The 72089-nt window shown below is 36.3% G+C and overlaps 1 protein-coding gene across 1 annotated transcript; it reads right to left on the bottom strand.

Annotated features, from left to right (window-relative positions):
- Positions 1 to 24991: 24991 nt before the first annotated feature.
- LYPLAL1 (lysophospholipase like 1) lies at positions 24992 to 53863 on the bottom strand. The gene is made up of 5 exons (XM_006198872.4): positions 53727 to 53863; positions 48755 to 48854; positions 34246 to 34415; positions 26671 to 26786; positions 24992 to 26221 (listed from the first exon to the last, which is right to left on the bottom strand). Exons 1-5 carry the CDS (start codon positions 53818 to 53820, stop codon positions 25985 to 25987), a joined length of 717 nt encoding a protein of 238 aa, XP_006198934.1. The 5' UTR covers positions 53821 to 53863; the 3' UTR covers positions 24992 to 25984.
- Positions 53864 to 72089: the final 18226 nt, after the last annotated feature.

Raw genomic sequence — 72089 nt, forward strand, 5'->3', positions numbered from 1 at the left:
GTAAAGTAGATTGAAATGTTAAAAGCACATTGATGTCAAGTCAGATCCTGGCCTATTTTCCCACACTGATCCTTCGGTAATTAGATTATGCTCTGTAAACAAAGGCTTGGCTTGACAGCCCCACTTTCTCATTCAGAGTGGTCTGGTAGTAATCAAAGATGCCTCAGTATTAACTTTAGAAAGTATATGTTCTCAGTGAAAGGAGTTTTCTGCTTCAAGAATGTCACCTTTGTGTTTCAGATGTTTACCCTTTTGCTTACAGATACAGAGCTGTGAGCAAGTACACCAGTTAGTGTGTGATTTAATGGTGTCATTATTTCAACCTCTGCAAAGTATCTTGTCAGCCATCTAAAACCATATGTTCAGCACTCGAAAACCAAATACTGTGTCTATTAAAACAATCTTTTCCTCGGTCAAAGTGAGTTATGATGTACACAAAGGAGATTGTAGATTACATTGTAATAAGAACTACATAGAAAGCCAGTGTGAAAAATTAATACTTATTAAAAATCATTTTGAGTGACTTTGATCTTTGTCACATTATTATTTTCATCAAGGGGAAGGATACAGATGTGGTCAATCTTCAACACAGAAAGGAAAGTTATAATTCTCATTCTGCCTCCCACCTAGAGGTTGCACGTACATCATCCTTTATCTGTTTGCAGGTGTAACTGCTCTTAGGGGATCCGCAGTGTGCACTCAATAAATCTTTCTAAGTGATAAAAATACCAGTTCAGTAATCAAACGTTATGTTTTACAAAGGAACCAAATAAAAGATATTTCAGAAATTAGTAAGAAATCTACAGGAAGAGGATGACTGCTCTGTTTTACAGCAGTAGATACGAAAGAAAGCCCGTGGAGTTATGAACAGTTACTAACAAAGAAGCAACTGTTTTCTTCTAGTTTAATGTGAAACTTTTCATTATTATTTTTATAACATTCAATATTCTCTAATTTTAAATTTATAACATTTCTGATTAGCTTTTGTTCATTCTTTGGGCATAAGCAAATGTGGGACTCTTTATACTTAGAATTTTGTGAATATTGTTTTCTTGATTAGGGAAACACACTTATCTAAGGAAGTTATCTAATAAAGAAAGATTTATACTTTTTTAACGCTCATCAATAATTTATCAATTCAATAACTTATGAACAAAATTCTATCTATTAAATATAAGCTCTGGTATGTTATTACTTTATTTCCCAAAGTTCAAAACAATTTTGATTTGAAGCAAAAACACTTTGATTTGAAGAACAGTAATAATTATAGCAAAAGCAACAACAGTATATTAGTATTTTTTTTTTTGTTCCAGGCTGTGTATTGGGAAGTTAACAAACACACATATATCAGTTCATCTTAAAAAGAATCTTATAAAGTTTGTATATTTGCCGTATATATAAGAGAACCCAGGATCAGAACATTTAGTGACCTTGGCTCAATGTAATACTTAGCATGGTAAACCCTATTTTAACTGACCCCAGATGTGACAGTTTTTCTGCTGTATTATTTACTGCTTTCTCCACAAACATGCCACATCTCTTCTTCAAAATGCCTGTCACAGCCTATACCCTCCGCCCTTATATACCGCAGTGCTTGTAGGCAAAGATTATCACTCACTTCGAAAGCACTTTCCATTGTTATATCTGACTGCATTTTGTTACACTGTTTTTTTTTTAAATGGTGGGAAAATAACATCTACCATCTTAACCATTTTAACCATCTTAACCAGTAGTGGTATGCATATTCACATTGTTGTGCAACCAATCTCCAAAATGTTTTTAGCCTTGCAAAATTGAAACTGTATCTCTATTAAACAACAACTCCTCATTACCCTCTCTTTAATTCCTAGGAAAACCTTCTTTCTTTTTTCTGTTCCTATGAGTTTGACTACTCTAGACTTCTCAGTTAAGAGGAATCACACAGTATTTTTTGTTTTGTGATTGACTTACTTCCTTAGTATAATGTTCTCAAGGTTCGTTCATGTTGTAGTATGTGTCAGAACTTCCTTTTTAAAGCTGAATAATGTGCCACTGTACATATATATTATATTTTATTTATTCATTCATCAGTGGACATTTGAGTTGCTTCACTTTTCTGGCTATTGTGAACGATGCTGCTATGAACTGAATGTACAAATATCTCTTTGAGACTCTGCTTTTGGATATATACCCAGAAGGGAAATTACTGGATAATAAAGTAAATCTATTTTGAGTTTTCTGAGGAACTGTCACACTGTTTTCCACAGCAGCTGCACTGTTTTGCATTTACACCAAGTGAGTGCAAAGATTTCAATTCCTGCACATTCTTGTCAACACTTTCCTTCCTTTCCTTTTTTCTTTCTTCCTTCCTTTCTTCCTTCCTTTCTTCCTTTCTTCCTTCCTTTCTTCCTTTCTTCCTTCCTTCCTTCCTTCCCTTCTTTCTTTCTTTCTTTCTTCCTTTCTTTCTTCCTTCCTTTCTTTCTTTTCTTTCTTTCTTTCTTTCTTTCTTTCTTTCTTTCTTTCTTTCTTTCTCTTTCTTTCTTTCCTTTCTTCCTTTCTTTCTCTTTCTTTCTTTCTTTTTTTTCTTTTTCTTTCTTTCTTTTTCTTTTCTTTTCTTTTTCTTATAGTTGCCATTTTAATGGGTGTGAGGTGATTGCTGTTGTGGTTTTGATCTGCATTTCCTTAATGACTAGTGATACTGAGCATCTTTCCACATGCTTGTTGGCCATTTGTATGTCTTCCTTGGAGAAATGTCTACTTAAGAAAGCCCTTTGTCCATTTTTAGTCTTGTTGCTAAGTTGTAGTTTTTTATATATTCTGGACATTAACCCCTTATCAGATACATGATTTGCAAATATTTCCTCCCAGTCCATAGGTTGCCTTTTCACTCTGTTGATTGTGTTCTTCAGTGTACAGAAGGTTTTAATTTTGGTATAGTCTGGTTTATCTATATTTACTTTTTTTGCCTATGCTTTTGGTGTCATATTCAAAAAATCATTGTAACATAAAATGTCATGAAGTTTTCCCCTATGTTTTCTTCTAAGAATTTTATATTTCAGTTCTTATGTTTAGGTCTTTGATCCATTTTGAGTTAATTTTTGTACATGACGTGAAGGGTCCAACTTCATGCTACACTATTTTTTAAAAAATATGTGTGTGTATTTAAATGAATTATAATGAGGCTTTCTGAGTTTGGGCATTGCGGTTGAACTAGCAAAGAGCTAAATCAACTAAAGTAAAAAATACCACTTTATTCCAAATCTATGTAATAAATATCTCCCTAAAACCTCACAGATTTTAGATGATATAGGAAAGATTTGTTTATTTAAAAGGAAAAGCTTTGTTTCTGAAACATAGTATGACAGCAAAGAAATAAAAATTTAGAATTTCAAGAGAAAACTTGTTTCCTGAAATCCGACAGCCAGTATTATGGAAATAACTGTGGTAGAAACATACAGAATCTCAATTACATATATATGGACAGATTCTCCAGCATAGTGAAAATTCTGTACCAAGTGTTCTCTATGTATGTGCTCTGGGGGACATCTTTGTTTCTGAGAGAGATTAGCATTTAGTGAAAATAAGGCAGCTAGTATATGGCACATAGAAGTAATTCCATATACATACTTCTTGGTGATTATTTAACTTCGCCTTGCCCCGTATGAGGTTGTATTTGGAGTTGCCCATAGATATCGATGTCCGACAAGTAAGGGAGGCATGCCAAGCTTGTCAAGGAAAGCTGGATGGTCTGTAAAGACATTGGTGCAGACAAAACATCAGTCTGGTTGTACTTCCCCAGAGAGTGTTTTTCCCATCTGCTTAAAAAATGAAGATCCTTTTTATTTTTATATTTTCTCAATTTGGTGTCGTTAACAAGAAAATTAGAAAATAAAAGTTTAATAGTGAACATTTTCCATCACTTACCAGTGACGTGTGTCCTCTAAAAACCTATATACGTAGAAATACACACATACATATATACACACATTTGTGCAACGTGTTAATACATGTTACATGCACATATTACATAAATATATGTTTATTAATATGCATGCTTATCTGAATATTTTTATATATATTGAAAGAAAATATAAATACTTCTAGTGCAGAGAAAGACTAAATGAAGATGCCATGGGTTTTGACATCTTCATATTTTTACATTGTTTCAGAGTTAGGATGGTTATTTCCACTGCTTACAAGCACAGTGTTTGCTGTTTTCAATGCTCTCCCCAACACGTTTAAAACAACCTTTTCTACGTCCTCGTCATCTGGATCTCATCCCCATGCATGCAAGACATTCACCCACGTGGCCCTCCATCTGTACAAAATTGTTAAGGGATCTGAAGGATGATTTACTTAAAATTCCAAGCATTTCAATATACTGGCAAGGGGGACTAATTTAAAAGTAGAATTGTATTTCTTTAGAAAGGCCTTATACAAGTTAGCTGTCATTGTTAGTCGTTTTATTAGCTATTTTCAAGGATTTATATAACTAAATTGTGACAAGTAATATTTTAAAAGGGCCTCTAAAGCGACTTCTGAATCAGAACCACGTCCATTTGGGTGGGTGGCCAAGTGCGATTCTGTGAGTCTGGCATGAAGACTGGATTGAGACTTGCCCTGGCATGGTATTCCCACAGAATTTAGCTTTTCATCTACAACTGTCTTAGTGAAAACAACTTCCCACCAGCACCCTAAAAAGTTTCTTTGCACCAGTTCGTGGGGAATTAAACTAAACAAATGTGCATCTCAGCTGAACATTTAGGTAACACTGCAGGCATTAAACACCAACTGAGGTAACAGAATAAGGTTGAAGGAGTCACAGATGGAGATGGATTATTCCATATGGGTATTGGAGGTTGTCTGCTAAACTTTAATTACCATTATACCTAAGATTTTCAATGACAGGAGATTAACTTTGCAACATATTTTACTTGTATTTTGTTTTTAGACACTATTGAAAACACATGGTCAGGTCAATACAACCCCAGTTGACCCTAATTTTCTTTCAACCAATGGACTGACATTGCTAAGCCAATCAAATAGCAGCAAGAATCTACTTGGCAGTTGTTAAGTGGTTGACGAGTGAAAGTAACTCAGGTCTTCATTCTTGTTTTCAAAATGGCTTCCATGACAGCTCACAAAAGCAAACTTGGAAAAGTTAGCTAGAAACACAGATTAAGATATTACCCAAAGGGCAAAACCACAAGGACAATTCACCTGGACAATAAAACATGACTGCTCCATAGCATTCCAATGACTGAAAAAAAAGATTTACATTCCTTAGCAATCATAAAATTCTTTCACATATTATTTACTTAAATTTCATTTTAATTTATATTAATATTTTAATATTTAGTTTTGTAAAAGATAGTGGTCCCCTGCTATTTAATTTCTTCAATTGATTATTTTGATGTTTACCTACACACCTCTAACTAACATGCTTTTAATTGTGATTTCTTGATTTTTCAGTTTCAGAATTTATCATCTTAGTAGGAAAGAGTGGATTTACCCTTCTTTTTACTTGGACTTTCTCCTTTAGCTGTCCACACCACACACAAGTACTTCCCTTTTCTCCATCCTCTGATTTTTCCATCTTTCTGCCTGCCTAGTATCTATCTATCTATCTATTTATTTATCTATCCATCCATCCACCCATCATCTCCCTCCCTTCCCCTTCCCCATCTGTTTCTCTGTCTCTCCCTCTGGGTCTGTGTCTAAATATATATATATACACACACTATAGATATGTAAATATGGTGTACTTTGAATCTATATATAATATTCTATTTTCTTAGTAATTACTGTTTATATTATTGCAATTACATAAATTCCATTCAAAGCTGAGATATGTAATATTCTGTGATTACACTTTCTCCCCTGTAGAACTTGTACTCCCTGGAATTAATAATTGTCTTATTTAATTCATGTGCTTAATATTATATATACTCACCAGTAATTGAAACCCCTATCTCTCCTTAAGTTGTCCTCCTATCTGGACAAGTAACTAGCACCTGTCTTTAGAATGTGTGGTTTCTTATTGCATTTTCTCAGACTTAGAACTTTTGGCAGAATACCTAGATAGTAAGACTGTCCCATGTGAAGTATTGTTATCATTCATTGGCTTATTTGCTGTTTCTCCCTCTAGGTGCTAAGCTCCACGAGGGCAGGAACCACATCTGGGCTGTTCAGCTCTGTATTCCTAACACCTGCTGTGGTCCATGGCCCAGAGGACTCACTCAAGAAATACTTATAGCATGAAATGTAATGGATATGTCATGTTATAACTTTTTGAAGCTAGACCATCTTAAAAGTCTCTACTTCAGAGAAAAATCTTTCACTTTTTATTTACATAGCTAAAAGGTCATTAGGATGGTGGTCTTAGTAATAATAATAATATCTTGTCCTAAAGATAAATTTAAATCTCATTTTTTAAAAAGACAGATATTTCTAGTCTTTGAAGGGGAATTTTACACCCTTTAAAAACATAGGTTTGTATAGTTAAAGGACTTTAATAGTATTAGTTTCAGGGCAAAGGATCTGACCAATATTTGGAAACCACTACTTCCTCTTATTCCAAATAGCTAATGATACATTTACTAGCTGGGTAACCTTGGACAAATTACTTAACCTTTCTGTGCCTCAGTTTACTCACCTGTAAATGGGAACAATAACAATAACTATTTCAAAGGGTTGTTGTGAAGATTAAAAGAGTTAAAAGTGTTTAGAAATGTACTTGAAAATAAAATACTGCCAGATTACTTCAAAAGAGCTACATTGAGGCATGTGTCATAGTCTTGGGGGGCTTGGGGGCCCATACATGTAATTATGGTAAATAAAATAATAAAATAAATTACATTATGTGGGAAAAGCAATCCTCTGTATCTTGGATGATAAATACTGTGTTACTCCCGAAGAAGCAAGTTTTCTACTGTTGATTATGGAGGAGTTTTGGTTGCATACTCAGCATCCATTTCCCCTCTTTCCAACTTCTTTCTTCATAACACAGTCCAGTTTCGCTCAGGTTTCTGCTCTCCACAAAGTCATGTGTGTCATGAGAAGGTGATCCCATTCCCCAGCTGTAGGAAATGAACCTCCTCTTCTGTTGCCAGAGACCGCTTTAGAAATGGGCACATGAACCAAGTCTGGCCAGTAACACAGGAGAGGGCATCTTCTGGGGACCTTTAGGAAAGGTTTCTCACTCCCAAAAAAAGAACCAGAAAAAAAGGTGTCTTTTCTTCTTCCTCTTGGTGTTGTTGCCTCTCAGTGTAAAGCCTGGAACAGCCAAGGCCATCACCTGCCCAGAGGGGAGTTGGACTGAGAGCAGAATCAGCCTGCTTGGGATGGACGTGCAAAGGGATGCAGTGAGCCTGGGCCCCTAAGAGCCCGGCTGCACTGTGAAGGGCACTTGGCTTCAAGTCTGCCCAGCCTCTCGACTTCTTGTTATGTGGAGTAATACATTTACTTCTTCACTCAGTCTGAGTCTGCTATAGGCTAAGTGTTTGTGCTACCCCGACCCCGACTCAAACTCATACTTAGAAATCCTAATGTCCAATGTGATGATATTAGGAGGTGGGGCCTTTGGGAGGTGACTGGGTCATGCGGGAGGAGCCCTCATGAATGGGATTATGACCTTATAAAAGAGGCCCCAGAGAGCTCCCTCGCCCTTTCCATCATGTGAGGACATAGCGAGACGTCATCACAGCCCAGAAGAGGACCAGACCAGAACCTATCCATGCTGGCATCTTGTGAGAAATATATTTCTGTTGTTTATAAGCCACCCAGTCTGTGGTATTTTGTTATAAGAGCCCGAATGGACTAAGACAGAGTCTGTGTTTTCTATTACATGCTGTTCCAAAGCATCCAAACTGACAAAAATGTTCTTTTAAAATAGACCTTCAGCAGTAAGTTATTATTTAGTTAAACGTATATACTGTTCTCTTTTAAGAAAAGCGTATCATGGAGAAACAGTAATACAATAACATTCCCTCTTTTCTTCCATAAGGTGTCAAAATCCAAGGATTGTTTTTCAATGTCATTCTTCAACCAATTATTTTCATTGCCAAGCCCTATACAATCTAAAAACATTCCTGTGGCGATGTTCCAAAGCCATATTGCACAGCAAAAGTTTCCATTTAAAGTATGAGCTTCTTCCCCAGTGGGACACACTGAATTTAAGGAAGAGTGGCTGTTCAAAGGGCAGGGCTACAAAATTCTCAACACTATAATCGACCACAATGAACAAAAAGATGCAAAAAATAGCACTGCAAATGTCAGTGCTTAAAAGTAGGAAGAAGCCCAAATTCATTTCACAAACTGAGAAATATTAGCCAGGAAAAATATAACTTAGGTCAGAGTCAAAAATGCACCAGAAATCAACAGCCGACTCCTGTTTTTCAAAGAGTAAAGCAGAATGGTAGGAAGGAAGTAAAGGTAATTCTGAAAAGTCTTCTGATCTCCTCTGATCTGGATTTAGATTTCCTCTAATGGAGCACAGACGTGCCGCTCGAATGTAAGCTCCTTCAGGGCAGGGATTTTTGTCCGTGGTGTTAACCACCATATCCTAGCATTTACGGTAACATTCCGTGAATGCTCACTGAGTTAATAAACACATATTCTGTCATCTTAGTGGAATCGACCTCCTGCGTAGGGGTGTCAACAAGTTTAGAAAGAACAGATGTGGTTTTCTCCACATATTCACCCAAGAGAAAGGCAGAAGAGTCGACATAAACTTCAAACTAAAAATATATATATTCTGTTAACAAAGTCAGAGGACTTTGGCTAAGAATGACTTTTTCCTAAGGAAGCTGGGGCCATGCAACATAGTTCTGAAAACTAGGATGGAAGGAGAAGACATTTGGAGATTTCTGGAAAGACCCTGTTGCCTGCAAAAAAGACAGGTGATGAGATCTTCCCTGGGCCACACCTTCTCTTTCTACTTGCACTGAATGGTGTGGTGTGAAGATGCACTGTTTGGTTCTCTGGCAGCCATTTTGTGACCACAGGATGATGTGTTAAAAAAAAAGTGGGGGAGGGAACTAACATCCTGGGAATGGCAGTATGAACAGATAGAAAAGGCTGGGTCCCTAACAACAGCCTTGGACAGCTATACCAAACCAGAGAGCACCTCTCCAACTTTTCATTGTGAGATTCATAACTGTTTGTACTATTTAAGTCATAGGTGATCAGGTTTACTGCAGCCAAAGTCATCCTGCACTGACAATTTTAACGTTTCAGAAAAGTCAGAATGTATTCCATTATCATACATGATTTCTCATTCAGGGTAAGAAGTTTATGAATTCATTTGACCATGCGAGAAAAAAGCAAAAGCCTAAAGTAAGACTGTGCTAATGATAACAGAGGTTAAAAAAAAGAGGGACATATAAGAAATGTTTCAGAGATGGACTCAACAGAACTTGGGGACTAGATTTGGGAAGGTTTAGATGAAGACGTGGATAAAGATGATTCTATTTGTCCTTGTTTGTGGGACTGGGAGAAAGGTGCACTCTTAGCTAGAAGGTGAACATCAGGAACAGAAGCCGGATGAGGGGAAAGGATGATCAGGTACGTAACCCTGGAGGTGGTGCTCATGTCATGAAGTCAGTGAGGAGACATAACTGGCAAGGAAAATCTGCTCTGGCATTCAGAAGCAAGATTAGTGTTTCAGTTGCAAATATGTAAATCAGACACAAGGGAGAGTGTTCAGCAGCTTCCATGGTGTAAAGACTCTCACCGTGGCCAGTTTCAAGCTATCAGCTTGCAAAATTTCTGTAAACTTCACAATTGCAAGCCAGTAAAAGCTGGCTCAAAAACAGCTCAGGAGTAGAATAATCACTATTATTGGTTTGGAGGTACATGTATGAACTCATTCTATATATGTATATGTATTTATACTCTGCAAATATACATAAAGGTATGTATATTGTATAATACATATATATGTGTATATATATACACATAATAGAGAACATACATAATCACACATAAGCCTAAAGGTAGTTGTAAGTGTGTGCATGTATATACATACATTTATTCCCAGTTCTTTCCACCGAGGGCCTGGGAACAGCAATACCCTAATAGAACGAGTACTCAGTGCCCAGATCTTGGTTTCTAAATTTCATGTTCCACTAAATTGGAACCAGGAGTCCTTGGAGAAATAATTGATTCAGTGGCTTGGGCAAGAAAAGTACAAGATGCGCCTGATACCTCTTTGTGAGATGTGAAATAACGCAATGTTCAAAGAACGAAAGGAACATCTGAAAAGGACATTGAAGCCAACTCAGGGAGGCTCCAACTGGCCAAGAATCAGGACAATTTCAGGATCAAAAACAAAACAAAAAGACTGCATCATATTACAACCCACTGAATAAAACAGCAAGTCATGAGCTGATTCTTTATTCTGAGGAATAAGATATTACCATACTCTCGAAGAACCTCCTTACAACTCTATAGTGGATAATCCTTAAGTCGTCACATGGATAAAATTGTCAAAATGAACATTTTTAGCAATGGGATAAATTGAAACCACGAACCACTTGATAAGATATAATGAGAAGTATACACTGTCACAGTATACACTGTTGCTTCTGTATTTGAGGAATTAACCCAAATGTAATTGTGAGGAAACATCCGAATAATACAGTTTACAAAAATAACTGGCCTAAAAGCTTTAAGAGTATCAAAGTGAGAGAGGTGCTGAGGAAAGACTGAAGAACTGCTCCAGACCGGAGGCAATGCACCAGACACAAAAACTAAATGTTACGTGTGACCTGGTGTGGATTTTTTCCCTATAAAGGATATGATTGAATACTTGGTGAAACCTGAGGGGGGGTCTAATCTAATGAGGATTAAATAGTAGTAAGGTATTCTTTTGAATTTCTTGAATATTATGGTTAGATTGGGGATCTGTGGAATGTTCTTTTCTGTAGAAAATATACACCAAAGTATTTGGGAGGATGGGGCATTCTGTTGGCAGCTGACTTTTGAATAGTTCAGGGAAAGTTCTTTATACTGTACTTACAAAAAACTGTTTTGTTTTTTTTTTTAGTTTCTTTTTTTTGGATTTTTTAAATTGTAGTCTAGTCAGTTTGCAATGTTTCATCAATTTCTGGTGTACAGCATAATGTTTCAGTCATACTTTTACATACATATATTTGTTTTCATATTCTTTTTCATTATAGTTACTACTAGATATTGAATATAGTTCCCTTGGCTAAACAGTAGAAATTTGTGTATCATTTTATATATAGTAGTTAGTATCTGCAAACCTTGAACTCCCAATTTATCCCTTCCCACCCCTGTTCCCCACTGGTAACCATAAGTTTGTTTTCTATGTCTGTGAATCTGCTTCTTTTGTAAATAAGTTCATTTGTCTTTTTTTTAAATTTAAGATTCCACATATAAATGATATCAAATGGTATTTTTCTTTCTCTTTCTGGCTTACTTCACTTAGGATGACGACCTCTAGGTCCATCCATGTTGCTGCAAATAGCATTATTTTATTCTTTTTATGGTCAAGTAATATTCCCATTGTATAAATATATCACAGTGTCTTTATCCAGTCATCTGCTGATGGACATTTAGGTTGTTTGTATGTATTGTAAATAGTGCTGCTATGAACATTGGGGTGCATGTATCTTTTTGAATTGGAGTTCCCTCTGGATATATGCTCAGGAGTGGGAATGCTGGATCATATGGTAAATCTATTTTCAGTTTTTTGAGGAATCGCCATACTGTTTTCCATAATGGCTGCACCAAACTCCATTTAGGAGGGTTCTCTTTTCTCCACATCCTCTCCAGCATTTATCATTTATGGACTTTTTAATGATGGCCATTCTGACTGGTGTGAGGTAATACTTCATTGTAGTTTTGATTTGCATTTCTCTGATAATTAGCAATATTGAGCATTTTTTCATGTGCCTATTGGCTATTTGTGTATCTTCATTGGCGAATTTCTTGTTTAGGTCTTCTGCCCATTTTTGGATTGGATTGTTTGTTTTTTTGTTATTGTTGTATGAACTGTTTATATATTCTGGAAATTAAGCCCTTGTCAGTCTCATCATTTGCAAACATTTTCTCCCATTCCATAGGTTGTCTTTTTGTTTTGCATTTAGCAAAACAGTCAAAACGGAGCCAAAGGCAGCATGAATACAAAAATGTTTGCAAAGGAAAGATAACGGCTCTGAATCCAAAAGGTTTAGAACTTATGTGACTATTTAGCTATAGTTTCTGATCCAATACCACTGTGGCCACGTGGCACAGGGAAAGGAGTGTCAGGAAGAGGCAGTCTGTTTCAGCCCTGCTTACTCAGGGCTCTGAGTATGTCACTCACCATGTCTGGGCCTCAATTTCTATATGTGTCAAATGATAATCTCTGAATTCCCTTCAGCAATAAAAATTCTTTGATTCTATGGTAGAACTAAGACAATGTTAACCAGCTGTCCTAAAACACACTTGACATTTCACAGGATAATTAAGAAATGTTTAAAAGAAAAAGGATTTCAGCTGCTCTTTGAAATTGATATATTTTTCATTTGCCATTTAAGAGTCCTGTTTTTAAATTTAACTAGAGATTTATTGCTGTTGAAGTGAAATTTTTAAGAAGAACCATTTATTTGCCCCTGCCAATTGCATGCCATGAACTTTGGTTTTAACACTTCTCTCTTGTTATATGGTAGAGAAACTGGCTTAATACTTAATGCCCAAGGGAAAGACTTCCATCTCTCATAGACGCCCCCATCCAATTTTTCAATTTCAATAATTTCATTGGCAAAAGAAAGCATACCAGAAGGGGCCAAAATTAATTTGTCAGGTAACTAATATGTCAAGTGTTTCTCTAGTTTCAACTGGACAAGCCACCAACTGCCTTGAAAAATTAGGTAGGAAGAAAGAGGGAAACAGTAAATGAAAACAGAGTGATTTTTAATTAACATAATACGTTGTTCTTAAGAGTAAGTAGTGAGATAGCAAAATAAAACAAAACCAAAAAAAGTATGAATTTGTTAAAATAACAAAATATGAAGTAACAAGCTGTTTTGAAATCACCCCTAAAATGAATTTAAAATAGAATGCAAAAGCATCAAACTTTCTCATCATTTCTTGAAAAGAAAGGAAGATCCCAGAGGCTGTGAACTAAACTATTGGCAAAAACATAAGTCTCTTATGGGCATCTTGCCCAAAATATGATTTCTTCCAAACAGTATGTCCACTGTTCGTCACAGGCCCATTAATTCTATTCCCAATATAAAAATCACATATGGCTTTTGCAACAGATCCAAGACAAAAGGCCTAGGTAAAAATCACAAAGGTAATGCACATGATGATAACTAGAGGGTAGCACCAAAAAAGTGTATTTTAAGATGACATTTTATGTTTTTCGCAAGAGTCCACTCAATACCTCAAATTAAATTTCACACTCATTTTCTAAAATATTGCAGTACTTGGAAGAGCGAAGGATCTGCAGGATGCCTAAATATGGGAAATGGCAGCAAACACGTTGAACAAATTGTATGGTCAACTGGGCTATGAGCCTTTTTTATTTCTGGTTTATTTCCTTTTATTTAGGGAGGCAACTGCAGGCTAAGGAACAGGGTCCAAACAACTATCTAAGTGGTACCCTGCTTATGTCCAATCCTCCTCCAGTGGAAGGACCTTGGTCAAGTTGAGCCTCAGACCCACCCCCCTTGGAATAACTGATACTGACACTTGTCCTGTACAGGCAGAAGGTTTTCCTCTTTCTGACAACAGTTACAGAGACACACCTGCCTTGAGTGTGAAAGGAGGGAAATTCACAGTTCCTACGAGAAGAGACCAGGCAAATCTTCAGAGATTTCTTCTGTTCACTTGGACAATGAACAGCATCCTGTAAGGATGCTTCCTAAGGAGGAACAGAAGAGTGGGCCTGTCTTATGGCTCAGACCCTCCTGGAGGCTATTATACCAACCTTAGATTATATTATACCGCTTTAAGATGGCAGTAAAAGACCTCAGAGCTTTGCTTTTCTGCAGTGGGTCCTGCCATTTTAAGGGAGATTTGGCCCTCTCAGAAACTTTCCCTGAGACAGTCTCCTGTGGGAAACCACAGACAGGGCATTTACAGGTATTCGGGTCTTTATTGTCCAGATCTGGTTTACAGTGCTGGTGAGTTTGATCCTTGGAAGTGTGGGAAACATTCCCACAATCTAATACAATTATTGCATGCTGCCGACATGCCTTTCCAGACCCCCGTGATCCACCCCTTCCCCTTCCACTGACCTCAGCTGGCGGAAGAAGCAAAGTAGTTAGGGGTAGGGGGACACTGCACTGTTCCCAAAAGGGACGAAAAGTTGCAACCTACCAAATACGTCAGGGAACATCGAGAAGGGAAGGGATTCAAACTTTTGTGGCTCTAGTGGATACAGGAACCTGAGTCACCATCCTACTGGGTCCCCGTTAGTGAGGGTTTGCCTGAAGTCAACTGCAGGCGTTGGGGCAGAGTTCACAGTAAGGAAGGGCAGTTAACTCGACCTGGGGATGGGCCCTCTGTGTTGATTCCGTGTTGATTCAATGTATTGTTGTCCCGGCTTCCACTGCTGAATGTGTAATTGGTATTTATATTTTACATGCTCATACACTAAGTGCTCGCAAGATCCAAAAGGGATTCTCAGGACTAGGAGGAGCTGCGTGTAGAGGTGCTGATGAGTCTGGGGCCCTACATCTTCAATGGTCCCCCGGAGCTACAAGTCTCTGTGACCGCTAGTGTTGCCAGTTGGAGCCTCTGGCAAAGGGAGGTGGCCTCCACTTGGAGGTGCCCCTCAGGGTTTGGACTCTTTGCCTCCTTAACACAGCTACCGGTTTTACCTCTTTTGAAAAGCAGCTATTAGCATACTGTTGGGCTCTTGTTGGAACAGAGTGCCTGACCCCTGGAGGAACTGTGACTCTCCGGCCTGGTATTTCTACTCTGAGATGAATCGACTCAGACTCAATGACTAACAGCGTGAAAAGGATCCAGTAATGGAAATGGTACAGTCAAGAATGCAGCCGGCCTGGGCCCCGGGGCATCTTGGCTCCACATGAGAAAATGGCAGGGAGTCCATGCCGCCACCTGCAGCAAAGTTGCTGGCTCACCGGGGCCCTTGATTTACAGAGGTTCCCCATCATGTCTGGACCTGCTTCACTGATGGTTTGGCTCAGCTGAAATCTGAAATGGCCACTGGGCAGCTGCAACTGTTCAGGTTCAGGGCCAACTACTCAGAACTGAAAGTGGACAGGGTCATTCTGCTCAGTGGGCAAAACTCAAGGTCGTTCTTATAGCTCTGGAAAATACGACAGTTGATAAACCTCATTATATTTTTATGGAGTCTCTTGGGTTGTTGGACTGTTGCCATGATTACTTGGACTGTCACTTGGAAAACTACAGACCGGAAGATTAAAGATACCCACCTTTGGCACTGCTAACCTGGGAAACGCATAGTGGCTGCTGATTGAACTGAGTCACTCATGTAGCCAGACCCATTCTCTGTTGGCACTGACCCGAATCAAGCTGCTGGTTGAGCCTGCACTGCCAGACTGCCGGCGTTGCTTACTTCAACCATCATCAGACCAGACTTGGTGACACATCAACCATTATATTGGGTACAAAGTGAAAGAGTCTATGTTTTTGATACACAGGCTACCATTGCATGTCAAACTGTTGAGTCCTAATAAAAGTTGACCCAATTGTCTGGCAGTGAAGGCAACCACACAGCATGGGACATTGCCCATACTGGCTCCTGTCACGTTAATTACATTTGATCTTTGACCTTTTCTCGGGGTTAGAAATGGTGCCTCCCTGCTTTTTCAGGTTATATGTCGCTGTTCCAGTCTGGTAAGTTCACACTTGCTGCACTATGGTGGCTCTCGAGACTAATCTGTTATATCCTTGGCTTGTATTTCTGGATTGCTTCCGGTCTGGCAATGGTGTGCCTTTTATTGCAAAACAATTCAACAGTGGTCTGGTAGTCAGGGAATCAATGGGCTCTGGATATTCTCTGCAATTCACTGGGATTTGGTATTGTTGAGCACTGAGGGACTCTCGTCAAGAATTGACTCAAAAGATGTCTGGCTCCGCCTCCTTTCCTTTCTTCTGGTTTACACACTGTGGTAAGCAGTCTGGTCCACACAGCTGTCCTCGGAAAGGGATCATCTCTCAGCTGTTCGCTGGGTAAGGATCAGAAAAAAGTGCCGGGAGATAACGTAAAGCATTTTTGGGAAGTTGGGATTTCTCCTGACCATTGAGCATGATGTGTGATGCTGCTTCTTTCCCCTGGTGGCAACCCCAGGCTGGCCTGGCTGGTACACCTCCTCTGAGGCCGCTTAGCCAAAAGCAGGCAGGGAATTCAAACTTACTTCTGGTTTACAAATATAGATTTATTTGCTTCACTGACATCATCTTAGGTAAACAAGATAATGTGACTAATAGGTTGGGTACAGTGTTTGCTGAGTCCCCCTACGGTGGTTCATGTGGGCCAAAGTGTGGGACATAATGGATCTCTGTACGTTTTATAAAAATGTCCTTGTCCTTCTTATACCCAGCCCTTCTGGATGACGAGTCTAGGTGTGAGTAGGGGATAATTAGAAAAAAGATGAAATTATAGCTACTGGACAGGACACAAATTATGTGTCATGTAGAGACAGCAACAATTCCAAAAGCTGAGGAGAGAACATCTCAGATCCAAGGAACTTCTGGGGACGGGAGGGACATTAATGATCGCGTCTTTCAGGACCACCCCTAGAACTTTCCTCAAGCTGGAAAACACCCCTGTGCGGCTTCCCAAACTGTTATAACCACCTTAAATTTAATTGACTGCTGCTCCTGCCATCTCTCAACAAAGGATTCAAGATTTGATCGCCATTTTTCTTAACCTAAGTCTATAAAACAACAAAGGATGGTCCCAGCTCCTCCACGAAACCAAAAAACACCTGTCAACACACCCCCGGGTATCCTCCCCACTCCTGCTCCCACAGCTGTCACTTACTCCTGTGGTATGGACAAATGCCGCACAACGGGGGTGTGGACAAACAGCACCGGCTGGGGTGACTTCCCCTGGGCCCTCTCTGCAAAAACAAGGAGTAAACCCAACTGCTGAGCTGAACTGAGAACCCTAAAGCTTATCGGCCGGCCAGGGTCAGACTGGAGACACTGTCACCTGTGCCCTTGGCTGATGGAGGCCCCATCGAGGGTGTCTAACAACTGCACAGAAGGTATTATCTTGCATCTCTGGAAAACAGTCATTTTCAGCTTTCACAGCAGACTTTCAAGTGCTTTAGGAACTACAACAAATGCCACCTGCAGAGCTAAGATGGCTGTGCAGATCTCTCCAAGAAGCAGCTACCCTGGGTTCTCAGGAAAGCTTTCTAGAGAGATGATAACCAGTCTGTTACTTATGTACAGCCTGAGGGCAGTGCTCTCTCCATGGGAATCATCCAGTTGGAAAAACCGGTATGAAATCTGTGCTTGAGCTAAAATGATCAATGACACCCTCTCATCCCTGGGGCATTTCAGGTCCACTTCAGTTCGTTGCCATGGCCGTTGTGGAGGATACGCCGTCCCAGACCGCGTCCCTGCAGGCCAAAGTGGAGTCTGTGCAGTTGCTCCTGCGATGCCTGGATGAACGCTTTGGACTAAGCAGGAAAGTCAATATAAAAACGTCAGAAGAATGACAGCTGGTCTCCTGAGGCACATCCTTACTAGGCCAGGCAATTTGTTCAGCTGGATGGGACCAGGACCCTGGGGGGCACAGCTGAAGGCAGTGCTGGAGGTTGGCTTCATTCTGGTGCTTGGAGTCCTGTACACAGTAGTCTTAATTCAATGCTGTATGAAACAAACTCAGCTGATGTGGTTGCACAGAAATGGCAGAATTTAACAAATATGGCAGGGGTGAGACCCGCACGGGTCCGCACCTTACCCTCCCTGTAGGGATACACTGAGGCCACTCTTCCCCTTCAGAAGACTGTACTCATACATACTCACAGAAATGTAGTTCTAAAGGATAAATTTTAAAGTAGAATTATAAATACATAACAATATGTATGTTCTCTGTAAATATAATTCCAGCTCTTCTTGTGTTAAAATTATACACAAAGTCTTGTGGAATAAGCTGTCTTTGTGCATCATATAATCTGAATTTTCTTGAAATGTTTACATGGCTTTGGTGACTCTGTTCTCTTTTTATATACTAAGAAATTCTTTTTATGCGATAAAGACTTATTGTTTAAACGTATTCTGGCTAAATGATATCTGGACATTTTATTTTACCTATCAAAGTAACAGACGTTCTCAACAGCCAAACTGTCAGTCTGCTTCGTATTTTGTTTACAGTCAATTTTGTTATACTGTCACTGAAATACTTAACTTCCTGTAAGGAATACACAGTTAGTGACGAAAGACCGACTGTGTTTCCTGGGAACGAGGCAAGGATGCCTGCTCTCACTGCTCTGGTCCAGCACAGTGCTGGAAGTTCCGACCGGTGTAGTAAGCAAGGAAAATGAAGTAAAAGACATTCATTCGGAAAGGAAGAATGAAACTGATTCCAATTTGCAAGTGACATGATGGTCTTTGTAGAAAATCCCAAGGAATTGACAGAAAGCTCCTAGAATTAATAACTGAACTAAACAAGATCGTAAGATATAAAACAGGCATACAAAAATCAGTTATATTTCAATAAGCTAGCAATGAACATGTGGAAACTGTATTTAATAACATAGCACTATAAAAAACTCAGATACAAACCTAACAAAACAAGTACAGAACTTGTATGTTAAAAGCTACAAAACAATAAGGAAAGAAATCACAGAAGATCTGAGTAAGTGGAGAAACAGCATGCTCATGAATTGGAAGACTCAATACAGAAAGGATGTCAATTCTCTCCAAACCATTACACAAAACACAATTCCTATCAAAATTCTAGCAAGATTTTTTTGGGTGGATATAGACAAGTAAGTGTATTTTAAAATTTATATGGAAAAAAATTATAAAAATTATATAAAATAGCTAATACAATTTTGGAAAAGAGGAATAAATTGGGAAGAATTAACTGTACCTGATTTCAAGAATTACATAACCGTAGTAATAACGTTATGTGGATCTACACAGAGATCAATGGAACAGAACAGATAACTAAAAACAGACTCACAGAAGCAATAGACAACTGATTTTTTACAAAGGTACAAAAATAATTCAGTGGAGAAAGGATGTTTTTCTTTCATGAAATGGTGCTGGGCAATTTGATGGTTATAGGCAAAAAATAAAATGAATGTCAACCTAAATCACATAACTTATATCAAAATTAACTCATCAACACCAAAAGCATAATCCATGAAAGAAAAAAAAATTAGACTTCATTTAAATTTAGAACTTTTGCACTATAAAAGAATCTAAGAAGTTGCAAAGACAAGCTATAGACAGTGAAATAATATTTGAAAATTACATGTTAACAAAAGACTCATATCTAGAAGACATCAAAAAGAAACTCTCCAAATTCAACATTTCAACAAAAAAGGAAAATCCAATTTGATCATGGGCAAAAGATATGAAGGAACATTTACCAAAGGGGATACACAGATGGCAAATAAACACATGAAAACAGGCTCAACATGACTAGCCATCAGGGAACGCACATTTTGACCACAATGAAGTTTCATTACATACCTATCAGAAGAGCTAAAATTAAAAAAAAAATAGTAACAATACACACTGTTAGTGAGGATGAGAGACTATTTCTCATGCCTTGCTACAGGAATACAAGAAGGCATAGCTACTCTGGAAAAGGTCAGCAGTTTCTTAAACAACACTTACCACACAACCCAGGAATCACTCTCTGTGTATTTATCCCAGAGAGAGAGAAAAAAAATTATGTCTAGACAAAAAGCTATATAAAAGTGTCCATAACAGCTTTATTTGTAATAGCCAAAAACCTGAAACAATCAGAATTCTCTTTAACTGGAGAACAGTTTAACAAACTGTAATACATTCATGTCATGGCATACTACTCAGCAATAAAAAAATGCACTATTGATATACATGCAACAATTTGGATGGAGTGACAAAGCCAATCACAAAATGTCACAAACTGCATAACTCTACTTCTAAACACTCCCAAAATGTCCAGTTATAGAGATGGAGTACATAACATGGGTTGTCATGGGTTAGGTGGTGACAGGGGAAGGGATGGCTGTGTCCATAACCTGTAGCACAACAGGCAGCTTTATGGTGATGGAGCAGTTCTGCATATTGACTGTAGTGCTAGTTACATGAATCCATGCAGCCATGTGAAAACATGGCATATAACTAAACACATACATTGTACCAAAGTCAGCTTCCTGGTTTTGATATTATACCAGTCACTTAAGATGTAACCACTGGGGGAAATTGGGTGCAGGGGGCCTGGACTCCTCTATCTTTGAAACTTACTGTGAATTTGTAATTATTGCAAACTTTTAAAAATTATTATGCTATAAACCTTAATCATTAAAATAAAAGTACAAAAAAATCATAGCTAAGAAGCCAGCAAAAAAAAAAAAAAAAAAAAAAAACAAACCCCAAACACACAATTCAAGGGAAAAAAAAGGGAGGAAGGAGTAGAGAAAGAGGAATAAGGGAGAGAGAATAAAGAAGAAATGGAATACAGAGAAAATAATAAGATAGCAGCTTGAAATCCAAACATGTCAACAACCACATTAAAAAGGTCTAAGCAATCAATTAAGAAGCAGGGATGATCATACTGAATAGAAAAGGAAGGCCTAGCTGTATTCTGCCTGATGGAATTGCACTTTACATACAAAGGCAAAACTAGGTTAAGAGAGAAATACAGAAAAAGACGCTAGTCCAAAGGAGGCTGGAGTGGCTATATGGATATCACACAATGAGTATTTCAGAGCATAAAATCTATCAGGGATAAAGATGATTATTGCATAAAGAAAAAGAGGTCAATTCATCAGGGGGACATAACAGTCATATATGTTTATACATCTTGTAATAGAGCCTCAAAATACATGAAGCAAAAATTGAAAAAATGGCAAAGAAAAAAACAAACTGAGTTATAGCTAGAACATTCAATATTCTTCTCTCAATAATTCATAAAACAAACAGGCAGAAAATCAGCATGGATATAGTAGACTTAAACAAGGTTATCAATCAACTTGATCTCATCGATATGTACAGAACACATCACCCAACATGAGCAGCATACATATTTTTCTCAAGTGCATACAAAACATTTGCCAGCATAGACCATATTCTGGGCTATAAAACAAGTCACAATAAATTTAAAAGATTTCACATCATACAAAGTATGAGCTCTTGACCACAATGGAATTATCTTAGAATTCAACAGCAAAGATCTCCAGACAATCCCCAATATATTGCAACAAAATAACACAATTTCAAATAACCAAGGGTTAAAGAAGAAATCAAAAGGGAATTTAGAAAGATTTGACCTGAATGAAAATGAATGTGCAAAATATAAAAAATAAATTGTGGGATGCTACTGATATATAATACTTGTGGGAAAATGTATAGCACTAAAGGAGTGTATTAGAAAAGATCTCCAACAAAGAACTCAGCTTCCATGTTAATAACCTAGAATAAAAAGAAAAAATTAAACCCAAATTAAACAAAGAAAAGATATAATGAAGATTATAACAGAAATTAACAAAATAAAAAACAAAAAAATCAAAGAAACCAAAACTCATTCTCTGATATATCAATAAAATGGTAAACCTCTATCTAGACAGATTTAGAAAAAAAAAGACGAAAGTCACCAAATACCATCAAGAATGAGAGAGCTGCCATCACTACAGTTTCTACAGTTTCTAAAGGCAAATAAGAGAATATTATGAACAACTTTATGCTAACGAATTTGAAAAAAAGTGAACAAATTAGATGAAGTTGACAAACTACTTCAAACACACAAGTATAAAAGCTAACTCAAGAAGAAATAAATTACCGAAGCTATTAAAAACTTGAATTTGAAGTTAAAAAGCTTCCCACAAAGAAAACTCCAGGCCCAGATGGCTCCAGTGGTATATTCTATAGACTATTTAAAGAAAAAATAATAATTCTACACAAACTCTTCCAGAAAATTGAAAAAAAAAAAAAAAGAAAGGAAATACTTCTCAATTCATTCTATGAGGACAGAATTCTCCTGATAACAAAACCAGATAAAGACACTACAGGAAAAGAAAATTCCTGGCCAATATTCCTAATGAATACAGAAACAAAAACTTTAAACAAAATGCCAGCAAACAGAACCAAATAATATGTAAAAATAATAAACGTTGGCCAACATTAGCCCAGGAATGCAAAGATAGTGTAACATTTGAAAAACAATGTAATTCATCCTATTAATAGACAAAAATCCCCAGAACAAATCGTATGATCAACTCAATAGTTGTAAGAACAGGATGTCCAAAATCCAATAGCCATTTCTGATAAAAACTCACAAAACAAAGGAGCAGAGGCAACTTCCTCAAGTGGATAAAAGGCATCTTTGAAAAACTTCGGTTGAACATACATACAGAGAAAGAGTGGCTACTTTACCTTGAATATCAAGGACAAGGCAAAGATGTCCAAACTTACCACTTTTACAAAATACTGTATTAGATATTCCAGGTCATGAAATAAACTGCAAGAACAAGACTAATAAATAATAATAACACAAAAAGAAAGAAGGGCATTCAGATTTAAAAGAAAGAAGTAAAACTACTTTTATTTGCAGATGACATAATCATCTATGTAGAAAACTCTACTGAACTTTTTCTTTTAAGTACAAGGACTAAATTTTAACAAGATTGCAGGATACAAGATGAACATATAAAAATAAATAGTATATATTTTAGCAATGAACAGTAGGAAATTAAAATTAAGAAATATTATTTATAATAGCATCAAAAATATGTAACATCGAAGGATTAATCTGACAAGAGGTAAGAAAGTCCTGTTCTGAAAATCACAAAAATTTCAGGGAGAAATCAATAAAGAACTTAAGACATGGACACAAAGTACGTACCCAGTATTATTTAGATGTCAATGTTCCCTAAGTTGAAAGTGATTATAAAATTAATATGGACACACAAAGGACTTAGAATAGGCAAAACGACTTCCAAAAGAGAACAACAACATTATAGAACACAGACACTCTGATTCAAGTCTTATTATAATGCTACAGTAATCAAGTCAGTGTGGTACTAGCATAAAGATGGACAAATAGATTCATGGGATGTAAGAGGTACAGAAATTAACCCACATGTGTACGAACAACTGACTTTCAACAATAGTGCAAAGGCAATTAATTCAGTGGAGAAAGGATAGTCTTTTTAATAAATTGTGCTAGAATAATTAGAAGCCAGAGGCAAAAAAAATGAACCTTGATACTTACTCTTGCCATATACAAAAATGTACTTGAAATTGATCACAGACTAAATATAAGATCTAAAGCTGATAAACTTCTAGAAGAAAAAAAAAGAGAAAAATCTTTGTGACCTCAGCTTTCTTAAGATTTCTTAAATACAACATCAAAAGTACAAAGTATAAATAAATGAAAAAAATGAATAAACTGGACTTCATGAAATTAAAAACTTGGCTCTTTCACTAACTGTAAAGAAAATAAGGCAAGCCACAGACTAAGAAACCAGATTTGCAAAAATCTGTCTAACAAAGGATTTGTATCTAGCATATAGAAAAAACACTTACAATGCAATAAGAAAAACAACCAATTAATCTTTGGCAAAGGAGGCAAGAACATACAATGGAGTAAAGACAGTCTCTTCAGCAAGTGGTGTTGGGAAAACTGGACAGCTGCATGTAAATCAATGAAGTTACAACATTCCCTCACATCATACACAAAAATAAACTCAAATGGCTTAAAGAGTTAAATTTTTAAGACAAGACACGATAAGCCTCCTAGAAGAAAACACAGGCAAAACGCTCTCTGACATAAATCCTAGCAATGTTCTTCAAGGACAGTCTACCCAGGCAATAGAAATAAAAGCAAAAATAAACAAATGGGACCTAACTAAACTTAGAAGCTTTTGCACAACAAAGAAAACCATAAGTAAAACAAAAAGACAATCTATGGAATGGGAGAAAATAGTTGCAAATGATGTGACTGACAAAGGTTTAATTCCAGAATATATAAATAGCTCATACAATCTAGTAACAAAAAAACAAACAACCCAATCCAAAAATGGACAGAAAACCTAAATAAGCAATTCTCCAATGAAGACATACAAATGGCCAATAGGCACGTGAAAAATGCTCAATATCACTAATTATCAGAGAAATGCGTATCAAAACTACAATGAGATACCACCTCACACCAGTCAGAATGACCATTATTAAAAAGTTCACAAACAACAAATGCTGGAGAGGGTGTGGAGAAAAGGGAACCCTCCTACAGTGCTGGTGGGGATATAGTTTGGTGCAGCCATTATGGAAAACAGTATGGACATTCCTCAAAAGACTAAAAACAGACATACCATATGATTCAACAATCCTACTCCTGGGTATACGTCCAGAGGGAACTCTAATTCAAAAAGATACATATGCCCCAATGTTCACAGCAGCAGTATTTACAAGACATAAGACATGGAAACAACCTAAATGTCCATCCACAGATGACTGGATAAAAAAGTTGTGGTGTATTTCTATAATTGAATACTATTCAGCCATAAAAAATAATAAGGTAACGCCATTTGCAGCAACATGGATGGATCTGGAGATTGTCATTCTAAGTGAAGTAAGCCAGAAAAAGCAAGACAAATACCATATGATATCACTCGTATGTGGAATCTAAAAAGAAAAAAAAGAAAAGAAAAAAGAGGACACTAATGAACTCATCTACAAAACAGAAACAGACTCACAGACATAGTAAACAATCTTATGGTTACCAGGGGAAAGGAGGTGGAAAGGGATAAATTTGGGAGTTTGAGATTTGCAAATGATAACCACTATATATAAAAATAGATTAAAAAACAAATTTCTTCTGCATAACACAAAGAACTATACTCAATATCTTACAATAACCTTTAATGAAAAAGAATATGAAAACAAATATCTGTATACATATGCATGGCTGTGATATTATGCTGTACACCAGAAACTGACACATTGTAACTGATTATACCTCCATTAAAAAAAATTAAATACATAAAAGTGCATAAAAAGTAAAGAATGCAGAAAAACAGCCTAATGAAAAATGGGCAAAAGATTTGAATAGAGATATCATCACAGAATTTATACAGATCATAAATAAGCATGTAAAAATTGCATAACTCTTAGTTTAGGAAAATGCAAAATAAAACCATAAAGTGTTACCATTATGTACCCACTGGAATGGATAAAATTTAAAAGATTGGCCATCCTGAGTGTTGACAAGAATCTGGAATCCTAGGACTGGAGCAGGGCAGTGATCTTGTCTCAGAAAGGGAGCTCTGCTGGGAACCAGAAGGCCTGGATTCTAGTCTCCATTCTTGAGGCTCTGGGAAAGTCTTTAATCTTTCTGTCCTTATGATGAAATACCAATAACAACTACTCAGTCTACTTGGTCAAGCTCTTGCGATGATCAGGGGAGATTACACGAAAGCACTTTACAAACGTGGAGTACTAATGTTACTCTGTGGAAAATTACACAAACATGAGTACCTCTGGAAAGGCAATTTTAAGAAAGTGGTAACAAAGAAAATAATATGTTAAGTCTTTTCACGGTCTCTCATTGCCTTTATGATGCTAGTTTAATTCCTTTCCAAAATTTCAGTATTTAGTTACTTAAAAGGTCTCCAAATATTTATAAAAATGTGTCTGCCTAAATTAATGTTTACCATCGATAAAATTATACTACTCTCCATGGTGCAAACATTTTAATAACTAATAAGTCAGTAAACTGCTGGTATTTCTTAGTATTTTAATTACTATTTATCAAATTAGAATTTGGCAGTAAAGATCACTTTTCATAAAGACGTTACATGCATATTAACACATCAATCTTGATTCATTAAGTTTGTCTTTCCAGTTCTCCTGGTAGCTTTGTAAGAATCCATGACTTCAGTTTTTCTAGCTCAGCTTTGCTTAACTCATGGCAAAGACCTGGGAAACTATGAAACTTTGTGCTCACTCCTAGAGATTTTAACATTGAGTTTGTCTCTTCACCCCAAGAATGAAGAACTAGCTCATCTGCAGCACCGTGACACTGAAATAACTCAGGAAGTGCACCGTCTCCTTTCTGAAGAGCCTAGAGAGGAGAAGACAAAAACAGAAAAGCTGAAGAAATTCAGTTAAGAACATTATGCTCAGAAATCAGAGAGGGCAGAAAAATTCCAACCCAACCAAAGTTTCAGTATCTAAAAAGGAAAATGAGGCAGTGGTATGCTGTAGGAGGTGTACAGGGTGGACCAGGCCCAGGGGCTCACTATAACCATCTATATTTTTAATATGTATATATGCCATACACATTGTTTTTATCCTTTCCCCTTTGATACTTTGTTTAACAATATTCTTTGGACAGAGCATTTCTTAAACATGAATGACTAACTGGAATTAACCAATATAACTAATTTGGCCATAAATTCCCAGGAATGCTCTGCGTAGCACTTGTTTTCAATTCTCTTTTAGTTTCAATGTGCAAACGTTTCATCAGTTTTTTTTTTCTTTTCTGTTTTGTTTGTAAACTCCGGAACTTACCTGGTAAACAGCAGATGTTTTATTCAGAAAACTAGAAAGAGCAAATACTGCTGCCACATCTGGATGATTTCTATATGCTAAATGCATTGCCATGCACCCTCCCATTGAAAATCCTCCTAAAAAGAGCAAAAATTCACTGATCAGAAAAAGCAGAATATACGCAACGATAATTTAGAATGAGATATAGCTATGCCAGTCCTCTATAAATGTTCGGAGACCTAAAAGAGATACGATGTTAAAAAGAAATTTACTCTAGATCTCATGGAAAAAGACCTGCTATCAGTAAATAATACTGTTCTATCTAAGTCATCACTGGTAAAATAATTTGTTATAGAAGGAGCTAGAATTGAACAAAGAACTCATGGTCATCAAGTAAAAATAATTATCATAATTCAAAATATGAGTCATAGCACAACTGTTATTTATTTAAACTTCTAATATCTACTTATATTTTGTTTATATTCATGAGTCCTCACACTGCAACTACAATGCACCTTTTGTCTTACTTGATTATATTTCTAGTGTTTGCCATATTATATGTGCTTAATGATCTTGGAATTAAGAAGGATGATCAAAACATTGGTGAGCTAGTTCATATATCTTTGTATTTTAACATTATTTTGGAAAGTGTCTTGTGATGGTATAATTAAAACATACATACCTATATGTACTTTTTAAAAAAAAACTCACTTGACAAGCTTTTATTGTCTTTTATGTGCCAAACAGTGTCACTGGAGTGATACTAGTCACTGGAGGAGATATGCAGCTTAAAAGACCTGGACCCTTCTGCTAGAGGAGCAACAGATATATCACAGCATAAAGAGGTAGGTGCATGATGTGACGTGGCAGAGAGGGGGCCCAACTTCAGCTTGGGGACTTGGTGTGATATTCCCCAGCTTGAATGAGAGTTAAAAGACATCTCATGATTTAAAAGAAATCCATATGTTATAGATAACAAGGCTGTAGGAACACAGCTTTCATTTCTTGGGGAAATTCAAGAGCATGAATTGTACTTTTGTCAAATGTACCTAAGGAACACATTAACTGTGACTAGTGTGGCTGAGGAACTAAATGTTCAATTTGACCCAGTTAAAATTTAAGTTCATATATTCATGTGTGGCTAGGGGCTGTCATTTTGCACAATGAAGTTCTAGATAATCTAAGCTGCACCAATGATTGAAAAAAGCTTCAAAATTCATGAATGGAGCAAAATCAAAATTAATGGTCCATTAAAAAATAATGTTGTTGCTAAGATCATTAAATGTAATCTTTTAATGTGATAAAGATTTTTTTTCTAAATCACACCAAAGATAAAATGTGAACAAAAATAGACTGGTAAGCAAAAACATATTTTAAAAATTATTTTAAAGCACACCTTCTGAGAAAACTTTACACATTAAATGCACCCACCCCATCACTTCATTTTTTATTGACCAGGGTAGCCTAACCACCTTGTGTGGTTTCAGAGCCCGTGACGGGACCAGCCTAATAGCGACAACAAAAGTAAGAAATGCTTTTGCACGTATGAAATTTCATTATGAACAAAAAATGCATCCTACAGACATTTAACCTCTTGTTCAATGCTCAGCATTTACAATGAAGAAAAATGTACTCATTGAAAACTTGTTATTTTAAGATTCAATTTAAGTCCCTTATCCATTTATAATCCTGTGAGGTCGTCTGCGATTCTTCATCAGCCATCTTTGACAATCACATTTAACATGGCAGACACTAGTGTGAAAAGGGACTTTATGTATTTTTTTCTAATAGAAGAAAATTTAACACAAAGGCCTAGTTATTTGAATTCAATTTCCATCTAAGTGTCTAAATGCAATATAAAATATACTGTTCAATAAGTAAATACCAAATAGTAAACTCATTGTAGGTAATAGTTATAATGTGTATTTATAGTTGCTGGAGAAGTATTAAAATGTCAAGACTTAACATTTCAACATACATTTAAGATTAACAAGCTGAATAAAACATGTTAAAAAAACCAATAAACCCAGCTTTTATGAACTCTTTAAGTTAAATAAAACAGAAACAATGTATAAAAACTATACTGGGAAAACTAATCGAATCTACCTGGAAACAAAATCCAGAGTGGGGGAAAAACTTAAAATTCAAGTTGATCATCAATTGAATACGATTTTAAAAATGCAATAAAATCCACCCTGCCTCCAAATTTCAACAATGCTTGCATTTGATTTACATACAATTATTCATCAAACTGAACTGTGATAAAGTCTTAAAAGATTTGGAAATATATAAATTATGCCCACCATATCTGTAGTTTCTCTCATATAAAATTTACAAGATAAACAAAATATTTATTATTTTCTATAGAAAGCTATTAAAACAGCAGTCCCAAGCCTTTAAAGTTCTGATATTTGTTGTTGAAGAAATATTAAGTCATTTAATTAAGATATATATGTTAATATAAAATAGAAGAATGCTATTATTCTCAAGTTTTAGCTCCAAGAGCTTCAGAAGAAACTTACATGATGTCAGGAAAAGGCAGCCTGGAAATTGTGGAGCTAGGTTTCATCTTGGTAATTCCAACTATACCCTCAGTTTAATTTTAAAACTTATTATAAAATTAATACATTAATTTAGGTCCACTGCATAAAGTGTTTCGACCATAAAGATAAAAATAAAGTGGATGATCCAAAATCTCACTACTCATACATAATTTCACATGTTTTTTAAAATTCATTTTAACAGTTAAACTCACTCTATGTACAATTTTATACCTTATACCTAACTTTTTCTTTCATGTAATATTGATTCAAATGTCTAAACAGAATTACAAAACTCCATAATTATTTTCTTATTCTCTGAACACATGCTAAATACCTTCTAAATGTGTATGCATAGTATATAATGGTCACACAATATTCAACTGTAGTAACAGATCATTATTCCTATAACCATTTTCCTCATGATGGGTATTTAGAGCATCCATGTAAATTATTCAGCTGTAATTCCAGAAGCACTTGATTCTCCTTGCTTCAAAATTCTTGATTCTCCTTGCTTCAAAATATGCTCACATTATCAAAATTCTTACAATCTGGTCATTACCATTTGTCAGGTTCTATACATCCTAGATCAAAGTTAAACCTAAATTATGCCAGTTTTAACAACAAATTATCACCACCTAGTGGCTAAAAAAGGAATCTCATTATGGTACAATGTTCTTGACCAAGTCAATGGATCCAGGTTCTAGTCCCAACTCTACATTAGCTAGGAAGCTAAGTTTAATATAATAAAATATAATTAATCAAAATAGAATCGCAGAAGAAGAATGCACTGCTACATACTCAAGTAGAGAATATTTTTGTTTACAAAGCTATATTGGGTGTAATTACATCTCAAGACAAGGATTCCATGAGGACATAATGTATGATATTAAATCTGGAACTTTATCACGTATTAAAATCAGTAAGGATAACAATTTTTGTACTATTATCTCTATTTTTTCCTTTTTAATCTTCTATTTTTCTAGTTTTTCCTCTCATAATTCATTACAAAACAGAAACAGACTCATAGACATAGAAAACAAACTTGTGGTTGCAAAGGGGGAGGGGAGTGTGAAGGGACAGACTGGGAGTTTGAAATTTGTAGATACTGACAGGCATATGCAGAATAGATAAACAAGATTATACTGTATAGCACAGGGAAATATATACAAGATCTTGTGGTAGCTCACAGTGAAGAAGAATGTGACAATGAATATATGTGTGTTCATGTATAACTGAAAAATTGTGCTCTAAACTGGAAATTGACACAACATTGTAAACTGACTATAACTCAATAAAAAAGTTTAAAAAAACAAATAAATGATCTAGTCTTACTATGTTGTTTGTATATGTTGAATAAAAATTATTCAGCATCTCAAATGCATTTTTCTTTGACTTCCCATTGAATCCCTCCTTCATTAAAATGTTATAAATAGCATTTAAATTTTACTTAAGTTAAAATGTGCCATCATAGACACTTTACAAAAGGATTAAACCAGTAGAAAAACATGAAGCAGTAACTTCTGTTTAAATAATCTATGAGCAATGACAAAGAAAGGGGGAAGCACAGCCTGTATATCACAGAGGAAGGAAAAAGCTGGCAGGGAAGGAACAGTGGCGCTAGCTCCCTGAGTCTCCAAATGGCAGCACAAGGCCACTATGGCCTTTTTGCTATTGGGAGTGACCATGCGGTGGGTGGTACAGAGTATGTAATAACAGTAAGAAAGTTTTTTCAACATTACATGCCAGGCATATTTCTAAGTCATTCATAGGAACCGGCTAACTGAATTATCACAATTCTAAGTTAAGTAACATCGTTATCTTCCAACACAGAAGTGCACATGTGTAACTCTATAGAACTGTTATTGAAGATTTATTTTCACTGACTGATAAAATAATAACACAGGTAACAAGGACGAACAACCTTGGATCTACACTTCTGTGGTCTCCTTCATCTCTCAAGCTAGGAAAGAGGTTTTACAGAAATTAATTAGTTAATCTCACAAATTCTAAAAAAATATTTTTTGTTTCCCAATTTTTTATATTTATATAAGGGTATATAAATATCTTACTATATACATTTTATGATAAATTTCGAATTTTATAATTTTATAATAATTTATAACCCTTCCCAAAAGAACTTTTGTTGTTACAAATTCAGTGGAGCTTTGTTAAAACACTGACCCCATTACTGATTGCTTTATAAACAAGATCATCTTTTCACAAGGTACTTTTCTCTTGGTACTTGAGAAAATAATTAAAACATTCCATGATACGGTAAAAAAAAACTAAAATAAATTCCAGATGAATCAAAAAATTAAATATTTAAAAAATCATATTATAGAAAAGCCAGTAGAAAATCGATTTGAGTATGTAATTCCAGTTCTAGAGAAATACTTTCTTAATCTTTGAAATTATTTGGAAAACAAGAGACAGCTAAAAATAGCTTTTTTGTGTCAAAACTTAACAAACAGAATTAAATGGAAAATAACAAACTAAGTGTAAATTAATTACCACTTTTGTTTACTTATTTTTAGCAAAGATTTTTCAAGACAATATTATTCAGTGATGGACAATATAACAGGTGGTAGAAGTATCAGTCGGTACAATTTTTTCAGGAAAGGAATATGACAATGTGTAGTAAGAGTTTTGCAAATGTTCAGTTACATGGAAGAATAAAAAGCTTCAAAATGAAGTAAACCTACATTTAAAATTCTTACCAGCCCTCTTACAATTCACAGCCTCTTTTCAAAGATGAGTAAGATGAGGTGACTGACAGATACAGGGAAGGAGGAGGGCTGAGGGAAGAGGAGCAGATATGCAGTTACCATTCAGTACTACGCGTTCTTAATGCATGTGCATTAAGAGTTCTCATCAGTATATTTTCTACTTGTTTGCGTATGAAGATTTTCTAATTCTAATTTGAAGCAATTTCTTATACTAACCTTTGGTCTTCCCACCGTCATCTCATTACTTATTACCCTACAGTCATCAATTCAGTAATTGGTTTTCCCATACCCAACTTTGCATCTCTTCACATACTCCTTCTGCCAGATCAATTTTCCTAAAGCACAGTTCTAATTAACTCTATGACTCAAAGACATTTTTTAATCATCTCTCCTCAATTACCTATAAAGGATAAAAGGGAAACCAGAAGAATTTACTGAGAGTATAAAATGAGCCAATGATTTTATAACATCACCTCCCAATAAAATAGATATGGTGTTATTATCCCCACTTCACAGACAGGAGCAGAAACTCAGTGCCGGTAGTTAGGTGATGAAGCAGCTGGCAGTTGTGAACATCTTTATTATGACCATTGCGCTCCTCAGGCTGCTGGTCCAGCTATGAGAGTCAACGGGCATTTTCCAGTCAGACAACAAACTTTCTGTCAAAGCCATCTAAGGTCCACACAGACAAAAGCAACAAGCACTACTTTTTCTACCTCCATTTACCATTCATATCATTATTGATGCCCAGACCTACACTACAATCGTTAAAATTTCATTTATTTGCATATCTCAAAATCTCAAATGCCTCTGATACTTTCCTATTAAATTTTTCTCTAACAGCCCCAAATACTTATGCCTTCTTCATCTGAATTCCGGTCGTACTTAATTACTTAAATCATCAATTTATTGATCATTCATTATAAATGTTCTGCCCTGTGCTAGGCATTGCGATGGGTCCTGAGAAATAAAAATGAATATATATGATCATTCCCTTAGAAGAGCTGTCAGTTATGTCACTTTAGGGCACTCATCTAGATTGTCTGGCATTCCAGTTATCATTGTAAGCACCCACAGGCTCTTCCAGGTTGTAAGCAATTGCGGTATAGATCCTGTTTTATCTGTGTGTCCCCTTGAACATATAACTTACTGCCTGACACACAGCAGCAACTTAGAAAATATTTGCTAAATGACTGAATGACAGATTATGTTATATATTCACACATTTTGAATTCACTCTTGTTAAACAATCCCCTAGACTGAGTTGGGTTCCCCCTTCCCTATACTCTTCCCAGTACTCCCATAATGTTTTATATTTATCTCTATTAGAGTTCAACATAGGTGCTAAACATAGAAACACAGAAGTAGAGTTAAACACTGATGAGGAAACAGAGACCCATAAAGGTGATGTTACAGGGCTGGAGGGCACATTGCTTTTAACTAACAATGGTGGATGCTGAAGCCAAGACAGAAATAATGGATTCCATCCATTATGCCATGCTGCTTCTCAACTCAATGAATAGTTCAGCACTTCAACAAACACAAAGGAAGTTTATAAATTTGACCAAATCCTGTCTACACAGGATTATTGTTTTAATGTTATTTAGAACGTGATGGAGACACTTAATTTGCTTTTATAATTTCATCATTAAATATAACTCATTATAAATTAAAGTTATTTGCAAATAACTTTTATAAAAATCCATCCTGTATCATTCACAGAATTCTATATAGTCCATCTCATTTTTGTATATGTTATAGAAATAGATATTTTAATAGTTTATTTTATGATTACAGAAAAAGAAAAGAGTGTAAGCAGAATAAAGAGCTTACATAAAGGCATGTTATATCCCCTTGGGAAGACAGAGTGCTAAAGACACATTTAACAAAAGTTTATAAGTACTTTATTCCTATGATATTAAGTCTGAAGAATTTACTTTTCATGTTATATTTTGACTAAGTACTCTAATTTATCTTAATTATGATGATAATAGTTTAAATAAATTCATAAAACTTGAGCTAATTAAAATGTTTTAACAATTGAAATGAGTAATCTCTTAACTGAAAATTAAACTAGAAAGAAAAATTCAACCAATACAGGATTCTTAAAGTATGTTATTATTAAAAAGAAAATCATTTAAAGTTTCATGACCTGTTGTTTATAATTCTATTATCCTTAAAAACTCCTACTATGAAAAGTTTATCTGAAACTATGAATAGGTCAAATAATACATAAGGTGCTTCTAAATAGTGTTCCAAGTAAAAGTCAATGTATAGAATTAAACAAAAGTGAGAAAAATTAAATTACCAACATCTAAAGATCTTACCTAGTAATATCCTGTTCTTCTTGATGCCACTTTTTACTTCATCATCTATCAAATCGGTGAGCACTTGACACATTACGTCAATTGATTCAAGGTGTTCTGGACAATCATTAGATATTTTAAATCTGTCAAACCATACATTGGAGATTCCTCCTTTCAAAGGAGTATATGGCCTGTTTAAAACAAACAAACAAAAAAAAAAAGAGAGCGAGAATTAAAATAAACATTTTAATTTCTAAAAAAATTGATGTTATGAACAATCACAATTTCCTCCAAGTTTTGAAAGTTAAGAATTCATATTAAAAATATTCCACGTTTACTGCCTTAACTCTTCTATGTTACATTGGTTCCACTAGTGTTTACTAATGCCAGTTCATCATCTTTACTTAATTCTCTACATCTTTTAAGATTCTTCAATTTCCCAAATCCCCATAAAAAAAGGGGAATTATATATCGTGTGTGCATGTTATTTTTTCCACTCAATCCAAATGACTGATTAATCAGGTCTACTATTCTAAAAAATTTTCTGCCTTGATAGACTTTAATCCTTATTTTTTCAATGTAAAGATCAATATTTAAGTATGCATAGCTAAATGAATGATGTTTGTCCATGCAAAAAGTCAATACCTCGAGTAGAAAAAATGATTTACCGCAAGTGCTTTTAAAAGATGGTTAATTTGTAGCACATAAGTATGAAAGCTAAGTTAGTAATTTAAAAAGACTTTTTTGGTCACATCCAGGTAGACTGTCCTTTGAATAGGGGTCTTTGGGTTTTTTGAGGTTTTTTTAATCAAGAGTTGGAACCATTTTTATTCTTAAATCTTCTTAAGAACCTTGAAATGAGAGTTTCATAGGATACACAGAATCTTTGGAAGTGGTCATCATACAGATATTCCCTACTGTTTGCATCATTTGAATCTCAAACTGGGTGCTTACTGGACTTACGTTTTACATGATAAGATGCTCTGAACTGGGTATCTTGTTGAAAAACATTGATCTTAAAAGACGCTTCTCATTTCAGGATGAAGTGGATGGTTACAGTATTAGTGAATCCTGCTCTGGGTGCTCTGTTAGTTTTGTGTGTGTGTGTGTGTGCATGCGTCTGTATCCCAAGGTATTCTAAATACTCTGTTTTAATCAATTACAACGGGGTTAAGAGGTCCTGCTTCAAGTCCTATGTTGGTAAAAGTAAATGAAGGGAATGAAAACAATCTGAGTTTCCGGTAGCAAACACAGAAAAATACATGGGGATATATAAGATACACACGGAGAACTATGGCTTTTTCAAAGATAAGGAATAGGAGAGTTAATAAAGCTTATAGCTTTTTGCTTCACAAGTCTTATTTTCTCTTTATGTGACAGTGAAAAAACAGGTTTTATGTTATATGCAAGAACACATACGAAACAGAAACCGTGGTAAAAGTATCTATTATAATTTGAAAGAAATCTAAACAATGGTGACCAGATGCAGGTTGTCTCTTAGACCAATACCTCTACTACTTGCCCCTTCTCAAATTTAGCTATATATTCTCACCCTCCAGTGTAAGTGAAATAAATGAATAAAATGTAGACAGAACAACAACAAAAAAAACGGTGAAGTCACCAGTTGAGACCTGAATGTGCTTTCCTGCATATACTTTAGTGAAAAACCAAGAGGAATTCCAGCAAACCCAAGGAGTTGGAAATAGTCCGTTCTCATCCTCTCCTCCGCTATAGCAGAAGGACCCTACGGTCTCTGCTCATCCTTAGAACCAACGGGTGGTGCTGAAGGGAACAGGAGAACTACACAACCATTGTTCTGTACTGGTCATAACATTCCAAAATCAACGGGTATCTCCACTTAAGGAGCCTAAAAATCAGGAGGAATCTTTTAGAAAGTTTCTCAGAGAAACAAAGAAATCTGGAAACAAGAAAGGTGCTCTGACTCAGATTTAACAAGAACTCATCTACAGAGAATCCTTTGTTCATTTACTAAAATATAATCATATTATAAACATGACTTTGCAACACACTTTCTAAAACTAGAATGTATATTATGAATATACCTATAAGTCAGTATATAAAACCCTAATATTTTCTCCTTTTAATGCATATACATGAAATTTTACAAACACAAGATACTGTGTGTGTGTATTGCTTTGATGTTTGTCAGGTAAATCCTATTTATTTTTTTGCTCATCTCTCTGTTCCTTCTCTCCCACGCCCTCACACATCTTGCCCTTCACACTAGGTCAACTATGGTAACGATCTGGAATGTATCTTTGAATGTTTTTCTTGCACATATATTAAAACTTTTTTTAACGTATTTTTTAGAGCACTATTTGCTGCTTTTCAGAAATGAAATAAGCCTATTTGGTTTCGTTATGCACATCATGCTTTTCTCCTTTAACAGTACCTCAAGAAAATCCTTTCATCTGATCCGGTTCTTACCCACCTTTTAAAATAACTATATAATACCTTATAATGAAGATGTTCTACAATGTAATTAACCATTCATCTACTAACAGGCATTTATTTGGTACCGAGGTTTTAGCCACTAAAAACAATCCTGCATTAAATACACCTGCATGCATGTTTTTACATATGGGGACTTTTATTCCTATGGAATAGAATCTGAGAAACAGGATACAGGATTGAAAGCTATTAATTTTTAACGCTTCCACAAAGACTACAAAAATTCACCTTTCTACAAGAAAGGTAAGGGAACATCCTGTTGTCTAACAGTCCTAGTAACAACATACTTTAAAAGATACTAACATACTTTGAAAGATTACCGTTTAAAACTATCAATTGTAGTTTAAAAATCAACTTTATTGAGGTATAATTTACACATATAAATGTGCACATTTTAAACACAGAGTTCAAAGACTTTTGAAGATGCATGTCCATAATGATAGAGAACTTTCCCTTTACCTCAGAAAATTCCATCGTGCCCATTTGCAAGCAATTCCCACTCACTTCCCAAGTAACCAGAGGGATTTCCATCACTGCAGTTACTGCTGTGTCTCTAGAACTCCATATAAAGGAATTACCTATTCATATCATTGGCTATTTTTTTTTCTTTTGGGGTTATGATTTCTTTCTTACCAGTTTAGAGGAGTATTTTGTATATTATTAACACAAATATTTTTCATTTGTATTTCAAGTATTTTTTTCAAGTTGCTTTTTATATATTGACATAATGTATTTAAAGTAGCTACCTTTTTTTAAACCAGATAAAACGCTTCATAGTTGATACAATCTGTCCTTCGTTTTAAATTAAACTACATTTCTGGGTTTTCTGATTTATTTAAGGTTTCTCAATTCATACATTTTTACATATAGAACCTGAGATTTTCTTCTAGGATTTTTGTTTTCATTTTTACACTTAAGTTTTGAATTTTTCCGGAATTTATTTCATACATAAAGTGACCTAAGGATTCAAATTCATTTCCACCCATTTGCATAGCAAATTGTGCGTGCGCTACTCCTAAAAATACAAAAACAATTTTTTCTCATAAATTTTACCCTTGCTATGTTATAGTTCTGAATTATCTAGTCTTTCTAGGCTCCATAAGAGAATTAAACCCTAATGACTACTACATTTACTGTATATAATGAATGGACTTCTCTCCAATGCATCTAGAATGGTATTCGTTCTGGTTTATCCTTGGAAAAAAAAAATCAAGAAAATGACTTGAGTCATTTTCTGTGTTCTGCAGTTCAGGTGAAAAATTCTGGTTAAGAAAGGCTCTATTTTGTTCCACTGATCTACTTGTCTTCTCCTGTGTCAGGGCCATACTGACTGTATCACAATGGTTTTAGAGTATATTCTGAGGTTGAGTAAGGTGGTCCCCCTCTCCCTGCCATCATCACTGCAAGTCTTTCAGACTTGCCCTGCCTATTCTCAGGTATCCATTCTTCTTTATCTTTCTAAGAAATCAATCAATTATTTAGTAAATTTTTAAATAATTTTGAATAACCCTTCTTAAAAATCCTTGTGGGATTTTAACTAATACTGCATTTCTGCCTGGAAGTTAACTTTTTATGACATGAATCTGAGAGGAGGGAAGATTTTTGCAGACTGAGCTCTTCCTAGGATCCACCACATTCTGATCCTTACCTAAAGCTTCTCCTGCATCATCTGGAGGCACTCAATGGGTGCACTGGGTGCAGAGAAGATAAAATCCTACACCAGCTCCCTACTGGGACTCAGGCAAAGCCTAAGTTCTCCCTCATTCCTGTAGGCCTCCTGACCTCAGAAGTTGCCTGACTCAAGAGAAGTAGATAAGTTGGAATCAGAAGAGGGGAGAAGACAGAAAACATTCAAGCCTCCCACCTCCCAGAAAACCTTCTCAGAATTAACTTTCTTAAAGTACTCCAAAAATGAAAGCAAGTGCTTTCCATAGAGCATTAATGTCACTGTCAGACAAAATGAAATCCCAAACTGTATTCAAACTGTCACTAAAATCACAGTGATCTCCTGAATGAAAACAATATGCAACTCTCATGCTAAAGCCTGAATTGGTCTGATACTCTTTTCACTTATTTCTACTTCCCTATTCACTTTATTCTATTTTCCTAAGTGTTTATTTGTCTGTCGAAGCCCTTAAATAAGGATGATATCATAGGCTAAAATATGAATCATTCTGGGAACTCAGCCATTAATAGAAAAAAAAATGGCATTCACTTAACTTTTTGTCTTTGACAGTGCCTTACTTAATTAGAGATAGATGCTCCACTGAATGTAAGTTTTACTAATATTGAAGCTTTTTGTTCTCTCAATTCTCTAAAAAAATTAAAATTCTGATCAAAGGAGATAATTGGAAAAATGTGATGAGACAAAGAATAAATTAGAATTTTTTTGTTAAGGAAACATGATCAAGAATGCTTAACTCTCCTAAGATGTTAGAATAACCTTTCAATAAAGCATAAAAGATTGTTTTTAAAGCAGCTAAACAAACTGGCACATATGTTATACTCATTCACCTTCTTCCTCACATGAATCACTTTATTAGCTCAGACATTACTGCAATAAATAAATATTTGGTGAAGAACATCTGTGTGGTTCCCCAATCAATCAATCAATCAAACCATTACACATACACACTGGTGAAATATTAAGCTGGAACAAATGTCCAAGGTTTAAAAAAAGAAAAAGAGTTGACATTCAGCTTGACACCAAGTTTGATTCCTTAAAAGTCATAAGATCCAAAGGTCATTCATAACCTTTCAGATAACATCATCTGGTTCCAGTCTTCCCCTCATTCCACTCCCTTCCCCAGCATTCAGCATGTTCCAGGCACATGGCACCTGACATTCCCTCTCCCGAGGATGCTCTTTTCCACAGTGACATCCCCAGTGCCAAGAAACTAGTATTTGTTGCATGATGAACATCAATAATCACTTGTGATTTGGGAATAATTTTGTCAGCCAGAAATAAGAGACTCCCTAAAATTATCTTATTTTGATCCGAACATCTTTTGACTTTAATTCTTATAAAATCCATTCTGTGATTTCTAGACAAAGGTCAATTTTTTTCTTCTGTTGATTTTTTAAAAAGAACATGTTTCTAAGAAAACAAGTTTTTATGTTACTAATAGATATTTAAGTGTACTATTTAAAATACTTACTAAAGAAAAATTTTTTCTCCCAAGGAGCATTTTTTTAGGAGGGCTCCTGACCAGTGACGTGTACCTGTGTACAGATCTACTGTTATCACGAGGGAGCGCTCCTAGTCTCACGCTTCAGATATGAATCCTAAGTGATGGGGTAAAGATAAACCCATTATTACCTAACCTAAATCAAAAGTGCTTAACCCTGTTTCAAAATACAAGTTTAGCAAAAAATACAAACATGCACTTCACGTGGAAAAACAGTGAATCAAAAAGTAGAGGCATTACTGATTGAATCTTACTATTTAAAATTTTTTCAAAACACCACGAAACTATATCATCATATAAATTATTAATGGCTTGTTAAAAATTGTTAGTTTTAAAATGGAAATTTTACTAGTAAACCCAAACTGAGAAAACCTCTCATTACAAATATAGCTAAAGTATGTCATAGAAATAAAAATCTTTATTGAGCACTTCATTTAAAGAGTCTGAATTAACATAATAAAAAATGATGCAACATTTTCCATTTAAATCAACACAGCAGCTAATTGCTTACTTTAATTTTAATATGCCCTAACTTAGCTAATTGAAAACATCCATTAAATAGGGTTGAGAAAAGGAGTATCTTATAGTCAAAATGGCAATTCACAATTTAATCAAAATATACTGATGGGAGGCAGGTATAGCTCAAGTGGTAGAGCACGTGCTTAGCGTGCATGAAGTTCTGGGTTCAATCCCCAGTCCCTCCTTTAAAACGTAAATAAATAAGTAAACCCAATTACCTCCTCCCGTCCCAAACTAAAATAAAATAAAATGGGCTATTTAAAAGCCATATTATATATATACATACACACACACAAACACACACACACTGATATGCTGTAATAGACCACAACCGGATAAATATAATAGACTACTGTTCTCTTTAGTTCTTTAAAGTAGGTATGACTGCTGAAAACAAAAATTCTAACTTTGTTTGATAGAATTTTAAGTGCACTTTGATAAAATACATATGACAAGTATAACATAAAGATAAAAACCTGATTATCTTAAAAAATACAGAAAAAGCATCTAACCTATTCATACAACTTTCAGCTGATTAGGCAAGGAAATAAATTTCCTTAATATAGTAAAAGGCACACAGAAATAAACCTATAACTAACAACATATTTAATGGTGAAATACTGAACATTTCCCCTCTAAGATTACACAGGAAGGCATTCCTTGACTCTATCAAACACTTTATCAAAGGTTCAAACAAGCACAGTAAGGGAAGACAATAAAATAAAAAAAATTGGAAATAATCCAAACATTCATCAACAGCAGAATACATAAGTAGAATGTGTGGTATACTCACACATAAAACCTACTCAGGACTTTTAAAACAAACTATTGATAAACACATAAACACTAGGTTGAGTGAAAGAAGCCAGACATAAAAGATTAAATTACTCTCTTTAATTGAAGACCAGGCAAAACTATCCTACACTGATAGAAAGCAGAACAATGGTAACCTATGCGTGGTAGGAACTGGCTGGATGGAGGCACAGGGAAACTTTTTCTGGGGCGACGGGAACATTCTCTGTAACTGAAGTAGTTAAACAGGTGCACGCGTTCATAGAAACCGACCGAACTGTATGCTTAAGATGTTTGCATTTTACTGTAAATTTTACTTTTAAAGAAACACATTAGGTCTTCTGTTCACAAGATGTCTTTAAGAGAGTGAAAATGCAAACCAGACAGGGACAAGATATTTGAATTCATATATCTAACAACAACAACACACTGTATCCAAAAAAGACAGAGCTCTAACAAATCAATATGTAAATGACAGACAAATAAAAACATGGGCAAACAATATGAGTGGGCACTTCTTTTGAGGATAGCCCAATAAACATATGAAACAATACTCAACATCATTAGTATGAGAGAAATACAAATTAAAAGCATGATACACCAATACAGAGCCACTAGATTGGCTAAAGTTAAAAAGACTGACAATGGAAATTGTTTATGTGGATGTGAAATGAATGGAACTGTCAAGCATTGCTGGTAGGAGTGTAAATTGCTCTAACCTCTGTGGAAATATGTGTGGCATTCCATACCAAAGCCAACACAGTCAAACCCACTTAAACATTTCATTCTTATTCATTTCTATAAATATCTTGCTTGGGCAAAAATACATAACAGCAAGCATCATTTCACTGACGGGAGACTAGATACACTCTAGGATAAAACTGTGGTGAACAGGCCATTTATTCCTGCATACCAATTAGGGGTGGCATCCGGAAAGATTTAAAAAGCCTGGTGATATTTTCAATATACCGGGTAGGAATAACCTAGCCAGTCAGTGAAATACTACAGTGGAGAAAAACTTACAGGTTCACACGTGATGGAAGGAAAAACAGGAGAGAAACTAAAAACCATAAATTTGTATAATGTCAGAAAGCATGCAGCAAAATGTCAAAGCATGAAAGCTTGATGCACTTTTAAAAAGGCTATTAAAATTAACTTTTATCAAGTACCAATTACATTAAAAAGAGTGAGAGTTAAGGAAGGCAAGTGCCTACCACGTGCCTTCTGATGCTGTTTACCAGATACCAAAGGAGATGATACAGGATTCTTTCTATGAGCAGCACAAGAAACGTGTCACAGTAGATGGAAGGCAGCAGCTACTCTGTGCTCCCAAATGAAGCCATATTATGCTACAAAAGCAAGGTCAGTAAATCTGTGCCCAAACTCCTTGCCTAAACAAAGCAGACTGTTAGGAGTATCACTCAGAGATCCCGAAACGGCAAAGTACACTGTTGAGTGACAGATTATTTTAATAATATCCTATCAAACAGCCTTCTGAAGTTTGGAAACCAAACTAAAATCTCTAAGCTTAATGACAATGCAGACTCCCTGAATTTGGGACTCGTTAGTTAAAAGTGGTCCACGGTGATTTACACCACAAGGAACTCATCTCATGCTCACTCTGGATTAATTCTATTACTGGTCAAGTCCTAGAATAAGTAACTGCAAACTCTCAGGAACTACACTTCTTATGTCATTTACTACAACAAAACACTTTAAAAAAAACTCATATGAGCAGTTAAATCATTACACAGTTAAAATATCAGGATTTATATGCAAATACCCACAGCTGCTTATTCCTAGTACAGTATTTTAAATTAGATCAAATTCTGTAAGATATTTATTCCACATTCAGTGCCTTCTATTTGTCAGGCTCTGTGCTAAGTACTTAGGATATTGTATCCCTATGCATAGGGATACAGAAATGACTATGATCTAAACTGCTCCAAAAATTAGTCTAGCACAGGGTACGAAAAAAATTGGCTAGTTAGGACACAGTATTCTAAGTATTCTCTCTCTTAACTGACCTCCACTTAAGTGCCTCATAGGATTAACCAAAGCTGTCTATTTCCATGTCTGCTGCTCACTGCTGGCTAAATGCTTCATTCTAGGCACCCTTGTACCTTCGCTCTTAAAAAACTGAGCTTTATGCTTTTTATGTTTACCAAGCAAGAGTCAGCAAAGTTTGTTCCCAGATATGTTTATACCAGTTCCATTTTCTATTGCAATAAAATAATGTAAATATTATTCAAAACAATGATAGGGTACGGGTCAGTTGAGTAGGGTCCCCAGTTTGTTTATGACACTTTTATTTTTTATTGCCATGAAATTATTTATTTTTAAACAGGTTAGTATAAAAGAGTTCTGTTCCTATGGAAACTAAGTTGAATATTCTAAGTTAAAATGTTTTGGAAATATCAACAAAGATTAGTCATTAAAATCCTATCAAATGCAGGTATGTGGTGGTCAATGGTAAAAGACTGCAAAGAAAAAAAGTCAAGGATTCTTGATTTAGACTGCTTTGCTCTCTTGTCAACACATTATGGTTTCGGCAATGTCAGCTAAGAGGGTATCTACTGGGTATGTAAATTACATTTAAACCCAGAGGAAGAAGTAATTCTTAAGGAAAGATGGTAAAATGTGGAGAGAGATCAAAAAGGCTTTTTGCATACAAGATGACAGGGAATTGCGCCTTAAAGAGTTAAATAAAGTCTAAAAACACAAAAATGGTAATAAAGATGCCAAATAATATGCTCAAGTTTTAGTCAATGTTACATAAGAGTTGGGAAGAAATGATAAGCAAAAGGTAAACAGAAAAACTCTGGTTGAGAAGCTTTAAAAATACTAAATAAAAAGTGCTTATCCAAAAAAAGGGAGAATGATATTTAAATATTCCATGTAGCTAGTGCAAATCTAAAATAAACTCTAACACCTACCTTTATCTGTTTAAACTGGGTGATAATCATCTCTCCTGATTGACAGTTTCAGTAGGAAACAAATGTTTATAGTGGTAACAGTTGTAACAGAATTCACCTTGCTGGCCCCAAAAGGGGAGGGACATATATACCACGTAGTAGAAATTTTAAGAAGTGCATTCACTGCTACAATTCCAGTGCTAACTGCTAATGTTGAATTAAAATACTAATCAGAAGAGGAAACATTTAAAAATATGGACATACTTAAAAGTTAACATCTGAAATAATCTCAAGCACATAAGCAATAAAGACATTTTAAAAAGTTATGTGCTGTAAAAATGTTTTTAAAAATCCATTTCAAATTAACCTTCATTTTCCAAATTAGTAGCTCTAAAATTTTGATGAAGAAAAACTACAAAGGTAGCCAAATCACACCCAAAAAAATCTGTTTCAGTATTCGGGACTGGGAAGGAAGATTCTGTTATTATTATTATTTTTTTTACAAACATGCCAGTAAATCTGAATGTAAACCGTGGATAAACGTTTTGAACCCAGTTATATCAGAAGTGATGTTCCTTAAAATGCAGATTACGAGCTCTAGTTCATATTTAATCAATCAGAATCTAAGAGGTGGTAACCTGAAAATATATATTTTAATAAATTTCCCAGTTGAGTCTTACTGTGAACAGTATCTTTTGAAAACAACTGCTCTCCAGTTTAAAACTCCAGTTTCCTAACTGATTATAAAATTAAAAAAAAAATCCCTCTAACTGGATGCTACTTCATGAAAATCTTGCCAGTTTGCTAAACTTAAAATGCCTCAGATAAAACACACTCCATGTTTGATCACTGTATCATACAATCTTCTCTCTCTCATCACCATCTTCCCATTTCCCCTAATTTTCAGTTTTTCCCAGGATCTGTTCTACAAATCTCTACTGTAATGACCGCTTATATTACATTTCCACCACAGTGCCCTCATTTCTATGACTGGTAGACCAGCAGAGTTCACCTCTGGCTGTGTATTAAAATCTACACTAGAATGAAGCTCTTACAATTTAAAAATCTTTCTGCTTTGGTCACACCCCAAACCAATTAAATCAAATTCTCTGCGGGTAAAATGCAGGTGGAACTGTAGATAAAATACAGGACACCAGCTAAATTCTAATTTCAAATAAACAATAAATAATTTTTGTGTGTAAGTGTGTCCCAAATATTGCTTTTTAATTACTAAATAAATCTGGCAACTCCACCCTCAGGCAGCTGTAATATTTTAATTGCTGAAGTGTGCGTATAGGATCAGCAAGTAAAATACATTTTCCATTGTGAGTTGGAGTGCTACTGCTCTAGACAAGGGGCCAGCAAACCTTTTCTGTAAAAGCCAGACGGTAAATATTCTAAAATCCGTGGATCATATACTCTCTACGGTAACTACTGAACTCTGCTTTGTAGCACAAAACGTAATATGTAAATGAACGACTGTGGCTGTGTTTCAATTATATTTTTATTTATAAAAATAGGTGGTTGGTCATATTTAACTCATGGGACATACTTTGTGGATCCCTACTCCGGACTGTCAGATCATTTTAGATTTCAATTTGTTATTCGACATACTGTATTTCTCGGCTTCACATTGTCTGGAAATTTGAAAAGTATTTCTTCATCTAAATTAAAATAAAACTGCTAACCCAAATAATGCTGAAGAACAATCTAGAAATATAGTTCTAGAAAATTTCCTCAAGGATTATCAGTAATTAATTCTTGGATATTTCTACATTCTGCCCATAAGGATATCATAGACTATTATAAGTAACTAACATCTATGGAGTACTTATTTTATGTCAGGCTTCATGCTGAAGAATTTATGTACATTGTATATTCAATTCTCATAACTCTGAGATAAATATAATTATCTCTATTTTACATTATAGTTCAAGAAACTGGGATACCCTTAGAGAGACGAAATATCTTGCTCAAAATTTTACAGCATTAAGTAGAGAAATCAGGATTCAAACAGGTCTGCCTAATCCAAAACCGCATTCTTAACTACTGTACAACAATAATTCCATGTATCTTCAATCTCCTACTGAACAATCTTATATCCTGGATATTTCTCTGAACTATTGGTCTAACAACTGTAGCAAAAAACACTACTACTGATTTTTAATCTGTCTTTACTCAATAAAATCTGAAGAGTCCCCAAATTCAAAAAGTCACTGCAAATGATTTGACAGATCTAGGCCAACCGGTTCATCTCAGACATGTGAAAACTAAGACACAGAATTGACAAATTCTTCAATAATGGCCCTTACAATTTTATTTTAATTAAGAATTAGATGACCTATTTCTAAAAGTTTTTGCTCTTCCTCTTTAATTAAGTACTGGTTTCTCAAAGATTCCATGTTGTATAGTACATACCAAATTTTTACTCAAACTAGTTACAAGGCATAACAAGTGAATTTATTGTTTATTTATTACTGTATTTGTCACTTTGGATATGTATTACATATATTTTACTCTTATTAATACATGATACATTGAAATATAAATGGTATAACATAAATGTGACTTCAAATACATTTTCAAAGTGCATATCCATTAACTAAGATTAAAACTGATCCACAGATTAGTAGTCTGTTCCTGTTTTGATAGAACTTTGTATTTTTCTTTCCAATGTTATATCTTTGTGAGGCTGTTAAATTATAAAGCAGGTATTATTGTAAAAGCAACAATTTTTGATTTAAAAAATTAAAAAATTTGAATGTACAAGAAAATTACACATTTGTATCTATCTACTTTTTTAAACCAAGCATCTTTCATTGATAACAAGCTAAGTTCAATAATGCAAATTGTTCCATTTTTGGAAAACAATTTGGAAAAGTTAATCCTCTAAACAAAAAGAAATTTACTTTAAGGCCTCTGTACTTTCTAGGAATTTTTCCTGAAGGAAAATAAGAAATAGGATAAATAGGTAGGCAAAGTAATAAACTGAGGCTAAAAACTAAAATAGTCTACAACAGGAAAATGAACAAAATAATGTATTTTCTCACTTTTATACTTGCATATTGATTACACATTGAAATGATAATATTTTTGATATAACTGGTTAAATAAAATGCATTATTAAAATTAATTTTACCTATTTCTTTTTCCTTTTTTTAATGTGATGCCAAAAAACGTTAATGTACGTATGTAGTTTATTGTACATCTCATTGATTAGCACGGTCTAAAATGCTTGATGATCTGTCCAAATACCTATTGACTATGAAAACATACAATAAAAAATTAACATGAATTCAGTAAAAAAATTTCAATGCTTTTAGATTTTACTAAATCACAATACTACCTACAAATGATGCTTAGAGCACATGAAAATTTCTGAACTCTCAGAAATATCTCTGGCCTAAGTGTGAGATACACTGGTCTAGAATTCGTATCACAATTGGCGATGACATGAAATTCATAAGCTGAAAAAACATTAATTCCTAGAATCAGGTTTCCAGTGATCTTCCATTCAGTTTTATCAGCCAATTACATATCCATTTAGGCAGAAATGAACTTCTCTCTCTCATTCCCGTGGTAATACCACTGTCTTCCTCCCTCTTAACTTCACTCGCCCTAAAGAACCAATAGCAAATGACAAGCTCTTTTGACATTTTCAAGACATTCAATTTATAGCACAAAAATAACCCATTGGCCATTAGGTCTTTTATTTGCACTACCAAATTACTAAACCTCTAAAATTATATTAAAATAGTAATTTTTTTGAACCTTAAATCTTACAACAAATTCATCATTTTATTGTTCTACCTCTTTTAATTCTATTAACTGAGGTAAGTAAAATTTTCATAGTGGATATAAAAAAGTCGTTTAAGTTCTGTTTCTACTTCTTAACACTAGTGAATAGAAAAATAAAGCAAAGCATTTGCAAACGCACACAGTGTGCTAATAAGAACAAAGCAAGAACAGATAATGGGAAATCAGATTGGCTTGTGCAGCTCAGCACATCATTTCACTCACACACAAAAAAATTTGCAAACCCCAGTTTAAAAGACTATGTGGACGCTAACTTCATAATTATAAAAAAGTCGTTTGACTTCAAAACTATACCAGTCTTATGACTGTGTGTTTTGTTAAACACATCTACAGGCTGTATGACCTAAATATCTTATCTGGTTTACTGATTCAAAAAGCTTAAAATTATTTCTAAATCCTTTGAAGTGTAGAAAGAATGCCACAAAACCCTTTTCCAGAGATTATGAACTCTGGTTTAACTAAATTATTAGACAGATTATGCTCGTGGGAGTTATTAGCTTTTCTAGGGGGTGAATGAAGGGGAAAAGAGTTTGAAAGATGAACAATTGGTAGGGCCAGAGGAAGCACAGTTCTGTAAACTGTGCCTGGGACAAAGTCTCAGTTAAGAGCTTCGGGGAATGCTTCACAAAGAATAAATTACTCACCCAGCAAAACTTGGTTCAACAGAACAATTCCCACCCCCCCCCCCAAAAAAAGTTCTGGAAAAAAGGACCCCCATTTAAAATATTTTAAATACAGAATTAAGCTTAAAAAACATCTAGCTAGTAGATTTATACATTATTTTATGCCACAGAGTTACACTGAGTAGTGATTTAAACTACTGCATACCTGAGAGGAGCTGTTGGATAAATAACTTTTATGTGTTGGAACGTTAAATCTTGATTTAAAACTTGCTTGATCCACATTCTCAATCCTCGTCCAGAATCACCTGATGAATCACAAAATCTAAATTAAGTTAAAACACTTTGACAACAGTGTATTCAAAAGCAGTCTATAACTTTCATGTCACACAAGAGCAGGAACAAGGAATATAAAAACCTCCACAAATAAAAACAACTGTATAGAAACTGATTTATCAATGTGAACTAATCAGGCATCAGTAGTTAAAAATAATTTTTATTATTTTATTCCTGACTTCACCCACTGATCACTTTAAAAAACTGTTTAAGCTTGAGTTTTAGATTTCTTCATTTGTTTAAAGAATATAATAGGAACAAATAAAGTAAATTGATTTTTCTAAAAAAGAAATTCTTTCCATACCTGATTTTAAACATTGCCATTTCTTATTTTACTCTTAAAAATAGTAAATTCCTTAAGTGCTTATAAACTTTTGTAGTTGGAACAACCTAAAACAATTTTCTTGGTTAAAACAACAAATTCCCTGAAAGGGGGTACTCAGCATATTTTTATTTTTTAACTTGAAGAAACAGAATTTAATTTTGGCAACATGTTTACATAACCTAAAATAATGATTGTACATCCCAAAGTTAAAAAACAACTAAAACTCATGCAAGAATTAATGTATGCATATTTCCATAAAAATGGAAGGAAATATATGTTCATTTTATGTTAGTCCTAAAAAGAAAATTTTAAAGGTAACAACTCTAATTTTCCAATCAATTCATTAAGACAGCAGTTTATAAAGATATCTACTGAATGCCTACTAATGTGTCAGACACTGCCCTGGCTACTAGAGGGGCAGTGATGGGACAGTGATGGGGAGAAAAAGTGCTTATTCTCATAGAGTGTATAGTTTATTGTGAGAAACAGACATTAGTCAAATAATCATAGAAATGAACGTGAAAGACAAATGTAACCACTGCAAAGTTAGCATGCTTGGTGCTTCATGGGTTTATTATATTCTAACTGGCCCGGTTAAGGATTCAAGGATAACTTCACTAGAATTTAAGGTCCACAAAGCAAGGTTCATTTTGCGTTTCAGCCAGCGATGCACTCGTTCATCGAATGCCGAGAACAGGACTGACACGACTAGACGTCCAGCAGACGGCTGCTGACTGGTCTGAACTAAGATCTACAGGTCGGTGAAGAGCAGACGGAAAGCATCTCAGGCAGGATATGGCAAATGCTAAGTCCTTCACAGGAAGGAGCAGCATGGCGTCTAAGAGCAGAAAAGGAGAAAAATGGGAAGAGCCCTGGGCGCAGGATGAATTCTAACATCCCAACAAAGCCCGAGAACGCGGAGGAGTCGTGAAGGCGTTTTTTTTGGCAGAAAGGGGGCGCGCTTCTAAAGATTACTCTGGAAGCTGTGCGAGGACAGACCGGAAAGAGGGAAGGTCAGTCAGCAGGCGACTGTGCAGGTGACAGATGCTGAGAATGCAGTGACAGGAGTGGAGCGCACAGAAATAGATACCAGATATCCTAAGAAGGCAAAATTCACGAAACTGGCCCCAGATTAGTTACAAGGGGTTTCGAGGATGAAGGGGAGATTTCTGGCCAGTGCTCCACACCAAGGCAGGAAACACAGAAGCAGCAGGTCCACACATGCTGGGAGGTATCTCTCTGTAATGCATACAAGGTCCTGAACCAGGGATTGAGCAAACCATAGCTAGCTGGAGGACAAAATCCAGGTCCTTGAGAGCCAAAAGCTAAGAAAGACTACATTAAAAAAAATTTTTTTTGTAAGAAAAAAGGAAAAACAAAATCTGTGAAAGAGACCTGTGGTTCACAAAACCTAAAACGGTTACTCTCTGACTTTTCATAGAAGTCTGCGGACCCCTGTCCCACGCTACCTGCCACCAGTCCCCTCTCAGCTACCTTTTCCTACTCCTCGCACTCCAGGCATGCTAGGCCAACAGCTGTGCCTGGAAGGTTCCGGCTTTCCCCTTGTCTGTAACAGTCTAACTCAACGTCCACATGATATACTCACTTAAGTCTAGCTAAATTTTAGCACCTTCAGCACCTTATTTCAAGCTGTAATCCCCCCAATCCTCTCCTCCTCCTAATCCTGCTTTCTTTTCTTCCATAGAACTCATTACTGTCTACTGTGTAACATTTCCTCCACTAGAATGTAAACTCCATAAGAGCAGGGATTTTTCTTCATTTTGTTCATTGCTGTATGCCGAAAGCCTAGAACAGTGTGCTGTTTGCACAGTAGTCATGTCATCGGTATTTCTTGAATGAATGGATTAATGCATGAGTGACTCTTGGGCAGTTGGATCAACAGCTCCAGAGCTCAAAGGAGATCTAAAATGGAGACACACATTTGTGTCCCATGTATGTAGATAAGAATAGAATCCATGGGCTTGTACAGAATTTAGCCTGGGGAAAAAATGTAGAGGGAGAAGAGAAGAGGGCCTAGGAGTGAATTTTGAGGAAGCCCAACATTAATGGCCAGGTGAAATAAACCACAAAGAGCCAACAGTGATAGAACCAGGAGAGCATTTTAAAAAGAAAGTTGAAAGTTGCTGACAGTTCAAGTGAGAGACTGACTGAAAAATGTCCACTGTATTTAGCAACACAGAGGTTATTGGAGACTTCGGTAAGAACCAACTCAGTCAATTCCCTGAGACTGACTACACAGGGAGAAAAGAAGTCAGGCATGGTTTGGGCCTGCGTGAACCTTAGAGTTTAGTGTGGAATACACACATTAAATTAGGTAATTACAAATATGATGAATACCATTGGAAGGAGAGCCACAGGGTCCTAAAAGAACATATAACAGAGTTAATTAATTTAATCTAATCTGAGAAGCTGAACAAAGTAATTAAACTATCATTTGTTTTTATCATCCTGAAAGAAGATATGTCTTTGGTATTTCAGGAGCTAGAAACATTCAAATTAAGTTGGCTATATATAACTTATACTCCCGTATGACTGATGTTCTGTCTTCCATACACTAGGAAAGAACCTCCAGCTTTTACAATTCTTTTAAACTGCCTCTAAGCACATTTTTTCAACCTTGAAAAGCAAAACTGAATGCTACAAAACATGCAACCATCCATTCACAAAGTACACTCTTTAAAAAGCCAGCACTTGATTCCAAGAGTGTGGTAAAACTGTTCAAATTGATTTGCCTGTATTTGGATTAACCAGAAGCCAAACATATCCTATAACATAACCACATATATTATAGTCTAATGTAAAATCACAGTCCCAATAGGAGTTCTATTTACTACAATGGAGCTTCAAATATATAGGAATTGCATTATACTTGCATAATTGGCAGAATTTCTTGAATAAATGTTCAAAGTACAGGGAGAAAAAACATAGGTGTACAACTCTGGGTTTCAGAGACATATATTTAGAAATTTGAAAATGTCAGTAATTTGAAATTGAAAAGAGTTAGAATAGTAACTTTAAGCAAAGTGGTCCAGGGAGACAAACAAGTTTAGGAGTATTTCCTAAAGATACTGTGAAATTATTTATTTATTTATTAAAAGGATTATGGTCCTGGGGAATTTCTGGGTGCTTATAAACGACATCTTTGAAACCCCAAATAGTATTAGTAATAGTCTCCTAGTTGGAAAGAACTCCTGTCATTTTAGACACCTCATTTCTAAATATATTTCATCAGTCAAATCTTTCCTTTTAAACATCTTCAGCCCTTTTCTTTCCTATTTCCAAAATGATTCATCCTGGTTCAGTTTTTTCACCTAACTTCTTCAGAACACTGATTTGGGAGTCAAAGACCTTGGTTCAAATTCCAATTCCACCACCACTCAACAGCAATTAGCCAAGTGACTTTGGGAAAACTGTTCAACCCACCTAAGCTCTTCTTTAAAATCAGAATACTTCCCACAACTGCCCATTTCCAGGTCTCTAGCCTCTACCTTTACAACCCTCTCCACTACCCAGTCACCCTTCTCTTTAAGCCCACACAAGTCCTAGCCCAAAGACCACTTTCTCTGTGAAACCTAACAAGCTCTTCATCTTCCATATGCCTTAATAGTGCCTCGCCAGAGTTTTTTCCTTACAATTCACTTGGCAGTAAGTCATATACCATCTTGTGATCTCCCATCCACTGCTGACTCAAACTAAATGAAATTTTTTATTTTAGCTCTAGGTAGGCCCCCTGAGGACACAGGCTGCATTTCATTTCTTTAGAAATCATTTCCCAAGAACTTACCCTGGGCCCCGCACTAGGGATGCAAAGATTAAAACAAGGGGTCCTTATTCTTGAGGAAGAAGTGAAGTGGGGAAGACATAATTTAACTACAAATGAGTGTAAGAAATGCTATACAGAATTAGGCAACGTTACCAAAGGCAGGCAGTGGGAGAGGACCCTGCCCCTGGGACTCACCCTTGACCTTGAGCTTTATCTTGGGGGTTTAATAGTAAGAGGGGGAAAGAGAATGAAGGAAGGGGGAGCAGAAAAGAGAGGAAAAGGGGAAAGGCACTCCAGCCCTGGCACCGTGCCTTACAGGAAGGAGATAATAAATAATCCAATGCGGTGGAAAACTCAAATCACTAATAGCTGACTCTGAAGAGTACTAAATAATGTATTTATCTTTAGCAGAAGACTTACCTTTCTAACACGCCCTGTTTAAACTTTGGGGGAAGAAATTAGGGGATAGCAAGAGTTGCAATGAGAGAATGTGGATAGAGGGCTGGCCGAGTGACAGGACACCAGGGCCAGAAGTGAGGACAAGGGGGTACGACTGGGGACAGGTTACCAGGCCCGTGTGTCCACAACCGCAGGGGTAGCGAGGGGACATCCTCTCCGAGTGCACCGGGTCCTCCCTATTGGGGCCCAGCGCATCCTCCACTAGGTCAATACTGGGGGAACCGAGGGGGAACGTTTCCCAAGCTGCAATAACCGGGACGAAAAACTGTAATCCACCTGAGCCGTGCAGGAAGATGAGAGAGGCGCTGTGCCTTCCAGCCGGCGACACCACGCAGCGCTGCAGGCGAACTGACCCCGACGCAGCCGCCATCACTCTGATCCAGACCGGAGCTTCCCGGGCCCCGCCCCGACGCCGTCTCGCGGGCGCGCGCACGTACGCGCGCGGGGCGTGCCTGGAGACGCGCATGCGCGGCGGGGCTGCGCTGGCCCGCCTCTGGGCCAACTCTGAGGTAGTTCCAGCTGAGCTGAGAGTTTGGCTTTTCTAAGAGAGGTATTCGGGTGACGCCTTCGGTAAGGCTCAAGGTTATACTTACTTGCTGTCGGATTTGAAACTGCAGTCCTAAAATTCAGGATTGCTTTTTTATTTGGAGAAATATTGTTGTTATTACGTTTAAAATTTAACAGATATCACCACGTTTTACCTCCTCTTTTGACACTTACCCGGGAGATTTGTAGCTTTTCATACACAAGATAAAAACAGCCATGTGACAATAATTCTGCATAATTTTAAAAAATAGTTTGCTGTCATTTAAAGAGGTACCTTTTTATACCTATTAAGATGGCTATTATTGGAAAAAACGTAAAATTAATGGTGGCGGTGAGGTGGAGAAATTGGAACCCTTGAAGATTGCCGAGGGGACTGTAAGATGGTGCAGCCGCAGTGGGAAAGTCTGGCGGTTCCTCACGAAGTTACAGAATTACCATGTAATCTAGCAATTCTGCTTCTAGATGCATAAAGAAAAGAAACGAAAGCAGGGACTCAGTTACGTGTACACTAATATTTTTAGTGGTATTATTCACAATTGCTGAAATGCGGAAACAACCCAAATGCCCATGGATGGATGAATGGAAAATAAACAGTGGGCTATTATTCAGCCTTAAAATGGAATGAAATTCTGATACTTGCTGCAACACAGATGGACCTTGAAGACAAGCCAGACACGAAAGACAGATATTTTATCATTCCACCTACGTGAGGTAATCTAGAATTAGCAAATTCATAAAGACAGAGTAGAGTAGTGGTTACCAAGGGCTTAGGGGAGCCTGGTATGGGAAGATACAGTTTAATGCGTAAAGAGTTTCTGTTTGGGATGATAAAAAATTTCTGGAAATAGTGATGTTGTTTACACAACATTGTGAATATACATAATGCCACTGAAACGTTAAAATGGTAAAAAATTTGTTGTGTATGTTTTATCACAATTTAAAAAATACAGAAAAAAAGAATTACTTTCTATATAAAGACCTGACTGTAGACATATTTTAATACTGAGGGCTATAGCCCCAGCAAGTGGCTCATTCCTGGTAAAATTCAACAAACAACCCAGCAGAACTTAAAGTGCCATTAAACACCAGCTTTCCATTCTTTGCAGTGTGTGCCATATTTAAGCAACTAGAACTTACCTTTTATTTGTTCAATTTGTTTATTTGTTATTTTACTTCTTGTTTGTTTATACTTTTATTTTTAATTGAAAATTTAATAAACTTACCATTTTTACAATTTGATAATTGTTACAAAAAAAGAAAAAGGGACCAAATTGAATAATCAGCTTATAAAGGAGGAACTAGCTCATAAAACTTAATCCCCTTACTCCCAGGTGACTAGACTATCATCACAGGTCAGTTGCCAAGATAAACTCTATGCTATCACAGTATTATACCAGTGCTGTCTATGGGAATGGCCCTACATACCATTAGTTAACCATAGCAAAAAAGAACTCTGAGTCATTTCACTAAAGCCTCTAGATCTTCAGCTGCAGGTACTGAGGATGAAATCGTAAGAAAAGACAGTCTGGGGTGGGCTGAGCTCTGATAGCCCATTCTCAAGAAATACTTCTGTTTCTAGATCCGCCTTCCTCATGCCAATTCTTGATAACTGCCAAGAGCCAAGTGAGAAGAAGGCAGTGATGTAGGAAGAGAGACCACTGGAGATAGGCCAGGTAAGGCTTTGAGTTCTGCTACTCTTAGAACTCCATTTACTGCCAGAAAAAAACCTTTTCGTGTACTACCTCATGCTTTTGAGACAGCAAAAAATCAGAAACATAATTATTTAACAGTTATGATGATTACTATGGATGATGATGATGATGATGATAATAATAATAATAATAATAATAAATAAATAAATCAGCTGAAACTCACTGGGACTTACTAGGTGTCAAGCACTGTCATAAATAAATTCCCATGAAACTCTGTGTTAACATTATCCGTTTTTGCCAATGAAGCTCAGAGTATGGCTTAAGGTCATACTGCCAGTCATTGTAGAGCCTGGACTCACATGTTGGTCCTTTCTGATTCTAGAGTCCAGGTCCTTTACTGTTACACACATTTACACATTAGCTCACAAAAATTAGGGTATGTTCCAACTATTTTATTTTAGGGGAAAAAATCCTTCTGCGATTTAGGCTATAGCCCTTTAGAGTCTCTATTGATTAGGAGTTCCTGTGTTTCTTCAGAGTTCCCAAGATTCCTGGTGTTAATTCTTGGGTCGCTCCTCCACCTTGAATCAGCACCAATTTGAGCAGGTAAACAGGCAGGAACTGAAGATTGGGATTCTGAGTTTCACCTAGAACTTGAGCCTTTCCAGATTTAGGATCATTATTGGAATAAGCCAGATTCTTCCAAACCTAATCAAAGTACGCCTTTATTCCCAGTGATTTCCATGCTTAGGTATTGTTGCTATTCCTTTCATCTTTATTTATAGAACAAACAGAAGGTTTTAGATTACTATATTTAGAAATGCCATCTGGTAGGCAAACTATTGAACAAAAATGTTTTGTTCCTTTCATGTAACTTTGTTTTGTATCTTTCAACATGAGTTCCTTTCATGTGTTACTTTGAAATGTAATCAGGTTTCAGGCTGGTTGTTTACTTCTTTTATGGTGGATCTTTTGCCCTTTTGAACTTGGGGTAAGAGTCATCTCTGGAAGATTTTTATTCATACATTCTTTTACTCTTTGTGTGTCTCTTAATTTTTTTGTTGTTCTTAACTCATTTCCTTTCAGCCAGTCTAGATGCCCATTGTTGGTGCACTCCCTTTTGGTAACTGAAGTGTCTAAACTAAGAAAAGCAAGTAAACAAAATAAAAGCAAAAATACCTCTCCTTGTTTTTTTTTTTTTTTTTTTGCAGTGTTTGAATTCCTATTGGGGGCTAAAGATATAAATGGTATCAGAGTTTAGTTTGCTATGCCACTATGAGTTTAGAAATCCTCTAGGGCGCACTTGCTGGCTTTAAGGAAATGACTGAAAGATTAGCCGTGTAGAGTTGTGTATTTGGTACTTTCAGATGATTACAATTAAATGAAATCACTTTATCCATGCAGACAATACACAATTATAAATGTGTTGTTTCCCTCAGTCTGGAGTGTCAAATCTTACCCCCTCCATTGGTTGCTTTTTATCTGTTGCATTACTCAAAGGGACAGAGAAACACATATTACATAAATAATACATACACGTTGGATTAAATGTCTCAGTATTATGTAATTGTAAACATTTTATAAATTAACAAAGTAGGTTCTTTTATACCTTCCCCTTGTTCATTTATGAAAGGAAAACTAGAAAAAAGTTAAAGGTCCTGAATTCTTAGAAAGCAGTAAAGCTAAACTCTTTAGAAAGGAATAGTGATATGAAGTTATAAACTTTAGTATTGTTATTTCCTTGGTTCTAGGGACCTGAAGTTTTTTCAGCTCAATCCTTCTATATACAGGTGTGATGAGGCCTCCTACTTCAACCCACTACTCCTACTAGATTTGCATGGCGTAGATGGGGTCTTTTTAGAGCAGATGGGTCACCTGGGGCATCGTGAGCTAGGCTGAGGCATTATGGGGGGTGGGAGATGACACATGAGTTACTCAGATACAGACTAAATATAATCTTGGAGCATGGGCAGTTATCACTCCTGCTGGACTATTAACAGTCAAAGTTGTGGGGAGGATAAATTAGGAGTTTGGGATTAGCAGATACAAACTACTAAATGTAAAATAGATAAACAACAAGGTCTTACTGTATAGCAGAAGGAACTATATACAATAGCTTGTAATAACCTATAATGAAAAAGAATATGAACAAGAATATATATATATGTGTGTATATATATATATATATAAATGTATAACTGAATCACTATGCTATACACCAGAAACTAACACATCATGGTAAATCAACTATATACAATTAAAGCAAAACAAAACAAGACAGAAAACAACAACAAAAACCAAACAGTCAGAGTGATTCACATCAAAGCAATGTGCACACCCTCAGTGAGGACAGTGGAAATTTCTCCCTTAAACATAGGCTGGGTGGTCAGTGTATGTGACTGGACACTGGAAAAATGTGCTTTGCATTGTCACATGAATCTTCTGTAGGAAAAGTTTTTCTCCCTTTTGAGCACGTCCCATGACCAGTTCTCGCATTCCCAGGCTACTTTCTGGAAAAACTTCTTAGTCAACTTCCTCTAAGTCCTCACATTAGTCTTGGGACTCTCCATGGATCTTTGTGTTGTCTGGGTACTTCAGACCCGATTCTTTGGTCTTCTATAACAGATCTTGATGGTTCTTCAAATTCAGAGCAAGAACTATTAGCAACTCTTAACCAGATGAGGGCAGGGAAGACTCAATCTCTCAGCCTTCCCATGGGCTGAGGACTGAGGGCTGAGGGCTGAGGGCTGAGGGCTTACTTTTTGTATTACATTGCATACATCTAATAAAAAAAAAGTAAGAAAAGCTGAAAGAGTAATTTCTCTATCAATACAGTCTGAACAATTCTATCCTGTCACACTCATATAAGAGAAGATGAAACATGTATGTAATTATAACAGCATACAATGAGCAGAATATTGAAATGATAGTGAGGAGTTACTGTTTCAGCTTCAGGAGTAATAAGCTGTATAACATTAAACAGGCCATCAAGTCTCTTTGGACCAGTTTCTCAAATTCCCTGATTCTAGGATCATGAAAGACTTTCACTGTGTTACACTTCCCATTTTTATAAATATGCCTCTGACGTTTAATTATGCTCAAAACTCTTAATTATACTGCACAAACTCCTTTTTAGTAGTATCAGAAATATTAGCAAATATAATTCTCCTCCTTTCTTGTCTGGATGATTTTAGCACCTTTACTTTTTCTTTCTACTCTTTTCCTGGTGGTTTCGAAAAAACAAGGAAAAGGAGAGTTAAAAAGAATCTTTTAAAAAGATAATCAGATCATATGAAATCAATCTTTGCAATTTAAAAAGTAAGTGCAATTTATTTTGAAGTGAACTATTTTTTTCTTTCCAACTATTTATCTATGTCATTGACTGATGAAAATATTTTATGTAAAGGTATTATAAAGGATTTTCTATTGTCATACCTGTATTTTATTAAGAAAATAAAGAAACTTTGTAAAATTCTCCTTAATTCATATTCTAAAGGCAAATACTATTCCTTTGTCTATTATCCTTTCAGAGAATTTTTTATTATAAAATGCTGGCAAAATGTAAGTCTTTATGAGAAAATTTTCTTTGTATAGGTTAAAAATAGATGCAAGTGTATATATTCAAAATAATTGAAAGCAAGGTCTTGAAGAGATGTTTGCATTATGTTTATAGTAGTACTATTCAAAATAGTCAAGAGATGGAAGCAGCCCAAATGTCCATCAAGAGATGAATGGCTAGACAAAGTGTGTTATGCAATACAATAGAATATTATTCAGTCTTAAAAAGGAAGGAAATCCTGCCACATGCTACAATATGAGTGAACCTTGAGGACATTATGCTAAGTGAAATAAGCCAGTCACAAGAGGACACATACTGTAGGATTCCACTTCTATTAGGTACTTAGAGTAGTCAAATTCATAGAGACAAATGTAGAACGGTGGTTACCAGGGTCTGGGGCAAGGCAGAAAAGAAGAGTTGTTGTTTAATGAGTGCAGGGTTTCAGATTTAAAAGGAAAAAAAAATTCTTTAGATCTGTTTCAGAACAATGTGACTATACTTGTTGCTGAACCCAAGCTCTCACTGCTCGCCACACTACAGGCCAATAAATCAAGAGATGAGTCGTTGGGACAAGGGCTAGTGACTTTAATCAGAACGCCATCTCACTGAGGACATGGTGAACTAGTGTCCCAAAGAACCATCTTCCCTGAGTTAGAATTCAGGTTTCTCTTATACTAAAAGGGGAAAGGGTGTGGTTATTTGTTGCAAACTTCTTGATGTCGGAATCCTTTGTTCCTGCAGCTGTCCATGCAGGTCAGGCCATGATTTTCCTGCAAAGCTCCAACAAGACAAATGCTATTGTGTGTTCTGCAAATTTTTATCTTTATATGAATGGAAAAGTGTTGTACCCTTAAATATCAGACAAAGCCTTGAGAATGGGCTATCCTGAATATTTCAGGCTATAGACAGCATTCTTAATTTGTAAGAAAAGCAATAGAATACAACGATTAAAGTAAAAGAAATAGATCCAATATGGAGTCAGATTTGTTCTTCCCTATTACACACTTAACACTTCTGAACTGTACACTTAACAGTGTTTAAGATGGTAAATTTTATGTTATGTGCTTCCTATCACAATAGGTAAATGGATACAAGTGATAAAATAGGAGTTTAAAGCAGTGATTATTCAAAATATAAGTGAAAAGAAATGTCTTTAGTAAATAGTGTTGTTAATCCACAGACCCACACATTATTCCAAACTAATTTAGACTAAATTGTCGGTGTTCTGGTAGAAGGTGCAGTGGCTTTGAAATATGAATCCTAAGTTTAAATACTTTTCCTGCTAGCCCTGTGATCTAATAAACTGTAGTTTCCTTAAGTGCAAGACCTATTTTACTTATTTTTGTATCTTCCTGAAATACCTAGAACAGTATTGTAAATATTAATTGTTAGAATTGAATTACAATTTTGAATTATATTTTGAAGAAACTGCATAAAGGAAGAGTGAAACTACACCTGTTCAGACATCTACCTGTCATTGGTCATGCTGGCAGTAGCCAGAGAGAGCCAGAGAGGCGGACAGGCCAGACTTGGAGAAAACCCAGACAAGGGTCAGGGTCGCGATATTAGGACCAGTTCAACTTCACTTGGGAAGGAGAATTTTTTGAAAAACATAAAGCTCATTGTTGAGAAATCATGTAGTGAGAATCAGGCGAAACTAGGACATGACTCTGAGTGAACGAAGAACTAGGTCATAAGGACGAGGGAAAGAGCGAGCCATAGACCACCAAGGCCAGTTGCTTAAAATGCGGCCAGTATGATTAGAGCACAGATGCCAGCCAGCGCATGAAGATAGGATGTTGTCCTATCACAAGGCCATTAAATGGATGGTAGTGATGAATAGGAGAAGTTCATGGTCTCCTTTAAGATCCAGCTTAGAGCCATAGACTTCTCCAGTGGCCAACACCACCCCCCTACCCGGACATACACCATCTTGAATGCACATTGGAGGTTTTCTAAACCTGCCAAAGGACTCCCTAGAAATGAGTGGATCTCAGGTGTGACTACCCTTCTCCTTGCTTTTAAATTTTTGAAAACGACATACAAGCAAGGCCTATGTGAAGCCCTGTGCTTTATATCCTCAGCTAAACCAAAGCGTCACTATTCACCAGCTCCCGTATCATCCAGCTGAGCTGTGAGGAGAGAAATAGTTGACATCTATAAAGACTGTCTCCCCAGTTTTTCCATTATAAGCTCCAGCAGGAAAAAGTGTTTAGCACATCTCTTATATATGTATATTTATTTATACATTAGATGGATACATTGTTTAGTAATACATTATATGCATACAAAACATAAATAAAAGTAGACATTTAAAAGCTTAGGATAAAAATAAGATATAAACAAGTTTTAATATCTTCTTTGCACATTCCAAAGACTGTCTTGTACACTTTTGAGATAAAGTTACCCTATTTTCGAAAATACTGTTCTTGAGGATGATTCTTGCAAATCTGAACATGACAATAACAAGGAAATGAGGTCATTTTTATGGGAATGCCTCATTTTAAGAAAGTATGAATAGACATCTCAAAGTCTAAATTTACAAGATAAATTAAATGTGGCATAATTTGTATCAGGATGAGTGTCTATGTCTTTGATCTTCTTGAAGGCATCCATCTTTATATTCCCAGTGCCTAGACTAGAAAAGGATTCTTAACAGAGTTTTTTTTTTTTAAAGATGTTTTTACACCTAATGAAAGTTTGATTTTACAAAACCAGTTTTCAAAAAACTCTTAAGGAACATACCTCTATTTTTTCTGTTTGTTTCTGGAGATAGCCAGTCTTCTGTTCGACTTTTTTCATCATGCTGAACACCACGTGTTCTCCAAATATGCTATTCTGCTTTGTGCCCCTTTGCATCTGTCCATCCTGATCTCTCAGCTAGGAGTAGCTCTCCCCTCCTTTGCTTGCCTATTCGTTCTTCAGACTCAGTTCTGTCTTCTTTTCCTTTGTCTGGTCTTTACTGAGCCCAGATGCCACCTGTACTTGCCCCTCCAGCAAGCGTCGCCACCACGAGCACGGCATTTACACATTTGACCATTTCCTTTTCTGTCTTTCCCACTTCCTACTCCCCTGCTGTGGCCTTAAAAAAAAAATCAATGAAAATAAAGAGCTTCTATTTAACATTGCCACCGTGCCAAGTCCTTCATAGTGATTCTCACTTGAAGGCAGGCTGCAGGTGTGTGTTTATGTGTGTTATGTGCACATGTGTGCAGGAAGAATTGTCATTTAATTTTTCTCCCATACCCTTCACTAGTTTTTATTTACATGGCTATTATAGAATGCACAATAGACAAAAGACGTTAAAAACATCATTCATTGCAGTTGTGCAATAGGAAAAGTCCAAGAGCTAAATAAGCAACCTACTCAATAATTTACATTAAAAAAAAAAAAACCCACTAAACATCAGCTTTTAGAAACTTTACTGGCAAAAATCTCAACTTCTTGCTTCAATTTGCACCAGTGATAGGCTTTGAAAAACTGTTTATCTGGGTAGTTTCTTTCTTTCTTCTAACAACTTTCTTCTTCTTACTAGCATTGAAGTCTAAATGGAAAAAATTAATAATATTTTGTTTATGAAGACAAGTGGGTTGACTGTAAGAAAAATATTGATTCACGTCTTGCTTCCCAGTGAGAAATGCCACCCATGAAGTCTGCTGGCACTTGCTTCTAATAATAATATAATTTCATGAAAGCCAGAAAAAGTGCATACCTTCACTTGCAAAAGTGTGAATTATTTATTTTTCTTTACAAAAAAATGTAAAGTGCCTCGGTGTTCAACTTTAGCTGAAAACAATTTAACAGCAAATGCTTACCTAGACTATGGAAGACATCAAAAGGGCTTGTCATATTTCTACACAGACTACAAGAATGTACATCCCTTTCTGTGGAGTATTAACATAAAATTTAAAATCTACAAAAGTTTAAGATATTAAAAGGTAAATAATAATCAGCCTTCATTGAGTTATTTCTTCTTAAAAAAAAAGATTCACATATACTGTATAGATTTAAATCTTCCTCTTCCTCACAAAAAGTATCCTATTTTTCTAGGTTTCTTACATTGTGCAGGTGGAGCTGATAGACAAAAAAAGTGTATTTCATGGTCGTTAAAAATCATCGCATATCCGAACAATTCCCCTCGCTTGCCACTCTTGTCAGAATAGTTCTGTTCAGTCACATGGTTAACATCTGGAAACCACTTGGGGTAACAGCTACCACTAATTTGTTGCTTCTTCAGGGAAGACACACTAGAATGGAAGTATTGAAGGTAAATTCCGTGTTTCCTCCAGCGCACACACACACAGACTCACATCTTGTCATTGTCTTTAAGCCATTCATTAGACCACTGAAAAGACTGAACTGTCAATAAATATCTTCCTTGTCTTAAAACAAACTTCCAGAAAACATAAAAATGCACTGCAAATGAAACCTCTTGATTATTTCAGTTCACACAGGACATGAATTTCATTTTGACCCATGGCCCTGGTCATAAACACAAGGTACATGCATTTTTTTCCCTGTAAGTTGTACATTGTGTAAAGCACCAAGTTTCCCTCATAACATCATTAGGGGACTTGTTCATTTCTGAGGAAGGAAAAAAAGAAGGAAAATACAGAGTGTGGTATGAAAAGTTCAGCCAGACTCTTTGTACTCAACAGAAACCATTTCTTAACTGTGTCCCACAGGTCTCTCAGGCATTTCCAGTAGGGTCAATCCAAGAAGCTTCTCTAGGGATTTCATTTAAAAGATTCATATGAGCCAAAAACAAATTTTTTTTAAAGGCACATAATACCATAAAGAACCAACTATGCTTTTTCCTTTTCTATACTGGTCTGTATCACAAGTTAAAAAAAAAAGGAGTTGTTCTTTGTATTCAAAGGTTATGCTGATCATGCCAATTATTTCGGGATCTGAAGCTTAACATGAAATCCTTTGAAGAGAGAACTTTAATTTGTGGCTATGGCTGTTGTTCTCTGAGGTTGTCATTGTTTATAATTATTATCTTTCTTGACCTGTGGTTGACCAAACCCTTTCCTCAAAGATGTCACTGCATCCCTCATGACTACAGGCTAAGCTGTTCTGCTGAAGTTTCTTGCCCACCTCCCGCATTGTTTGAAAAAGTGCTTTATTGCATCCCCGAGAGTGTTTTTGTGAGGCTTTACTGTTTTGCAGTTGATTTGCTTGAGCTCACTTAAGCCTTTCGGTTATTTTGCACCTAGTCCAGTGAAATTGTATTGTGATGGCCATCATTTGAATTAAAGTGGAGGAAAAAAATATCTCACTGTAACTGATGCAAAATCAGTGATTACTCACATATCTATGTCTCATGTTAATGTAAATTGTCTGGTATTCACCACTTCCCAAATGTGAATCGTCTGAGTTTTAAATATATATATATTTAAGGATATATATATATCCTGAGTACTAAAACAAAGATAATTGACAAATCTGTATTCTTAAAGAACTTATGATTCCTTTCAGAGTATAGCAACAGGGTGATAATAAAAAAAAATACATTTTAAAACCATCTGCTATTTTAATAGTTTGAACCTACTACAATTAACCAAAATCCTTCTTGTTCTTATCATTTCAGTGTATGTCACGGTGAACCGAATAGTAACTCAGAAGTAGTAATGCTGAGATTAATACTGCTGACTGGGAAGTAGGTTTCTTCCTGCAAATTATCTGCCGTTTGCAGAATTTGCATTTGTTTGTGAAGAAAATACTCCGGTGATGCATCTTGTTAAATAAACAACAGTCACACGACTCAGCTCATGGAACTGTACCCTTCAGTTGTGTCCTACAAAATATGTTCAAATACTTTGGGGAATTTGGAAAAAGTCACTTTTCAGTGGCTTCTTCATGTAATTCCACATTTTAAAAACTGTGCTCAGAATTTCCTCATTTCATCCTCTTGCTTATTAATTGATACATCGTTTAGTCTGCCCAGATGGTACTTCTCCCAAATGTTAGGCATGCTTTTTGGTTTCCTCAATTAGTATTTACACTTTTGTCTTTATTTACGTCTACAGTCAGTATTGTCTGATGCTTCCTTAGATTATATTGGTTGATTCCGTTGAGGACATTTGTTTAACCAAATGATGGAAAATTCATGATGCACTGTGCTGAATACTGTTGGTGAATGAAAGCTATATCAGACTTTGGTCCTACCCTTAGGAATTAACCTTTCATAGGGAAACAAGAAGTACACTTGTCTATAATATATGGTAAATACAAGTAACTCCTATTAAGTTTACAGATAAAATTTTAACAAGTTAAGAGGAGAGAGAATATATTTCTAGCTATGGAAAATCAGGGAAGGCATATATAGAATAGACAATCCCAGTTCTATAATATGATGATCCGAAATTGCCAGCCCCTGGACTCCAACAACATCTTGAAGCCTTCCTTAGGAGAGGCTCTTGAGCTGTCTGTCTCCTTCAGTTCAGTATGTTTCTCGTGGGAAGGAATGTACTCTGACAGTGTATCCTCTTGGCTCTCCTTCCTTGCCTACCTTGTTCTGGCTCCATCAGGTTGATTCCTAGCCCCTGGATAAAGGGATTTCTTCTCGTGATGAATTTGGGCCGTCTTGCTACAATGGTGTAATTCTTGTAGTAGGCCTGTGTGACTTGGACGTGGTAGACTTGCGCTAGGTGTTTGCTGATTGAGTGATGAATGCATGGCGAGTGAGTGAGTGAGGGCGAGTGAATGGTCATCAGATAGGAAACAAACCGGCCCAAGAAAAACAGCTGGATCCTGATTACAGTTTTGAACCGAAATTACACAAGAGAACTTAGCATCACTCTTTGAACCCGAGTATAGTTGTTTGATTAATGTTTGCTGAACATGATGTTCCTCAAAATCCTCAATTTGTGCATTTGTATTTCAGCATTTGTATTGTCAGGGAAAGCTCAGTCTCCTTGTAAAAGGGGTAATCCTGCTTCACTACTGGGTAAATAGATCATTATGCAGTGTTTCCAACAGCTTTCCTAGAAATGACCCCTTTGAGGTTCAAAAAGGAACAAAAAGTGATTCGATTTTGTAAGTGTTATGCCGCTTCTTATTACATACAGTGTTCAATAAAAAAGAAAGTGCCGCAAGACCACTCTGTTTGTCCCATGGGTCTAATATCACAGAGCCTCATTCTTACAGCGTCTACATTTTGGCATTTGTTTGTCAAAACTGGGGTGGAGGTAGAAGTATTCTTTTTGCCAGTTTATGTAATGCCATAAAGCAGCGTTTTTCATTTTTCAACACTTATTAGCTCGGCTCCCCAGCTGTGTAGCACCACGCCCTGGTGTGAAATTGAGAGGGAGTGCTCTGACAAGTTTATATTGTCTTAAATTTATAGCCTTTCTTTTGCATGGGGGAAGGGTTGGCTCTTTTTAAAAGGACATTATAGTTGTATGATTTTGTAACACAAAACTTCTCCAACATGAAATAATAGCTAATGAGAAGGATGATCATGTTTGGCTGCCCTAAATAAATCTTAACAGCTATGTAATTAGAGAAAGAATGAAGCAGGAAGTTAATTAATTAATTAGTTAATGAACTGATTGACCCATTTAATCTGGGTGTTTTTATATCCTGCCAAATATATATAGCCCCGTGCCTAGCATGACAAATATGGTAAAAATTGTGAGCCAGTAGAGAAAAATATAAGCTCAAACTCTACTTAAATGGTTGGATTTTGCTGTAATTATTCCTATAATCACTTTAAATCTTTATTTCCCTTGTTTTCTGAAGAGCAGTTTCCAAAGAAAAAATAATTTAAGCTGATTTCACAGAAGATTTGGTACGGCCAGCAGGAAATGGGTTAAAACAATTACTGGAGCATGATGTAGCCCATTAAAATGAAATGATCGACGACAAGCTAGAAATTTTAAGATAAACAAACTTAATCCTTGGCTTTTCCTTTCCTGCTCTCACACACACCCTAACACGTGACAAACAAGGGGGAGATTCTTAAAGTATTTTTAAGATCCATCTTGAGTAAGACAGCACAAGTAAACTCAGATAAAGCTTTTTATATTTATGTTGTGTGAAAGGCTTAAAAATCAACACAAAATCAGACTTTCAGTCTTCTATGAAGTCATGCTTTGCATTGGAAGGTAGAATGGAAGAAGAGCCTTTACAAATCCTAGACAAGGCTTGAAAAACAGGCTCAAATTCTCCCAGCCACAGCTGGTGGTGGATGGGGTGGGGAGATCCACGTGTTAAGACTTGGAGAATGCCCAGGCTGGCACTGACAGCAAACAAGTACCTTCCTGTGCAGTCAGAGTAAACTGGAAGCAGCTTTAATTGGCTTCCCAGCTTTGTTTGCACATGTAAAATGCAAAACAACAACTGTAAATCTCCTAAAGTCATCCCAAAAACCCAGGGCCACCTTCAATTAGGTGAGTCTTGTGCTCATGATCTTATTCCAGGTGGAAGGCCAGGACACTGGACGTTTCAATTTCAGCAAGCATTTGAAAAAGTGGCATTAATTTTTGTGCCAAGCGAAAAGAGTACTCTATAGACATAAATGAGACATCTTGAAGAGAGCTCACTGAAGCCCAGATTCCGTCTTTTAACCATGGCTTCCTTGAGGTACAAGGAAACTGCAGCAGCAGGCAGGTGAGGCCGGGATGTAGCCATTGGTTTGGAGAAACCCATTCTGCAGCAGAGGGAACTGCATCTGGAGAGAGGAAGAAGTGGTTTCACAGACATCCCCTGGTATTTGAACAGCAGAAGGAAACAGAAACCGTTCCTCCACTAAAACCTGCATGGGCAAAATTATGCGCTGGTCTTCTCCACCAGCTTTTACGTGTAGACCATATTTTAACTTGGGAAGATACAAAGGACAAGCTAGCTTTTAGAATGATTAGTGCTGATTCTTCTTTCTAAACAGAGGAGTGGCATGGTCATGTGTGTAACAAGCTAGCTCTGGCAACACAGATATAACTTAAGGCACAATATATTCAGTAGATGGAAAGAGGCTAAGAGGAGGGACTCATTAGAAATCTTTTTCAATAGACTAGGGAGAGGCAAAAATTTCCTGAATTTAGGCAGTGATTTTCGGGCTGGAGGTGAGGGCGGATTAGAATGGTGGAATGGGTTGAGACTTGGTTGCTCATTGGACTTGGAGATGAAGTATGGGAAATAGTCTAAAATGACTGTCTCCAAGTGTTCCAGTGAAGCTATTAACAAAGATAAAGGATATAGAGGAAGGAGCAAGTGTAGAGTGAGGATAATGGGTTCAGCTTTTCCCAGGTGATTTGAGGTGTCAACAGGAGTTTGGTGAACTTTGGAAATAGGATCTAAAGCTTAGATCCTATTGGGGATGGAAGTAAATTTGGGGAGTCACCTGCATCTAGGGATCAGATAAAAGGCGAGGCCAAGGAAGAGAAATCAGTGAAAAATTCTCAGGAGGAATCCTGAAGGTAGAAGGAAATCTGGAGGAACGTCATGAAAGCAAAGAAGACAATCAGGCTTAGACAGTTGTTTAGATCAACAACCATGGAGAGTATATGAGAATGAAATGGGGCCATTGGATTTAGGGGGTACAAGGGAGCTGAAGCAAAGATTTTTTTCCTTTTAGTTTTATTGAGATATAATTGACATACAGCATCATATAAGTTTAAAGTATATAGCGTAATGACTTGACTTACATGTATTGTGAAGTGATTACCACAATAAGTTTAGATAACATGTATCAGCTCATATAGATATGGAGAAAACACTTTTTCCTTTTGAGGAGAACTTTTAGGATTTACTCCCTTAGCAACTTTCAAATATATTATACAGTGTTAACTATAGGGTATCATGTTGTACATTACATACCCAGCACTTGTTTATTTTATAATTGAAGTGGTACCTTTTGACCACCTTCACCCGATTCCCTCATTCCCACCCACCCCTCAACTCTGGTAACCACAAATCTGATCCCTTTTTCTGAGTCTGTTTTTAGGCTCCACGTGTAACTGAGATAATACAATGTTTGTCTCTCTCTGAGTTATTTCATTAATCATAATGTCTTCAAGGTCCATCCATATTGTTGCACATGGCAGGATTCCTTCTTTTCTGTGGTTGAATAGTGTTTTATCATACATATATATGTTTCTGAGAGCGTTTTCAGTAGAACAGTGGGTCTAGGGATCAAATTGCTGTGGCTCAGGTTGGGAATCTAGGGTAAAAAAGTGAATACAGCAAATGAGGTCTATTCCTTTAAAATGTTTACGGGTAAAGTCAAGATGGAGACAACGTTGAAAAAAGGAATATTTTTCAAAATGTAGATAAATCGAGCATATGATAAATTGACCAGAGAAGCCAAGAAGAAGAAGGACTGGACAATGGCTTGAACAAGAACTGAAAAAAGATGTGAGGGAATGGGAGGGAGAGCCTTGCAGAGTAGGGTGCCCTTCCGCTGAGGCTAGGAAGGAATGGGGGCAAATCTGAATGTGGGGACAGTGGAAACAGGCAAGACTGTCCCTTTCATGGCCTCTTTCTAAGAATGAAAGGAATAGGAAAAATGTTAAGGACTTAAGAAAATCTATAAACACTTAAAGGAAAAGGAAGCTGGCTAAGAGTAAAGAAGAATCGCCAAGCAGCCAGAAATGCACGTAGAAAGAAAATACAAAGGAACTAATTTACATCATCCACTTGGTACCAGTAGCCACTGGAAGGAAACAAGAAGTAAGCAGTTTACTGATCTTGTGCTGGAGTTGGCAAGGCAGAGGATCAGGGTGAGATGAGACTGTTGATTGAACTGAAGAGAATGTGGTACAGGATAAGCTAAGCAGGGATAGCATTAGGCCAAGAAAGTGCATAAAGAGAGGATAAAGCCTGCGGATCCCCAACAAGGTCTCTGAGCCAATTTCATGAGAATGAGGGAATGAGCGAGATGGAAGGACAGGAAGTTACATATAATATAGGACATTGAAAGTTAATTATTTCAGAGGTGGAACATTATTTTGTAGTGTATAGGAGTGTGAGAAGACTCCCTGAGGAAGTAAGACTGAGCAGGACCTTTAAGAATGGGTAGAGTTTTAATGGTGGGGAAGAGGGAGGACCATCTGTGGCCCAAATCAAGGAACTGGGGACAGGCTTGAAGAGAAACATGAGTCCCAGAGAATCAGGAGATCCAGCCAGAGAGGAAGCAGTGAAAACAGTGATGTACTGGAGTTTACCAGAAAAAGCAAGGTGGAGGGGTAAATTGAGCTACACTGTAGAAGGGTCTGAAAACCCGTTGAGGGATTAGCACTTTTATCTAGTGGACAGTTGGGAACCATCCCAAGGCATTAAGCAGGGGAATGCCATGAAGAGAGCAATGTTTGAGGCACATTTACCTGGATGGAGACTCTGGAAGGCATGCCCAAGGGGAGGAGTGCATGCCCCAAGGGTGCCATCGAGAAGGCTCAGGTGACAGGAGCCAGAGCAGTGACTTGAAAGGAGGCAGCCTTAGTTAAGAGATGAAAGGATGTGATGACAAAGTAGATGCAAGGAACATACAGGTGGAAGAGCTGAAGCGGTCCTCAAGTTCTCAGGCCAGGACACCAGAAAAAAACCCCAACTGCTAAGGAGTGTGGGGAAACTGCAAAGGAGGGGAGGTGTGGGGAAGGGGAGACAGGGGCGTGTGCACAGAGGAGAGTTTTCCACCCCAGTGCTTCTTGTTTGTGCCGTGAAAAAATAAGGCTCTTACGAAGCCACAGGATGTCAAATGTTCGTAAACACAGTTATTATCATGTTATTCGCTTTATTAAAACTGACACGTGATGGAGTGGTGCACTGTTGAGAGACAGCAGTTGTAGGCATCACCCTGACACGAAGAAGTCAGAAGTTGGGTGGCTCCTTTCGTCTCTTGAAGCAAAGACTTCTGGTGAACAGGCTCTGTTAATAATGGCTGTGTTCCAATTAAAAAACCTTTAAGGGCGGATTATATGAAAAAGACTGTTTAATCACACCTTAATTTTTTTCAGTCACAGCTGCACATGGGTAGCGGGCACCATGCTGGGAGCACTACCTTTGATTGCAAAGCATAAAAAGTTTTACAGGCTTTTTTTTTTCCTACTAAGTTAAAATTTGGGGTCTCTTCTATGTTACACTTGGGTAATAATCTAGGACAAAATAGTCAAAAGTGCATAACTGGACCCAGTTAAAAATGTATTTTAAAAAAATCATCTTTGATGGTCCCTAGTTATTTAGGTTGTGGAAAAATGTGGATTAATGAATATTTTAAATAAACTTTACTATGTAGTAGGTTTAAAACTGTGCTAGATAGATCAGTAGTAACCAAGAGTAATGAAAATATTTCTCAAAACGGTTGTTTGATGGCAGAAATATGACAGTATTTTATTATATTTTTGGAATTCATTTTTTTTCTAAAATATTTCCTTTAAGGTTTTTTTTTTTTAATAGAATGTGTCTTTTAAGAGCAGGCTGTTTTATAATTACATGAACGTATGCTACACAAACTGAAAAAGTCCTTCAACTATAAGTAGATTTTGTTCTCATTACTGGACCATCAGAAATGAAAATAAACGTTGCCAGTAATGACTTGTGTTTTCTCCATGTGGAGTATGATTAACAAGACGTTTCTCCCCATATAGAGTATGACTTACAGAATTTTCGGTTGAGTTCTAGGTTTAGAAGCTCTGATTCTTCAGTGAATTCTGAAGCCAGTGAGAGACCTTTTCTAATTCGTTCTAGAACAAGCAGTAAGAGTGGTGTGTTAGTTCCCTAGGGCCATTGTGAGAAATTACCGCAAGCTGGGTTGCTTAAAAAGACGAAACTTTGTTCTCTCACAGTTCTGAAGACCCAAAGCCTGAAATCAAAGTGTCAGCAGGGCTGTCCTCCCTCCTAAGGCTCTAGGGAGTAATTCTTCCTTGATTCTTCTAGCGTCTG

Source organism: Vicugna pacos, chromosome 23, assembly GCF_048564905.1.
Source record: "Vicugna pacos chromosome 23, VicPac4, whole genome shotgun sequence".
Taxonomy (NCBI): Eukaryota; Metazoa; Chordata; class Mammalia; order Artiodactyla; family Camelidae; genus Vicugna; species Vicugna pacos.

Excerpts from the sequence above, each read along its gene's own strand:
- LYPLAL1 (XM_006198872.4), bottom strand. The coding sequence starts at position 53,820 with ATGGCGGCTGCGTCGGGGTCAGTTCGCCTGCAGCGCTGCGTGGTGTCG. Across the intron at positions 34,416-48,754 it reads TATCCAACAGCTCCTCTCAG|GCCATATACTCCTTTGAAAG; the intron begins GTATGCAGTAGT and ends TGTTTTAAACAG. Across the intron at positions 26,787-34,245 it reads GAAGAACAGGATATTACTAG|GAGGATTTTCAATGGGAGGG; the intron begins GTAAGATCTTTA and ends TGCTCTTTTTAG.